Genomic DNA, 72,089 nt, shown 5'->3' with positions numbered 1-72,089 from the left:
TCCCGACCTTGTCTTTCTCACTAGGGAAGACTCCCCTAACGTCAATGACGGACTTATTGTTCAAGGTGCAAAAGTACATGAATGGGGAAAATGCACTAGCTACAAAGGGATTAACAGGTATGTGGAAGAAAGAAGAAACCGCTGAGTCCTAGGGCAAGAAGAGAGACTGAAAGGATAATATCATAGATGCAAAGACCAGCAAAAGAGGTCTAGAGACATTGTCAAAGAAGATGCTAAATTTCACCCCTTTGCTAATGCCTATAGACAAAATCCTTATGCAAATAAAGGACGACCTAGCATTAAAATGGCCCAAGACTCTGAGCTTGTCCTTAAAGCAAAGAGATAGAAAGAAATACTGCTGTTTCCACAAAGACCATGGTCATTATACAAATGAGTGTCGAGATGTGAAAGAGCAGATAGAGGAGCTAATCCAGAGGGGAAAACTCTAAAAGTTTGTGAAGAAAGATTATCAAGTTTGTCAACGAACAGATGAGAAGTCCACTGATGACCATAAGGAAGAAGATCGGGATAGTTCCAAATAGATTGTAGGAGAAATAAGGATAATCACTGGAGGACCAGTCGTCGGAGGATCCTACAAGTCCTTGAGAAAGGCGGTCCAAAGGCAAGTGATTAGTGTCTGTGTTAAACACCCAGTAGCAAAACATCACCGCACTAAGAATGGTGACATTGTCTTTTTTGAACGAGATGTAAAGGGGATTAGGTAGCCACATGATGACCCACTCGTCATCATGCTAATGATTGAAGGGTATAACACTTGAAGAGTTTTGGTGGATAACGGAAGCTCGGCGGATGTGATGTACATGACGGCGTTCCATCAGATGAAGTTGGATCCAAAACGCCTCAAACCTTTTGCATCCCCCCTAGTCAGTTTTAGTGGAGACCATATGTATCTGAAGGGCATCATTTCATTGCAAATCATAGTAGGGACGTATCCCGCTCAGGTGATAAGGATGGTAGACTTCCTGATTGTTGATTGCCTTTCCTCTTATAATGTGATCCTCGGACGACCGACACTTAATTGTCTCAAGGCTGCAACCTCCACATATTGCCTGAAGGTAAAATTTCCAACCCCTTATGGGATTGGAGAGATATGTGGAGACTAGCTTTTAGCCAAGAAATGTTACCAGGCAATCTTGGCGTTTAGAGAGAATTGCACCAGGATAGTAGAGGAAGAAGCGCCTAAACCCATAGAGGAAGCAGAAAATATAGAATTAGTAGAAGGAGACCCATCTAAAACTACCAAGGTAGGAAATGAGCTCCAATAGTTCTCAAAGGACGAGCTCATGAAATTCTTGAAAAAGAACTTGGATGTCTTTGCGTAGAGCCATGAAGATATGCCAAGGATTGACGAACAAGTAATAGTGCACAGTCTCAATGTCGACCTAAAAAGGAAACCCGTCCAACAGAAAAGACGATTATTCGCCCCAGAAAGGAACAAAATAGTTATGGAAGAGGTGGAGAAGCTCTTAGCCACTGGGTTTATTTGAGAGGTTTACTACCCTGAATGACTTGCTAATGTTGTCATGGTAAAAAAGTTCAACGGAAAGTGGAGAATGTGTGTGGACTTCACAGACTTAAACCATGCGTGCCCCAAAAATAGTTTTCCCTTTCCTAGAATTGACCAGCTTGTTGATTTAACTGCTGGTCATGAACTGCTAACCTTTATGGATGCTTTTTCAGGTTATAACCAAATCCTAATGGAGAAGGAAGATCAAGAGAAGATAGCGTTCGTCACTAGCCAGGGCCAATATTGTTATAAATTCATGCCGTTCAGATTGAAGAATGCAGGTGCCACCCACTAGAGATTGGTAAATCAGATGTTTAGCAAGCAAATAGGCAGGAATATGGAGGTCTATGCAGACGACATGCTCATAAAAAGCAAGGAAGCCAAAACCCACCTAGACGACCTCCAAGAAATGTTCGATACTTTGAGAAGGTATAGAATGAAACTCAATCTTGCGAAGTGTGTCTTCGGGGTCTCGTTAGGGAAATTCCTAGGCTTCATGGTATCACAGCGAGAAATTGAGGCAAATCTAGAAAAGGTCAAAGCAATACTCAACACGATCTCCCCAAAGACAGTCAAAGAAGTGCAAAAGCTGACAGGATGAGTGGCAGTGTTAAACAAGTTTGTCTTGAAGGCCACTGATAAGTGTCTTTCATTATTTAAAACTCTTAAACAGCCCTTCCATTGGATGGACAAGTGTAAGGCAACCTTTTAAAACCTTAAGGAGTATCTGGCAAAACCTCCATTATTGAGCCCATTAGTTAAAGGAGAAGGGCTATTCTTGTACCTTTTATGTTACAAACAGCTGTTAGCTCGGTGTTGATTCGCGAAGAATCCAAAACATAATGCCTCTTGTACTACACAAGCCAAGTTTTTCAAGGAGTTGAAGCAAAATACCCGCGAATATAGAAGATGGTTTTCTTGCTAATTGTGGCTTTAAGGAAGCTTTGTCCATACTTCCAAGCTCATACCATCATGGTAATGATGGACCAGCAAATCCGGAGAGCAATGAACAAACCAGATGTTGTAAGGCGTATGGTCCAATGGGCCGTAGAGCTAAGCTAGTTTGATATTGAGTACAGGCCAAGAAAAATAATCAAAGCTCAAGCCCTAGCAAATTTTATTGCGGAGTTCACTCTTCCCGACTCAGATTAGGAGGTAGAATATTGGATGATTTGGACGGATGGCTCGTTTGCCATAGTTCTTGGAGGCGTTGGTATTATTGAGATGTCACTTGAGAAAGACACCCTCAGATATGGAGTTTAACTCCAATTTCCAGCAACGAACAATGAAGCAAAATATGAAGTAATCTTCGCAAGCTTGAGAATTGCAAAAGCCATAGGGGTCAGGAATTTGAAGTTGAAGATGGATTCAAAGCTGGTTGTTGGCCAAATGACCAATGAGTATGAAGCAAAGGAAGATAGAATGAAGAGGTACCTCAAGCTAGCAACCCAGTTCATTGACGAATTCGATGACGTTAAGGTCGAACAAATTCCACGGGAAGAAAATTCAAATGCCGACAAGATAGCTAGACTAGCTTCAACTGAGGATGCCTCAGCAATGATGGATCTGCTCATGGAAGTCCAAAAAAATCCTAGTATTGACGAATTGCATACCTTTTTAGTCCAACAACCAAATACTTGGATGGATCCAATCCTCTCTTATATAAGAGATAGTCAACTACCATCCGACTTGTTAGAAGCAAAGAAGGTTAAGGTCAAGGCAGCCAAATTCACCGTCATGAATGGTGAACTTTACAAAAGAGGATTTTCTCTACCATATTTGAAATGCCTAACTCCTGAAGAAGCAATGTATGTATTACATGAGATCCATGAAGGAGTATGTGGAAACCATTCGAGACCTCGATCCTTGGTGGGAAAGACGATCAGGGCAGGTTACTTTTGGTCGACCATGCAGAAGGGTGCGATTGAACTTGTTAGAAAATGTGATAAGTATCAACGCTTCGGGAATGTGCAGTATGTACCTAGAGAGTTATTCACGAGCATTTCCTCGCCTTGGCCATTCTTTACATGGGGAATTGATATCTCGGTCCACTTCCTCGAGGGAAAAAGTAGGTGAAGTTTCCGCTCTTTGCCATTGATTACTTTACTAAATGGATCGAAGCAGAGCCACTAGCAGCAATTATAGAAAGCAAAATACTGAGCTTCGTTTGGAAAAACATTGTCTGCAGCTTTGGAATCCCTAAGACAATCATCTCTAATAGTGGTCGACAGTTTGACAGTAAAAAATTCAGGGAATTTTGTGCAAAGCTAGAAATACAGAACCACTATTCGTCTCCTGGGCACCCATAAGCTAATAGGTACGCATAAGTAACAAATCGTACTTTTCTCATACCCATCAAAGCATGACTTGAGGGGGCAAAGAGTGCATGGCTCGAAGAATTACCTGGGGTGTTATGGGCGTACAAGACAACAGCAAGAACACCAACAGGAGAAACTCCATTCAAGTTGGCCTTTGGTATTGAAGCAGTCATTCGTGCTAAAGTAGGAGTATCCATAAGAAGACAATGGGTTAAATAAATAATTATTACATTCCTTTAAAATAAGAATAATAAATAAATCTCACATCACATGTTTTAAGATTTTTATTTTATTTTTTTAATTGTTACAACAAGTGGAAGAGGATGGATTTGAATCATATTCTTCTCATGTAGGCATTACGCTTTTTGGGCACTAAGCCCTTGAGGGTTTCAAAGAAATAATCGAGTCTTTCACTTTGGCAAATATTGGGACTAAGTTTTATTGAGACCAAAAATTTAAATAATTATCAAATATAAAACGGAATGTGGATAAATACTATATTTACATAATTTTTGTTTGAGAAGGATGATAATTTAAAATAAAAATAAATTTCATATTCATTAATTTGATTCACTTTTGTTTTTTTTTTTGTTTTTTTTTTTTTAGAATGATTAATTTGATTCACTTGGAGACTCTCACAGAACAACTTTAAATTCAGTTGGGGCTTAAGAACCCAAATAAGCTTGCAATTATCAATTAAGATACAAACCAAAAGTTTAGATATATTGACACATACATAATGATTTGATCCATTATTGGATGCTCTTCACAAAAACAACTTTAAATTCAGTCAAGACTTATTAATTAATTTATAACCACCTAATTATAATGTTTTAATTATAAATATCTTGTTCATGTACTTTCACAGCTCCTTTTTTTATCTTTTTTTTTTTTCATTAAAAAAGTACAAATATCTACAAATGTGATATTTGAATTTTTAATAAATTTTTGAAGAAATATTATTACAATGGTATTAAGATTTTATGAAAGTTGATAGTGGATCTTTTTTTTTTCCTCTCTTTTTTACAAAATATGGAAATTGTTTTTTTATTGATTATCATGAATTAATTGTTGGCGAATCATGAAGTGTATTATTTTCACATTTATTACCTTCTTAATCAGCTTGTGATTTTTATTGTGTTGTTAGTGGATCATGAATTTTTAGGACAAATAATCATGTAGATAAGTTTCTAAATCTAAATTTTTTTCATAGAAAAAGCTTACTAGAGCCTTGGTAAAAAAGTTTCTCTGTAAACGTAGAAGTTGGGTCTTCTCTCTAACTTCTCTTTCACAGTAGAATTCGGGTGTCCCTTCGAAGAAGGTGTTGAGTATCCTGGGAGTAACACTATTGCTTCTAGGCTTGTTGGGTTCTTTTTGGGGTGTGGGAAACAGTTTGTCTGAGTGTGAGGATGGACGATTTGGCTCAGTCATGGAACAGGCTTACGCTGTCAGATTGGGAGGGTCCAGGGTGCTGTTTGCTTGACGATGAGAGCAATGAGAAGTTTTCTATTGCTGCAAAATTTCTGACTAAGCAAGCCATTAACATGGAGGTCATAGCGAAGATGTTTAACCTGCTATGGAGAACGAAGAACGGTTTCAAAATCCAAAGTTTTGGAGATTCATAAATTTCTTTTCTCCTTCGATAGTAAGGAGGAAGTGGACAGAATTTTAGAGGGAGAGCCATGGACTTTCGATAAACACTTGGTAGTAATGAGCCGATATGAGAGCGAGTCCTCACTGTAGGATGTAAGGTTTGAGAAGACTAAATTATGGGTCCAATTGCATGGAATTCCCATGAAATTTATGACAGTAGAGGTTGCGAAAAAAATTGGTAGTGTCTTGGGGGAGGTTTTCGCACCGATGGATCCAAAAATATTTGATGGTGGGCATTTTATTCGAACTCAGGCCTCCATTGATCTGTCACTACCATTGTGTCGTGGTAGATTGATTTCAGTGTGAGGGAGGTAAGTAAGTATGGATTTCGTTCAAGTACGAGAGGTTGCTGAATATGTGCTACTGGTGTGGACGTCTTACTCACGATGACAGAGATTGTGAGTTATGGATCAACAGTGAAGATACGCTTACTCCAGAGCAGCGTGAATTTGGTCCTTACATGAGAGCTCCTCCGTTTGTGGCTGCAAGAAGAAGCGCAATTCTAGTACCTGGATTTTATGCCGAGAAGAAGAAGAGGTTTTCAAGTACACTGGGGGACATTGATTCAGGCCGGAGTTCCGATTCAAGTAGAGGAAGAGCACCGGAGTAACCATAAGGAGTAACGGCTAGCAATAATGTCAACATTGAAGTTGAGGAAATAAATGTTTCATTAAGGCTTAATGAAGGGGATGGGATTATTAGGGAAGATTCGGTCAATCAAAATAGGATTAATGAGATAATTACTGAGACTCCTAAGGAAACTGAAATTGCCAAAGAGGTGAGTAACGTGGAATTAATTTTGGCTTAGGAATTTGGGGAGGCTAAGCTGTTGGGAATGAGTAGTAATGTTTCAAAAAACCCTAAGGTATGTGACAACTTAAGTGAGCCTCCTACACTTAATAAGTGACGTGCTGCCAAGGAAAATAGGGTTCGGGGGTCATCAACTCCACGTGCTTCAGCTACCTGGAAACGCAGAGAAATAAAGAAGCCTAGAGGCAACATGGTAGCAGGTTTTCAGTCACACGGGAAGAAGAGAGTGGCTGAAATAGAGGAAGATTAGTGTGAAGTTTTAGCAAAGTGGTTTCAAATAGCCTTTAATGGAGAACACAAAACCTTGGAAAAGGCAGGAGCTGATGTTCAACCCCGCCTAGAGCAATGAGTTGTTTAGCATGGAACTGTTGCGAACTTGGGAACCTACGTATAGTGAGAGAGCTCGTGGAAATCATATGGGCAAAAGATCCCACTGTAGTGTTTTTAGCCGAGACGCTTACAAATGATGTAAGGCTAGAATTTGTTCAAAGGAGTATTGGGTTTGATCATAGATGGGTTGTTCCAAGAGTGGGTAGAGGTGGAGGATTAGTTCTTAATTGGAAAGCAACGATTAATTTAAAAGTGGAAGGTGCAGATAGATACTATATTGATGCGGTGATTGATAAAGATTCAGAGAATGAGTGGAGATTAACAGGTTTTTATGGTGGACCAGAGACAGCGAGACGTCAGGAAGCATGGAATAAGCTTAGGGCTTTGAACTCAAGACCTAAAAAGCCATGGCTTTGTTACGGGGACTTTAATGAAATTATCAGACAAGAGGAGAAAATTGGGAATTGTAGTGACCTTAACGGTTCTTTCAATCTTTTTCTTGGACTTACTTGGTAATTAATAGATGTTGAAGCAGAAGAGATCAAAGCAGCACAAGATATCCGTTTCAACCAGGGAATGCTGATTGTTGCCAAGGTAGGCGCAAATGGGAGGACAGAGCGGAAGGGTATTATAATGCTCAAGGTAAAAATCATAAAATAAGTAACTTAGCCTTCCAGTTTTAAAATCGTAAAAACATAACCTATTTCGTAAAAGCATACACGTAACTTCATCATGGAAAGTATAAGTATCCAGTGGTATAGGATCAAGTGCCAAATCTTCATTATTAAAGAATAATCTATGATGAAGAAGCTCTTCCCTTGACGCTTCACGAAATTGATCTAAATTCAACTGGTGCTTAAGAACCCAATTGGGATTGCAAGGATCTGTTAAGATCCAGACCCTAAGTAAAGACATATCTCTGCACATACATTTATAGTGTAAATCAGTATCATCTTTAACAGTCTAACAATGTGATATCATCTTTTAACAGAAGCTCAATTTTCCCATCTTTCTTGCTAAATACACCAATGTCGTTTCCTCCTCCATTTAAGGTCGACACATAATATAGTTTATGGTCATCTGTTAAATAGATACAGTTAGCTTTGCATCCATTAAAGCTTGATGCAGACAAAGACATCGAAGACTTATCACCCACAAACAATGCTTGATCACCCAAGCTGTGAACCTTCACCCATTTGTATCTATCTTTGCTCCCCGCTTTAGTATACCGTTTCAATTTTAGAACTGTGAACCCAATTGTCACATAGGAATTATCATCGATATCTTCTTCTTTTCCTTCTTCTTCATCAGATTCATCTTCAAGAGCATTTTCATCCTCGGTATCATCTTCGGAGTCTTCATTATTGAATTCATTTTCTTTATAGTTAGAGTAGCCTCCAAGTGAATAAAAAGGACCACCTCGCATGCACTACCAAATACTATAACTCTTTGTATAACCCAAAAATAAAATTAACTCCTTTAATTACTCCAACTATATTTTTACCATTTTTGGGTTACATTGCCTTAAATGTGCCTTATTATCCCATAAAATTATAATGCCATTGATCATTACTCTCCCTCTATATTTCTGCCATGTTTTCAGTTACATTATCCTAAATGTGTACTACCCTTTAAAATTACAAATGCATCTATCAACAATTTAATTATTCAGCTATACCTCGAACTTCCCTCCTCTTCTCAAACTTTTCGAGTTCAACCTCTACTAACACAAAATAAATATATATAGTCACTCTCATGACATGATTGTAGATTTTAAACATGGCATGCAGTACTAAAGATTCCCATTTCATGAAGGTTGCTCTGAATGGTTCTTGTAATACCAAGCCCATTGTCATTTGCATTCCACTCGAACTGAAAGTGAATGTTAAACAATCTTTATGTCATTTTATTATTTGCCAGCTTTTGTAAAAAGGAGCTTGTAAAAAGCAGCATCCACATTCAACTAGTGGAGGTAATTCCCAATTATTAGCTTTTGCAGCTATCTTCTCCTGAGTTCTCTCATCTGCCATAAGAAATTCATTGTATCTGTGCTCAAGTGTTCCGGTGGTTTTTATAATGTTCAACTGGTCTCTACTATATATGCTCAATCTGGTTTCAAGAGTAAGAGCAGTCTTCAGGGACCTATGTTCTAGTGGATCCTTGGGTTGGAGGTTGTGTAGTTCAAAGAGACAAGTGGTTCCAAGACTAACTTTACAAAACCTGCAATGCTAGTGATATTTTGAGGATCTGAGTGCACACCCCAATTGCATCCAAATCCAACTGCTCTAGCAACTGTGCACTTGAAGAAGAGATGAATGCTAGATTCCAGTTTTTGTCTGTTTTTTTTTTTAACCAAGCCTAGCGTGCCCGGCTTCCAGTTTGGGTCTGGGCTTGAACAAATAACATTTATCTATTAGCTACAATCTGATTGTAGTTTAAAGTTATAAATTTACTCAATAAAATAAATATTATTACATATTTTAAAAATTTAACTATTGAATTATATGTGCTACATATTTCTATTACACATGCTAAATTTTGTATCAATTGGATATTATTTACTATATAATCTATAAGCTTATATATTATACATAATTTTAAATTACAAAAATTTACAATTTAAACAACCTATTGATGACATAGCTACTAATCTTTAATTTTTTTAAAAATTTGCAAGCGTGGATGATATAAAAAGAAAATGTAATCCAATAGTAAATTTCTGAAAATTTAATTCCAATAAAAAGATATTGAGTAAATTTGTAGCCTTATGTTACAACCAATTTTGTAGCTAAACTTTGTCTTTATTTTTATTATTATGGTTATTAATTTAACAAATCACATTACTAGAGACTAAAAACACTAAAGTAAATTTAAAATTTAATTTAAATAGTCCATCAAATTTTACAAGTGTACAATCTGTACATATGTATGGTACAATTAAAAAACAATCACAATTATACACATATATGAGTTTAAATTATATATAGTGTAAGGGTTACACATGAATTTACTTTTTTATTTTATTTTTTGTTTACTAGTTTTTTATGGTTTATTTATATTTGAACTCTTTATCTTTTACAGAACATTAACTCACTTAGAACAATAAATAAATAAATTAAAAAAAAAAAAAACTTAAATGGGACATATAATGCTAAATTAGATAATAATTAGAATCCAATTTAGAATCAAATTGGATTTTTTCTTAGATTTGGCTTTAATTTGATATATATAGTAATAGACTACCACTAAAAACACACATCCCACTCCAAGCTGAGGCAAAAACTATATTAATGTCATTACAGCAATGTACTTTTTGAGGTATTTATTTTAATAAAATCTTTTCCTATTAGCAAAAAATTGATATTTTTTTCCTATTCCTCTTACCAAATTGCTTTTAATACAAAATCCATTCTTTTCTCCATCCCTCCAGCTTGAAGCTTTCACTCTTTTTTTTTACTAACAATGAAAGTAGGTCAAAGCACAATGTAGATAGTTTTCATGATGAAGATTTATGGGACATCCCATAAAATTGAAAAGATACAAGGAGTAATATATGATGCAACACTTAGATTCCCATGATCACGAAGGTTGCTACCCCATTGTCACTTGCATTCTTGTGTTCCACTTTAACTAAAAGAGAGTGTTGAAAAATATTTATATCATCTTATCTGCCAGCTTTTGTAAAAACTAGCTTATATTACAAAAGATTAGATTATTCCACTTCACAAAATTTAGTCAAGACAAGCAAGAGAGACGACTACCAAAAATCCTGAATGTCCTTCAATATGAATAAACTTGGGTGGAACAATTTAATGTGCATAAAAATCATGCATTAATGCTACAAAAATACCAACAGCTAATCCTTATTTCTAAAATTTTTAGGTTGAGTTACATATCCTAAACATATTAGTTAATGTCGACCACATACATTATATGTTTCTATTACATTATATTTAAAGTCATACTCTTTATTACGTTCTTAATTGACATGTTTTTCTTTTATTACTACTAATATATTTTTTTGCTAAATCAGAATTTGATAAAGGAACTTTTTATTGATGATAAAAAATTCAATTAATATTTGTTTGTCCCTTTTTTGTCAACATATTTCACAGAATTACTTCACTCTTGTGTATAGTTCTAATTCTTTTAGATTAGGTTGTGTTCATCATCGTGAGCATAAAGTAACTTTTTCTTTTAGCAAAATATCTGTACTTATATAGAAAATAAAATCCATTGATAAAGAAGGGACAAACAAAACCTGGTGTCAAACAAAAATAATATATCATTATTTTTAGGGGGGAAAACGAAGTCAATCAATCATATGGGCTTTAGTGGTTGCAAAATCCAATAGTGTAGCCTACTTTCTCTGTTGCTCACCACAAGATACAATAAATGAGTGACTGGTTGGTAGTTACTATTGCAATTTGGGACACTCAAATGTGTTTGTGTAAATTAAGCAAGCAGCAAAATAAACTATTATGCACGGCCAACGCAATATTTACAGGTAAACACCCATTTATTATTTTACCTCACCAAAATCTGCCTTAGTCTAAACACATAGCCACCAAGGCTTATATCCCCACAGAGTTACAAGGTTTCTCTCTCTCAAATCACGTGTTATGTGTTAAATAATTTACAGGTGATCACATAAATATTATATGAAGGTATTGGATATAAAGTTGATAAGAAGTAACATACACAAGGCTTGTGCTTGAACATTTTATTTTGTTGCAAGACTCAAAATGAGCTTTCAGCTTAAGAATCAAATTGGTTAGTTTTGAAAAATCTTGGATGGAATTGACCTCAGTCCAAACTTTAAGGGTGTTAGTTGTATTTTATAAATAATATAAAATATAAATATATTTTTATATGTAATAGATAAAAAAAAAAAAAAATAATATATATATATATATAGAGAGAGAGAGAGAGAGAGAGAGAGAGAGAGTTTATTGATATTTTTAAAAGGTGGTTAGTTAAAGATACTTTTATATAATCTGGACAAATTATTAATGCTATATAGACTAAGACCTAGCTTCTCACAAAATTTTGTAATTAACAGGGTTCTTTCGTGTGGCCCAAAAAATTTTAATAGAAAAGGCATCAAAGGAAAAAATAATAATAATATTTACGCCTAATTTTTTTTTTTTTGCAAGTGAATTTTCAAAGTTCCCTTGCTATATATACATAAGTCAGCATTCATGTATTTGTGAATTTGGTACGAACAATGTGCTTAAATACTGTTTTAAGGGTTTGCCTTAAACAGCCAAACAGACTATTTTAAGATTTGCATAGTTGAAATCTGAGTCCAACCCAAGCCAAATTAATGTCTTAGCATTAGTCTTACTAGCATTAAGCAAATTCATCATAATTAATTTCATGATTTCAATTTAGCCTTACAGTAAATATGTACGCAACCAAAAGGAGACAAGGGCAAGAAAATAAATGAAAACTTGTCCTCATGTGAGCAGGAGCTCGTCATAGGAATAGCAATATTATCTCAACCAAAAAGCTAGTCGAAGACAGAGTGCTCCAATTAGTAGAATATTAAATGCACCTTAACTTATGAAAAAAGTACAAGCAAACTTAGTAAGATAAACTCGTAAGGCACCACAGTTTAATTACCAATGAAAACCCGTCTAAAATTAAATTAGAAGAACCTTAGGCCAAAATGGGCAAATGCCCTTTTCATGCAAAAAAAGCGGTGTTTTGCCACATTTTTTAAACTAATTAGAGAAATACCCCTCTTTTGTAACTCGATTTTCTAAAAATTGAGTTAAAAAAAAAAATTTCTAGAAACATGATGAACTCCCTAAGTCCATTAGCTCCTACAACGGATCTAACTATTTACCCTTCTTCGTCAGCGGAACCCTCCTCTATTTCAATCATCTCCATATCCTCATTTGTTGAGGACGGGGAGGATGAAGACAGACTACTCTCCTCGCTCAAATCGTCTTGGTCTTTGGGACTTGACGGATATACCTCTTCATAGTCCGCCCCATCACGGATGACCGACTGGTTACTTGACGCACTAGACATGGCCTACATGTAATGACAAAACCTAAGACTCTAACGGGTTTGGAAAGAGTGACGGGGGCATAAAGTCTAAGAAAATATATATAATACCAAAAAGTAAATGAAAATTAAAAAGAGGACGGATAAAAGATTACTTACCAAAATTACAGAATGAGCAAAGGAATTGCAGACGACGGGTATAGGAGTAAACGGAGTGGTCTCTGACAGGTGTAACGGACTCGCTCTGACAATATTTTTTCAATAAAAAGTAGAAAAATGAGAGGCGGAGGGGCTGTTATTTATAGAAGAGGTGCACGGAAGATGAAGCGACACCTCGTTCTAAAACAACGGCCATTGAAAGAGTGACACATGGCACGGGTCATAAATGTGTTACTGCTAAACATGTCAGTGTACGGGGATAAGCTCGCAGAGTTATGTATCATAGTCAATTGATTGAGGCTTTGAACCGTCACCCCATGGGTCCGTTTGCTTATGTATGACGGATCCATCGGGTGAGGGGGCAACTGAAAAGGGAAAAATGTACTGCTACGAAACCTAGTATAACGGACCAGGCTGTTTATTGTTTTATGGGCTGAAAAGTAGACGAGCCTGTTATGTGCAAGACCTGTTGAGGACGGATCCGGAGTGGACGGATGAACAATGGACGGACTGATTGGCCATGGGCCGGCTAGGACCTCTTGATAGGAATACTTGCGGCCCATTATCATAAAATCTTAAATAGAATCCTAATGCAAGGGGGATTCTAGAGATTACGTACATTGATGAAGATCTTCTCTATAAGGAAAAGACTTGTCGACCACGTTTTGGATTCGTAAAGATGATTTCTACAAGAACTTCGACTCCAAGTAAAAGAGGCCAGCTTTCGACTACTATAAAAGCCCCAATACCCTCACAAATCAATGTGCGCATAATCGACCCTCTCTAGCACTCTGGAGTTATAAAAGATTCTAACTTGACCTTCGGAGGGTATTTGACCGGCATCACACCGGTGCTCTTTGTAAGTTTTTCTTTTTCTTGCTGTGCAAGTAATTTTTTGAGTGTGTGAGCGACGTGTAATTCATTGGTAATTTTTCAGACTTCAACAAATATTATATGAAGGTATTGGATATAAAGTTGATAAGAAGTAACATACACAAGGCTTGTGCTTGAACATTTTATTTTGTTGCAAGACTCAAAATGAGCTTTCAGCTTAGGAATCGAATTGATTAGTTTTGAAAAATCTTGGATTGAATTGACCTTAGTCCAAACTTTAAGGGTGTTAGTTGTATTTTATAAATAATATAAAATATAAATATATTTTTATATGTAATAGATAAAAAAAAAAAAATATANTGTAATAGATAAAAAAAAAAATATATATATATATATATATATAGAGAGAGAGAGAGAGAGAGAGAGAGAGAGTTTATTGATATTTTTAAAAAGGTGATTAGTTAAAGATACTTTTTTATAATCTGGACAAAATTATTAATGCTATATAGACTAAGACCTAGCTTCTCACAAAATTTTGTAATTAACGGGTTTCTTTCGTGTGGCCCAGAAAATTTTAATAGAAAAGGCATCAAAGGAAAATAATAATAATAATATTTACGCCTTTTTTTTTTTTTTTGCAAGTGAATTTTCAAAGTTCCCTTGCTATATATACATAAGTCAGCATTCATGTATTTGTGAATTTGGTACGAACAATGTGCTTAAATACTGTTTTAAGGGTTTGCCTTAAACAGCCAAACAGACTATTTTAAGATTTGCATAGTTGAAATCTGAGTCCAACCCAAGCCAAATTAATGTCTTAGCATTAGTCTTATTAGCATTAAGCAAATTCATCATAATTAATTTCATGATTTCAATTTAGCCTTACAGTAAATATGTACGCAACCAAAAGGAGACAAGGGCAAGAAAATAAATGAAAACGTGTCCTCATGTGAGCAGGAGCTCGTTATAAGAGTAGCAATACTATCTCAACCAAAAAGCTAGTCGAAGACAGAGTGCTCCAATTAGTAGAATATTAAATGCACCTTAACTTATGAAAAAAGTACGAGCAAACTTAATAAGATAAACTCGTAAGGCACCACAGTTTAATTACCAATGAAAACCCATCTAAAATTAAATTAGAAGAACCTTGGGCCAAAATGGGCAAATGCCATTTTCGTGCAAAAAAAGTGGCGTTTTGCCCAATTTTTCAAACTAATTGGAGAAATACCCTTCTTTTGTAACTTGATTTTCTAAAAATCAAGTTAAAAAAAAAAAAAATTCTGGAGCCCTATAGTGGCGTTTTAAGGACCTATGGTGGTGTTTTGAAACTCGAGCTCCATAAACTTGAGTTATAGGCAATTTTTTTTTTTTTTTTTAACCTATAACTTGAGTTCATGAAGCTCGAGTTCTAAAACTCCACTATAGATTCTTAAAACGTCACTATAAATTTTTTAAAAACGCCACTATAGGGCTTAACTCAATTTTGAGAAATCGAGTTTCAAAACAAAGGCATTTCCCTAATTAGTTTGGGAAAGGGAGCAAAATGCTGGATTGTTTGCGCGAAAAGGGAATTTGCCCATTTTGGCCAAGAACCTTTCGAATTCCCATATATTACAATCTCAAACATTTTGTTAGTCCAATATGATTTTGCTTGTAAGCGATCATCCAAATGCAATATGCTTGCTAGATTTGCCTGAATTTTATTAAACTTACATGGTTTGGGGAAATCTATTCTTGGTTACTAAGGTTGCGTTTGGCTCAATGTAAATCGAATTCTGAATGTAAAATGAATGCAGGGGAAAGTGAATTCCCGTAAGGAAAATGAAATCCTGGTGTTTGGTTCTGGAATGGAAAATAGTCCGAAAAACAATTTTTGGTGTTTGGTAACATTCTGAAAATGTTATTTTCCTACAAATTTTTCATATTTTCTCAACCATTTTCTTAGTTCCCAAACAAATTTTATAACAGAAAATTTCAAAATATACACTTAACACAACCAAAAATCAAAATAAAAACATTTTTTATTCACAAACTCGGTGAGGGAAGGAAGAAAGAGTGAGAGATTGAGGGAAAGAGAGGATTGGAGTGGATGGAGGACAGCGGTGGCCAAATCGGGTAGATTTGGGGGGAGTGGAGTGGGCTGGTGATCGGTGGTGGTCAGATTGGCGATCGGTGGTGGTAGCTAGATTAGCCAATGCGTTGGAGAGCTTGGTGGAGCACAGCCTGTGGTCAGTTGTCAAGATCGGTATCAAGCTTAGGGCTTTGGGTGACGAGATAGGTGGTTCAATCTAGAGGTGGCAGCGATGACGGGGGTGGGTGGTGGGTTGTAGATCGGTGACATGCAGTTGAAGATTTGGTTTTGTTTTGGTCAGAGGAGAAGAGAGAGAACGAGGGAGAGAGAAGAGGGACAGTGGACGCAGGGTCAGTGGGGGATTTTTTTTTTAAAACACAAACCCGACCCTATTTTTAATCAGACCGAGTAAAATTCGGCCCATTAGGGCTAGGCCGAGCTAGGTATTCGCGGGTTGGGCAAAAATTGCCATCCGTAATGTTTACAAGTAGAAAATCGTTTCGTTTCCCTTGTGTGCATATATATGTGTTTGTTTCTATCATTTTTAATATGAAAAAACAACTCTTGACAGGTAGAAAATTGTCTTGTGGCATGAGAAAAATTTTCAAATAATTTTATTCCTTGGACAAAATTACTAAAAGGGACAAATCACTCAGCTATTTTATCAAACAATTTTCGCATTTGTGACAAAGAGGTTCGATAGCTACTTCCACACCAAATAATAATAATAATAATAATAATAATAAATGAGATTAAATTCTATAAGAATGTGGTATAAAATCCATATTTTACCCTTCCAATTTTAACATGCTACATCATCTTATCATATATTTAAGAATATGTACAACCACACCTAATCAATTCTAATTCCCATATACCATCGCACGCTCTTGGTGCGATGGTCACTCTACAAGTATAAGAACTTGTAGGGTGCGGGGGGCAAGAGTCGGGGTTCAAGTCTCTAGGAAGGAGTTTCACACGCATATACATTTAAATTAGACTAAAGTAGAATTTCTATCTTGTATCAAAATTCTTATTCCCATATATAAAATCCAACCAAATTGAAAGTTTATTGAGATGATATTAGGTATGGTGGGATTTAATGAATTTTAAGCAGAATCCTAATGTGGCAATCACTTATTGGATGATGTAAAACATGAGTTTTACACCATTTCCTTACCAAATTCGGACTAGTAATAAATTGTGTGTGATAGTGTGAAAGAAAGATGAAATGGAGGATTAAATGGGGCTTATTTATTATATAATTAACTCCCATTTATTTAGGAATTCATTAATCAAGCTAATTAATTATATCTGTGGGGCCAAAAAAATTTGGCGACCCTGGCCTATTTCATAATGAGACCAAGGCCCATGCCGAGGAGGAAGGAATGTCTGAGGACAAGTAAAGAAAGCCCAAAGTGCCGAGGAGCATAGCCAAGGATAATCTTGTCCTCGGTCAACCAAGAGCATAGAAGGGAAGAGCAGCACACCATCGAAGGCAGCCTCTCAGGGCCTTTCAAAAAGAAGGACGAGTACGATGGACCAGCCATGGTGGAGGAACAATTCAAGGGGAAAACTGTCACACCCGCATTAAATGCCCACAACTAATATTTTCTGACCGCATTGATGAGGAAATGACTCCTGAACAGTACTACCTCGGTTACCGCAACTCACAGAGCACCAGAGAGGGCGTCTGATGGGACATGCACTCAAGTATAGGCTTGGATGATCAACAAGTGTAAGGTCAAGATCGTTTAAAGAGGACTATATAATTGGAGAAACCTGCCATAGAGAAGGGGAGAGGAAAGGAGAGGGAAAGACGCACGATAGCGATCTCAAGAACTCCTGTAACCATTGTCATTCAGCATATAATAGAGCAGAGCTCCTCGGATGGTGCCGAGGACAAATTTTCCTTAATGAATTCAATTCATTTCTGTTTGATCGTCATGAACCCCCACGCTAACCGCTGTCCATGCACCAAAACCTAGCTCTTTGGCCCAATCTCTACAAATTCATTGTACTGGGTTCACTGGGCCTAGATTCTTTACGTTTTGGACTTGGTCCGAAAATCGTGACCCTACAATATCATTAAATGAAAATATACAAGGCTATAAGCAATAAATTTAGGGAAAAGTTAACATGTGCTTTAAGGCCATTAGTTTCTTAAATATTTTTTAAAAAATTATTTGGAAAAATAAATAGAAAATTGATTTTTTTTTTTTAAGGGTAACTACGTATTTGGTTTCTATTTTATGCACCATATTTTAATTTGGTCCCCTAACTTTCTAATTGTGTCAATTTGGTTTCCAACCTTTCAATATCATGTCAATTTAGTCATTGTCATAATATTTTGGATGAAAATTGATGACACATCAAATGGCCAAAATAAAATTTTAGTGTATTTTCACATCAATGAAAGCTAATTTTTTATTTTGGCTATTAGATGCACCATCAATTTTCATCCAAAAAATAACAAGAGGGATTAAATTGATGCGGTTTTGAAAGGTTGGAGATCAAATTGACACAATTGAAAAATGTTTGTGACTAAATTGAAATATGGTGTATAGGATAGAGACCAAATATGTAGTTTACCCTCTTTTTTTATAAATTTTTTATATTTTCCATGGAAGTGGTATTAAAACTTTCCTCAAATGGTTTATTTACAAATGCCCTAAGGACACCTATTAATAAGACCAATAAACCTAATACACACCAAATGTGTGTGATGTGTACAAATTGTTGTTTGACATTTGACATTGGCAATTTATATCATTCTAAAAAAAATTGAGAAACTAGAAAATGCAAAAACCTTTACAAACTAAAGTTTATTATAAAAGCCTTGCAAACTAATTGGTTCCGCTTCAACAACTAAAAAATAAATATATGAATAAACTTTTTATAATTGTTGATAGTAATTTGTTGTAAGGCTTATGTAGTAAAATTTGTAATATCAGTCATGATAAATTTTTTGACCAATTTTTGTTTTATATTAAGAGTTTCATGATATATTTCTACTTATATGTATTAAGATAAATTGGATTTGTCCTAATTTGGTAATAATAATAGCCCAAATTTCATTCTAAAAAAGAAGCCCAAATTTTACAATAACACTTTACTATGAATTATGCTAAAAATGCAAACTATTTTACAAAAAAATTTACAAACTACTAATGTAGTGAGTGATTATTGGTAAATTAAAAAGTGATATTAATGATGAGTTTATATGAAAACTAACAAGAGGTTGGCCACATCAACATTTTGTAAAATTGTTGAAAAATAATTTATGGCTGTAGTATTACTCTTTTATTATAAGGAGTCCAAATCTTCTGTCCCAATTGTCTACAACATTTTTACAACATTTTTACAACAAATTATAGGTGGTTAGTTGTTATTGGTTCAAATTTGAAACTAACACTAAGATTACTTTTTTGCCCCAATAATAACAACCAATAACAACCTGCCACTTAAGATTTGTTGTAAAAATGTTGTAAAATTATTGTAGACATATCATTTCTCGTCCCAATTTTGTAAAATTGTTAAAAAATAATTAAATACTATCATTATTGACTTATTAATAATATAATTATTAATTAATAGTAGAATTTAATTAATTAGGTGAACACGTAATTTATGGCTGTAGTATTACTCTTTTATTATAAGGAGTCCAAATCTTCTATCCCAATTTTGTAAAATTGTTAAAAAATAATTAAATACTATCATTATTGACTTATTAATGATATAATTATTAATTAATAGTAGTATTTAATTAATTAGGTGAATACGTAGCAAGTATTTATTGTTGGAGTATAAAGTGGAGCAGAAAAAGTGGGACAGAAGATTTGGACTCTACTATAAGTGGAAGAAGTACATAATTATTGTATTCCCAAAATATTGTAGAATTATTAGTAATTAATTGTTGGGAATTTTTTTTTTCTTAAAATAAAATTTGGTTGGGAAATTTAAGAACAAAATGACAAAATTGATATCTACTATTTATGTGCATTAAATTAGCATTGACTTATAAATAACTACATTATTGAGGTTGAAAGCAAGTGCATTTTTCTTTATCAAAATGATTTTTTTTTCTTTCCCCCTATTTATGGTGTTTTTCTTGGTTTTTTCAAGCGGTAATACGGTTCTCTCTTTTTCAAGTGGTGATCCGGCTCTCTCTTCCTTTTATTGTAGTAAGTAGAAGTTCCTTACATTTTTTTTTAATGTGGGGTTATTAAATTTTATAGCCCCTATATGATTATTTATAAATCAATTTTTTGAAAACAAACCGAACATTTAAACAAATGAAAAAGAAAATGTTTGGAGTGTAAACAAGTTATAGTTTTTTCTTCTGATTTTGATTTTAAAGGAACCCCTTTGTCTTCTTTGTGCTCATGTTGCATTGTTGTTTGAAGTATAATTTTAATTAGTGAGTTTTAGGAGTATAGCTTCTGTATATAAAGTAATAACTAAAAAGATATATGAATATTTGGTGAATAATGATGAATAGCATATTGAAGTTATGAATTTATAAATCTTGAACACTATAATATAAAGTATCGTCCTAAAAACTCCAAATTTTAACTTTAGTCTTAATTCTGTTTTCAGAGTCAAGGACCCTTAAAGTTCTTCAGTGCAACCCCAAAAAAAAAAAAAAAAAAAAAAAAAAAAAAAAAAACCCTTTTAAAGGCTAAAGCAGGTTTTGACAACTCTAAAAGCAAAAACAAATAGACCCCAAAATCTATTTATCACTTCATTTTTGGGTCAAACCATAAAGTTGTGGAATTCCCTTCATAGTTGCAAATTTAAAAAAATTATTATCAAGTCAAGTTTATAATGCAGCATATATTTGTGTGAAGCTCGTTCCCATAATGCAGTATTAAATTTTCATAGAATGGGCTACTTTTCTCTGGTGGCTGATTGTTAAATTAAATTCAGTACAAAGACAACATAAATTTTCATTTGTTACATTTTTATTTGGAATTTTAAAACATTTATGTACATATCTAATGGTTTCCTTTTTACTTGGTTTTGAAAACAGATCCTCCAACATGCCCAGAACCAAATAGCACCATTGTCCTTCCTCCCTGTTTAAATAAAAAATGTTCCCAACATTGCACTGACGTTGCTCGAAAACCAGTCGATGGTTGCTGCATTTCCTTACGCACTTGCTGTTGCAAATTTTCTGTGTCAAATGAAACTATATAGAGATGGAAATCCTACCTCTTTTAAACTTTTGATTACTTTGAAATGAATATCAGAGAAAATAAACATGAATGAAATAAGAGAGATGTTACGTCAACAACAATTTTACAACAAATCATAGGTGATTAGTTATTATTGGTTTAAATTTGAAACTAACACTAAGATTATTTTTTTGCCCCAACAAGTAACAACCTCATACTTAGGATTTGTTGTAAAAATGTTATAAAAATATTATAGATATCATTTCTCATAAAATAAATACATTTCATACGTGTTCTAATTTGTTTGGTAATTATTGATGATGTTAACTCACACTAGAAAGAGAAATATTATATCCACAACATTTTCATAACAAATTTTAAGTGCCAAATTGTTATTTAAATATCCCACTAAAAAGGGTTTTTTTTTTTTTTTTTTTTTTGATATCCAACATTTTCATTAATTTGCTGTGTACATGGTGTAGAGAAAGGGTCAAAGCTTTTAGTGTGAGCAAAATGAACAATCTTGCTTTTGTTTGTTCAGTTTGAGTTTATTAAGTTTTTGTTGTGTAATAAGGTTGCTGTTCTAGTGTAAGCTGGTTGATTTCATCAATATTTATGTCAGTGATTCCTTTGGTAGAACTGGTTGAATATGGTGATCATATAACCAAAAAATAAGAACTGGGGGAAGTGAAGTATGAAACCATGTTAGATCAGTGCATTTTGGCAAGCGTCTTTTTCCCTTCTTTTTCTACTGTACTTTCAGTAAATAAACAATTCCAAATCATCACATTGGCCTTCCTTACAATTTACAGAGATTTTTTTTTTTTTTTGAGAGAGTGAGAGTGAGAATCTTATTGTACTAAATTGCATTAGAAATGAGCATGCAGGATTGAATATTCAAAATCACTATTAGGATTCAACTAAATACTTACAATCCTCCATTAGCATAAATAAATAAACAGAATAGTTACAATCTTCTATTGCTTTTTTGATGTCTACATGAGTTGATCCGTGTAACTACCTGTTTCTTGCTATGTTACATATCATTCGAAAGGAGGCAGAAAGTGCTAACAAAAAAATTTACGCTAGTAGCTGAGGGGTTGACTAAAAAATGCCATCAGACTTCAGTTTCCAGAATTCCAGCATGAACAAAGGATAGCTCATGATATTACAAAAAAATGGCCATAAAAGGGAATTTTCCCACAGAATGTTGTTCCATCCATTCCATCAAGATCTACTACCTTTCCAACATAATTTTTCATTCAATTCTATAACATATTTGCAAGTAACTGTTATCCCTTCACCCTGCCGTCATCCAACTGGTGTGTATCGTCCAATCCAGTTAAGTCAATAAGCCTGCGTTTGCAAAACTTGCGTTTGGGGAACAAGAAATCATCATCAATGAATCTTTGTAGTGGAATAGAGATCTCACCACCTTCAATAGGAGCCTTCAGATTCTTTTGCAACATTAACTAAATAGCTTTCTTACAGTGATGAATTCACACCTAAATGCTTAATTTTACTGACTAATGTTATGGCTGAGAGGGCAAGAATGAGGTGGGCTAGCATAGGTTGGTGCAAAAGAACTATTATGCATTTCTTTCACCAGATGAGATGACCACAAAAACATCATTAATGGTCCATTTTCTTGGTTCTGACTTCTGTGGAGGGTTAATTATGGCACACTCTGCATTTGCAGTGCGGTAGCCAATCACAATTTCCTGCCTTTGACGACCCCTAATCATTATATCATAAAAGCAGAGTACTTCCTGGTCTAATAAATAGAATTCCGCAGGCTTGATGCACATCTCGTTCCCCTGCATGGAAACATGTCAAATTTGCACAAATTTCTAATTTTCTAGATTTGAATGGGTTATCATCAGTGATAGCATGTGCTGTAGCTGTTAAGATTGACAGTTAAGCATCAGTATCCCCCCACTATAGAAAGAGTAAATAAATATATCCACCTAAGATCAGATTATTCTTGTGGTAAAAATAATTATGGATAAGTTCCCCAGCTAGGCAACTAAAGAGAGAGAGCTGAGTTAAATAAACGTTAAAATAATATCAATTTACAAATTTAGGGTCTATTTGATTGGAGGAGTGAAAAAGTGAAAAGATAGAAAATGAGGAGAGAATAGAAAAGTGGGAGGATAGAAGAAATTTAGTTTTCTTTCATTTGTGTTTTAATTGGAAGGATGGAAAAGTGGAGAGATGGAAAACTTAATTGTTTGGTTGAGAAGAAAAATGAGAGAATGAAAAATAAAGGTGGTATAAAATTTACAATTATGTCCCCATTAATTAAAACAAAAGAGCAACATTTTTTTATTAAAAACATTGTGTATGGACACTTCAATTTTTTTTAAAATAGCACAAGCCAAAGGAAGATGAGCACAAAAAAAAAACACTATTGAGAAGTACAAGAAAAGCCAAAAAAAAAAAGCAAAAAGCAAAAGGCAAGAACGATGCCCAGAAGAAAAAGACAAAAAAAAGGCAAGAACGCCCAAAAAAAAAAAAAAAAAACACAACTGGGTTCTTGTTGCGGGTACACGTCTATGCACATGGGCATTTTGGTCAGCTCAAATTGAGCTTTTCTCCCAACCAAACAACCGCTTAAAATGCTATCTCTCCACTTTTCTCTCTTAAATTTTCCATCCTCCCTAAAATCCCTCCACTATTCTATTCTTCCTAGCAAGCTTAATTTCTTAATAGGAGATGTCATAACCTGGGGATGCAGTAGCAATTGTCATAACTTGGGGATGCAGTAGCAACTAGCCACATCAACGTGATAGCTTAAAAGGATTATTCAAAATTATTCAGACAGATCTAGTACCTACTCAATGTGGGAATTAACAGTTAACATATGCCCACAAAATGCTTCCAAGTTTCAAATCATTGGCAACTCACGTTTCAAATCGTTGTCTTAGGGTGCTACAATCTCCTGCACTCAAATTTCTGATCAGTCCACATTATGTTGCAGTTCTCCTGAGCTACTAGAAGCTACCAAGTTACTTTTTACTATTGATCACAACCCAAAGACAAACTAGCTTCACTCATGTAATAACTTAAAGTGGACTAGATGTAATTGGAACCCCTTGTAATCACTTGTATATCATACACAATGTGGAATGCAGTAACAGCTCCACAATGCCCTCACATTTTAAATCATTGGCAACGTAATCCTTAGCACAAGGTAGCATGAGAAACAATTTTCATGTGCTTCATATGATATTGCATTGCAAGCGTCAACGGAAGAAGTTTGACCACCATTAGTTTTGGAAAGTATGAGCAAACTCAACAATGCCTGTATCTGAAAATCCATTTCATTGAGTCTTTTTATGGAGACAAATTACTATGTCAACTAATAATGTGTTCTATTCTCAAATTACTCTGAAGGTTGACACTCCGAAATATAGCTATACAAGAAGTATACATCTAATATTATGATTAACCAAACTCTCTGCCCTGCTTAAGCATACTGAATATAGGCTTAGTCAACAGCAAGACTGCTAATAAGTATGACAAATTAAAAGAATAGAGATTATGATCACCCATTTTGAATAAGCAAGCCAACTCACTTTTATATGCATCAGCTCACATGGTATCAAAGACTAAAATTTTTACACAAGGACTACTAATGTTCTTATTGTTTAGTCTCTTCTATCCACTGTAATAGAATCTAACAAAGAAATTTGGACTGGGTCATATTGCTCTCTTCCTAATTAGATTGCATTAGCGCTTCTATTCTATGTCTCCAGAAAGGTGAAATTATTTGTCAGAAAAGAAGACATTTGTGGACTGATGAATTCCTGGCCATTATCAACAACATTATTGTGTTCATCAAACCAGAAATAAATAAATAAAGGATGAAGCATGAAAGGTACCTTCCCTGCGAACAGCTCCTCAAGAACGCGATTTATTTGCTTGTCTTCAGCCACCATTGCTAGTGCCATACTGACCAGTTCATTTGATAACACATAGTCACTGATTCTGGACACTGACACCAGATTTCTCGTCCTAGAATCCAGGATTTCACTAAGAATTATTGATTTGTCTGAAGCATTCTGCATTTGACGGATCCAAGAGCTATGAGAGAACCCAGAGAACCGTAAAGAAGTTGAATTTCTATCTTTGTGTTGAAGACGCTCTGACTGCAATCCATTAGATAACATGCAGATTTTATCAGCACTCAGAAGTGAGAAATCCATACGTACAATGACAATGTATGGTGGTTATAAAAGTTTTGGTTGAGCTATAAACAAAAATGACAACCACAAACTTAAAACACATGAAATTGGGTTAGTATTCAGGAGCTCTTGAATACTTGAGCTTCCTCTATCTTTTCAACCACCCCTGTATACTACCTGTGTACTTGGGTGTCTCTCTCTTTTTGATATCAATGAATCTTTATTACTTATCAAAAAAAAAAAAAAAAAAAAAAAACACATGAACACTCGAACAAAATATTGCAATTGTAGCTACCTGTAAATATCAATGAATCTTTATTACTTAAAAAAAAAAAAAAAAAAAAAAAAAAACACATGAACACTCGAACAAAATATTGCAATTGTAGCTACCTGTATATCTCGTATAAGAAGAAGAGTGGCAAGAGATCGTGAATCAGCTTGCACAACAGAGTCCTCCAGCAATTCATCTGCAAGAATTAAAATCTGTCCATTTAGAGTTAGTAAGTTATTAAAGAATTAACAAAAGAAATTTCCAGAAGTTCTTGTTCATACTCAAAAAGGGGAAAATCTGCTTTGTAAAATTAACTACCATGCTAATTTAGATGTTGTGAATAGATTACATAAGTTAGTATGTATGGATGTAGCATGTATGGATGTGGCATAGAAGCCCCCGGTTTTAATTTTGGCATAAGTATTTTGCAGCAGATCAATATGTTAGAAAGAGGATTGGTTGTATGATGAAGTTTAGGGAAAAATTCTACGTACACTGAAATTCCAAGCAAAATGAGTTGTCTAGTTCTGTTTCCAGAGACATACATTCTACATTTCAGATTTGTTTCCATGATTTTCAACCTAACTGCAGAATGGTTCTGTTCACCTAATTTTTAAAGCCATTAATTCAGTTAACTGTTAGGTCTAGTAAGGCCCTAAATTCATTCAACTTTCAAACATCATCAAGATTCACCAATTTACATTAATTATATTAGAAGCCATCTCTAAAAAGCACACATATATTAGAATCCTAATGTTTTTTCAACTTCCATTGATACCCATCAATCTCATGGTAGTCCAAGAATCCTCACCATAAGCCTAACCTGCAAATCATGATCTTGCGCTTTCAAAACCCAATGTTACACACAAACTTCCAATCCATCCAGACTTAACAACAACAAAGCCTTAGTCCCAATTTTTTTGGGGTTGGCTATGGATCCTCAACAAGATTAGTCAGGATCGGCTACACATATTCTTTTCCTCCATTCCATTCTATCCAAAGTCATAGCTTTTGTTACTTCCTTAATTGACAAGTCCTTATAATTACTTCTACTGATGTTATTTTTAATCTTTCTCTACCTTAATTCTTCTAATTTTTTTTCTTTCAATGTTGTTATACTAAAACACACACACACACACACACAGGGAATACCAAAGAAGACTTACAGAATCAAACTTCTCTAAAGGAAGATTCTCTAAATGCCGTCTAATGACAGCATTCCCCTCATGATGGACAAGTTCTACGTTCTCTAATCTAGATACATCAAGTCCACCATCAGCCAGCTTCTTCTCTCTTTCTTTTTCTGGAACCTCATTAAACATCCACAGTTGCGAACCTGGAGCCAAACATGCCTCTAGAACCTGAAAAATGGCAAACCACTGATAAAGTTGGAGCTCCATATTGAAGGGTTACAGAGCCAGTTTCCATATTGCTTGATGACTATTTTAATTTTCTTAATTTATTTATTTCTTTAATATTTAACTGGTAACTTGTCTCTGTTTTTGTATACTAGTATGAAAACCTCAGATTTCTTATACTATGTTCACCATGCACAACTTATCTAAAAAAGCTAGGAGGTTATAGTAAAAATGAATTGAATCATGTGACAAAGTGGCACCTTAAGTTAACACTAAAAATTAAATTATAAACAATAATTTATTTTGTATGTGTAAGCAAGTTACCATAATCATATCATCAATGTCACGACGCCAGCCACAAAACAATATACACTCAGGATATTTTGGAGGGTCGGCTATTTTTGGAAAAAGACCCCTACGTACCTGCAAAAAGGACAGAGCATAAATGAGATAAGGAAAGACAACTGAAATTTTTTTTCTTACAACAAGCCATCAAACATGATGAACATAAAAACATAATCATTATTTTTCATATACCTATAGGTGAAAATATAATAAAGATCAGACCCAGTGGTTATCAATAGCCCACTTTCGGTCAATCTATAAAATACACACGTCTACAGGTAAACACAACATGGAAAGATCAACTTGTTCACATTGATTTCTTTCACTATATTATAGTGACATATCACCAATAGAAACTCAAACATAAAATTTATCTACTACAAATAGATTATACTACATGACATGTAAACGTTGGACATCTGTGCTTCTGAGCTTCATATCAAATCCAATAGCAGCTCAAACAAAAGGGGTGACCCTCTTGACACCCAAAAACCTGCACTCCAATTTCATATCCCAGACCTGCCCACTTTAAAACAGTGGTCACACTTGGACAGAAGGCTAATGATTGCTGGATATTTTCAATTTCCCAAATGAACATCATGAAATTACAAAACCAAATGTAAGAATTTAGTCAGACATAAAGTTTTGTAACTTCCTAAGCTGCAACTATCAATTTGGAAAAAATACACGTACACAATTTGCTGCTACATGGATTTAGAAAAGAAAACAAGAAGGAAAAATAACCTCTGGAAGGCGATCTGGAGCATAAGTGTCATCATCTTCAGCTATAACAAGGACTTCATCCCCTTCTTTCAAAACATAATCATCATCTGGATTTATGGCTATCTTTCCGCCTTCAGCAGCCACCTTAATTCCACAGGGAACTGCATCAGGAAATGAAATAAGAACATCTTTAAAATGCAGACCATCCAACTCAGGCCACCTTTTGATATAAAATTCAGCATTCTCAAACCCCAATATATCCTCCCATATCTGCCAAAAGAAGGGGAATTGAATAGATTAAAAAAAATGTAGTTTAAATTTAGAATTCAAGAGGACATAAAATTGTAGAAGAGAGGCTGTATAATTCATAGGCTTCATGTCATACAATATGACAAATGTGATATTTATATAATTAGAAACAAAATAGGAAAATATTAGTACTTATGACCACAAGACAGCCATGTTTTCTGTGTGCTTTTCTTTCTGAAGAATTTTTAACCAAATCCGTTGATGAGACTCATCAATCTAATAATTAGTATTGTTAATTGAGTCTCATTAATTAGCCTCACCACTGTCCTATTAGACATCTCCTCATGATAACTGCCTCTACTTGACTTTTCCAATGAATCGTCTCCTTTCTCTCATTAAGGACGTATTTAACTTCTACTGTATTATTTATAAATTACACAAGCACTACGGCTCAGTTATTTACAATTAAGATTACAACCGCTACATGCCTATTTAATTTGCAATTCATACTAAGAATTTTTTTCATTTTTAAAAGTCATTTAACATTTTAATTTAGTTAACTGAGAACAGAAAATTCAAATAACCTGACCATCTCAACTTAAGATAGTAATTTAACTGAGATTTTTCTAAAAAATCCACCAAGTTGATACCGATCTTTTCACATTTGCTTGTCATCTTTATGTACAGACAATTTGTTTAAAGACATAATGTTATTACCTTGCATAAACTTCACCACTAATTATTTATTATTGTTGGTCTTAAATAACATATACTGTAATTCAACTTTAAATTAAATACATGACTAATAAAATTGATTTAAATAAAAAACATGTGTGTCAAACAGGTTTACAAGCTAGTTTAGAATTCAGTACGATGCTACACTGACAGAATAGCAGACAAGGATTTACATGTTAAACCCCTACAACTACAAGAGACCCACAAAGAGAACACATTCTGCACAAAATAACAGACCAGAATAATTGGCCCAAGAATGACATGAAAAGATTACTTAAAATTGATTTTGTATCACCACCGCATTCAAGAGAAGTTTAACAGAGAGAACTGAGAAAACATGCTGATGTACACAAAGCAGAATGCTGGATTATAGGTAACTATGGAAAGGCAGAGGCCGCTCATTTTTTTTTTTTTTTTCCCCATTTGAGTCTGGCTTTAATTAAGAACAATCAATGTCAAATTTATAAGAACTTGAAACTAAGATTGGAGCTCACTAAAGAAAATTTGTCACACAAGCAAGAAAGTAGTTTGATGCAAACAGCAGTGACATTTAGAAGAACCTAGGAGTGCAATTATACACCCCCCCTCCCCCTCTCCCACATGCACACACCCAACAAAGATAAGTTAGAAAAAAAGAGGGGGGGGGGGGGTGTGGGGGGAGGTTGGCTAAGTCACCGAAATGGGTAATTTTTGTGAACAATTCGTTTACTCCCTATTGCACCTTCTAGGCAAAAAGGGAAAAAGAAACATGATAACATCTATAAAGACTACAAATACAAATATATATATATATATATAAAAACAAATAAACAAACAAACAAAGGTACACTAAACCTAATGACTTTTATGCTAAGAAGAAAAATGTTTACAAAAAACATGATAAACAAAAATCTGGAAAATACTTCAATTGTGGAAAATATGGTCACTTTAGTAAAGAATTCAAACAAAAACAAGGTAAATTTAAAATAAACTTAATATTTCAAAAATTGATGATAGTGATAAAGAAGATTTGATTCGAATCCTTGAATCATGATCTTCTAATTCATCTGATAATGATGTTTTAACCTCAACTGATTCTAACTATCATTCTGATAGATAATCTTCTGATTCTCCTAATATTAAAATTGGTTGTCAAGATTCTTGTTGTAAAATGATAAATGTCTTAACAAAAGATTGCAAAACAATAATTGTTTTAACCAAAGAAGAAGAATAAGAAAACTTGCTAATAAATTTGATAAGCCAAATTGATAACCCTGAACTAAAAGAAGAGTATCTTAAAAAGCTAAAAGAAGACCTTGGTTAAAGAAGAAAATAATAAAATAATAAAAACAAAGATAAGCCTTGATGAAACTTTGGAAATATTTAATGAAAAGAAATCCAAGGAAATAACTATTATTGATGTACAACATGAAATTGCTAATATTAAGAAAGAAATCATCGAACTAAAAAATGACTTGAAAAATATTAAAAAATGATAACCTTGATTTAAAACAAGAACTTCTACTTTTAAAAATCGATAAACATCTTGATATTGAACATTCTAATAGTGAGCATGATGATGAGTATAGGGATAAGGGGTCCAAAAATGGGTATTAGGCCATGGGTCGTGTCCGAGGACATTAAAATGTTTGACGACAAGTGAGCACTAGTGGGGGTGAACAAGTCAATGTTCCATGGAAAGGGTCTGGTGATAAGGGGTTGGGATTATAATCCGAGGAGAAATACTACCTTAACTAGGCAAAGCAGAGGGCAAAGGTCCGACCTTTCATCAAGAACAACGCACCAGATGATCATATCGGTAAGGATAAACATCAAAAGGGAATAAGATAAAGGAAAGCTGGGAAATATCTAGGAGAAAGTTGCTACCACCACATTCAGCCTTACAGCTACCCACGAAGACTTCAGGAAGGGGCTGATGGGACAAGGATCAAAACCAACAATTTGATCTACACGTGGAGAGCTGAGATGAAGGAAAGAAGGGAAATATAAAGAAGAAAAACCACATTACAAGGGGATCGGAGAATCTGTAGAAAAAAGAAAGAAAAAGAAAACACTGTACAGTTAAGAACTTTAATTGTCCTTAAGTCCAAGAGAAATATATAAGAACTAATTTCCTCGGACTTTGCCGAGGAGGATTTTCCTTGCCTAAAACCGTTTATTCTTATTTTCTAGCATCATTTAACCTACTATGATTGTTGTCCAACTCATTGAAGTCCAGTTTCTAGCCCACTCTCTACAAATTCATTGTATTGGGCTTTTTGGGCCTTTGTCCTTTTCATCTTTGGGCTTGGGAAGCTAAACGTGCCCTTACAATGAGCATAAGGATGAAAACAACCACAGTCAATAAGCTACTCTTTCTCATACTATTCCTACTGATGCTAATAGACTTAGTCTGATTAACAGGCTTATTCCTCTAAAATGGTTTTCAAAAGTTAAAATTGTTGTTTGCCATTATGAGAGAGACCAGCTTTCAAAAAGAGATAGGCATTGGCACCTCTCTTTTGGGGTTTGTGGAGTCGCCACTAAGAAAACTATATAAAAGAATACAAAATATTTGAATAGTACACATTCTCATTAATTTGAATAAATACAACTTGATAAAAAGAACTATACATAGCTTTGTTTCCTAGTTGTAATCTAGTAGGAAAAAAAAAAAGGTTACACAGCTTTATTTCCTAGTTACAATCTATCAAAAGAAAATAAAGCATTATCTCTATGAACCTAAGATCTATGGTTCGGGGCTAGGTTACAGAATGGGAAGGTGTTAGGCACCTATTCTGCCTGGACGGAGTCCGGTCTTCTAGACCCTAAACGATCATTAAGTACCCATATTCAAAATGTTAAATGATATGCAACAAATGCCATGTCAACTTCTAGATCTAGGGTTAAAATACTGTTTAAGGATCCTAGATCTACAATCTTATTTTGTAAGAAAAAGGTTGGATGAGATTGCTTGATGAAAAGTTTAGATCTGAGTTTCCATGATGAAAAATAATGAATTTTTAATAAAAATTCAGATATAGTTTTATTTTTATAAATGTAAGAGAAAACAGTTTTTTCATGAAAGTGTAAATTTTTTATGAAAAATACAGCTTTGATTTTGTTAAGAAAAATACTGATAAGATTTTTATGAAAAATGCAAATCTGGTTTTGTTAGGAAAAAAAAAATACATATATGATTTTAATGAAAAGTACAAATCTGGTTTTGTTAAGAAAAAAAACTATAGATCTAATTTTAATGAAAAATACAAATCTGGTTTTGTAGGTAGAAAAGAATGAAACTTTCATGACAAATTTTTTTAGATCTAAAATCTTAAAAGGAAATTTAACCCTAGATCTATGGTGTTAATCAATCAACGCATTAAAAGCTAAACTAAACATGTAATTTTTTCAAAAGTAGAGAGAGAGCATGCAATAAGGTATTAAAAACATGGCTATGTAAACAATAAAAGAAGCAAAGACATATTCATAGAAGATAAAGCAGAAACAAAAGCATGTTTATGGGAAGTAAAGTAATAACAAAATCACGTTTATGGAAAGTAAAGTAAGAACATACCTACATGAATAAATTATACAAGAGGGGATTATTTTAGAAATCAAAGAGAATGAATCTCTTAGAGATCTAAAATAAGGTTACTTAACAAAAAATAAATTCCTAGAGCAGAGCTTTCAGAATTTCTTTAACGTAAGGGGAAAGAGGGGTGCTGAATTTTGGATTTTCTCCTCTATTTATAGAGGTGTATCTGATTAAAAATTAAGCTAGGGTTTCTTAGAAAATCAGCTGACACGAGCTGGCTCAGGTTTTATCCCTAAAAAATTGAATTTGATAGATCTAGACCTGAACCAAACATATCTGGGCCCAATATGAAATGTGTGCCAATCGGCACTGTGGAAGTGCCGATCGACACTCCATAAGTGCCAATTGGCACTATTGGAGTGTCGATTGGCACTATTTAGTGCTTTGCCTAGTTTTGTCTTCTTGCACATTTTAGACTCTTTTTTGGGCATTTTTCTGAACCAAGAATTGTATTTGGATGTATTTTGGACATGTATTCCCAATAAAATTCATATTAACTTGATAATTAAATCTTTAAAAATAATTATCTCAGAGATAATTATCTTCAAAACTTAATTATCAATCCTATTTCAACATTATCAAATTATGCATTTTATTCCCCTACAACCAAACTTATTTTTTATCAAATCAACAACCAATCACAAAAATTTATTTAATTAATTTTAATTATTCACTAATTAAAATTAATTTCAATTAATCACATGTGTTTAGTTCCACCCAAATGAATGTATGCAGACCGTGAAAATTTGATCTTGTGATATCTTTCAATCTGATGTCCGATTTGGAAACCGGACATATTGTCACAATTGTTAGAATCTCAAAATAATTTTTATGTTATGTGATGAATGATTTAATGCATGAAATGCAATCATGATTTTTAGGTACTTAGATTGATTATTTTGGTCACCTTCCAAGGTTAAATTATGGGTGCAAAATTGAGTGTCTACAACCATGAGTATGAATTCAATGTTATTGCCATGATTGACTCAGGAGCTGATATGAATTGCATTCAAGAAGGAATAATCCGTTGTAAATACTATGAAAACTCCACCAAGAAACTGTTTCCTACTAATGGAACTCAAATGAAGATTAAATATGAATTGAATAATGCTCATATCTGCCATGATAATGTCTGTTTCAAAATCCCTTCTATTCTTGTTAAAACATGATTGATAAAGTGATTCTTGGAATCCCTTTCATATATTCTTTATATCCTTTCCTTTTTGAACATGAAGGTATCACTACTGACCCCTTTGGGTAGAAGATAAAATTTAAGTTTGCTTCTAGATTCAAAATTGACATTGATGACTATTTAAACTTGATTCATGCATAGAATAAACATTTAAATTATTTAAAACAAGAAGTCAAATATAAAAGAATTGTTGAACAACTTTCTGATAATCGTCACAATAAAAAATAAAAATTATTATAAAAATTGAATAATAATGTTTTTTCTGATCTTCCAGGGCTTTTTGGCATAGAAAAAGCATATTGTTTAGCTACCTTATGTTAAGGATTTTAATGAAAAGAACATTCCTATTAAGGCTCGTCCTATTCAAATGAATAGTGAAACTGTTGAATTCTGCAAAAAGAAATTCATGATTTGCTTAATAAGAAGCTGATTAGGAAAAGTAAGTCACCTTGGTCATGTTCTGATTTCTATGTTAAAAAAAAATGCTGAAATTGAAAGAGGGACCCCTTGCTTAGTTATTAATTACAAACCTTTGAATAAAGTAAGAAATGGATTAGGTATCCTATCCCTAATAAGAATGACCTAGTACATAGGTTAAGTGATGCTGTTGTATTTTCTAAATTCATCTAGGTTTTGGCAAGTCCAAATCAGCGAAACTGATAAGTCAAGACTACTTTCACACTCCCTTNTTTTTTTTTTTTTTTTTTTTTTTTCTTTTTTTTTTTTTTTTTTTTTTTTTTTTTTTTAATTGTTTTCTTAACATCTTTTGATCATTACATATGTTAATACTAAGTTTTTTAATAGTGCTAAAAATATCTCCATAGATTAAGTTATCATAATTAATTGTACCAGATTTATCAATTAATTCTTCTTTTACCTTATGAGCAAAAAGATGAGGTAGACTAGCAATAAACTTCTCTTTCCAATAAGGTTTCAGACAGTCTTTACAAAGCATTACCCTAGAAACAAAAACATCTTGGTACCATCTACAATCAAACATAATAGGGTATCATAAATTATTCAAATAATCACTAATACGAGAAATAATGTTGGAAGGGGTACCAATAAGATGTTTAATAATAGTATAAATGAAAGTATTAACTCCATCAAGAATGCCTTAGCCAATTCTTTCATCAAAAATAGGCATTCCATCATCATCCTTTTTTACAGAATTTTTGATAGATTCTCTAGAATCTTCAATCAAGTATTTATCCCACCAATGACAAAGAGTTCCAAAAAAACCAATGGTGAGAATATCAACAATTCACCATGATCAAGGTTATGATTGGTAACATAAGCGTTAGCAACCATAGACATATGATTCATTTTGTTGAGAACTTCTTGTTCAGATAAAATATCAATATGCCACTCATAGAATTTATCAGCAAAAACAGAAAATTGGGTTTGAAAAAATCTTTCTTTAAATTGCATATTAGAAGGAGTAGGTTTTGAATACTAGTTTTTTTGTAAAGGTCATGGAATTAGGTTTACCAACAAACCTTTTTACTTCAAGCATGTCAAGAACAAGTTAACTAACACTTTTAGATTTTTCAAAATCAATGAGATACACACACACACACACACACACACACACACACACACACACATATATATCCCATTGAAGCATTGCATTTATTACATTCCTGTTGAGCCATGTTAGTGGCCACATCATTCGCTTATTTTCTACCTCTTCTTTTCTCACTTTTATTCTCCCTATTCTAAAAATTAGAAATAAATAAAAACTCTTCTTCTCCCTATCCGTCCACATTTATTGTTACACTTTCTCCAACATTTTCCCTTCCTTACTCCTTCATCATTTTCTCTTTCTTATATGATTCTTCTTCTCCCCATTTTATTTTCTATAAATTCGATATCATTTCTCCCATTTAATCCATATTTTTCCAACAAAAAAATGTGAGCTCTCTCTCTCTCTCTCTCTCTCTCTCTCTCTCTCTCGGTAGATTTTTGTTTTTTCTTATAACTCTAATTAAGGGTGATGGTTTTTTTTTTTAAATAATATTTGTTTGGTATTGTGTTTTTGTCTTCTTTTTCCCTTTTATTGCTTTGGATGAATTTTGGTTTGAATTAATACTTAGTTTTTAAAAAAAAAAAGGAATTTGAGTTTATATAAAAAAAAAAATCTACATGGCTATGAATTTGAATATTCCTACCAATTGTTTGTTTAATAAATTCTTATAAAGTCTATATTTTATTCTTTTTGTTTTATTTTAATTTTGGTTAAGATGACATTGTAATTTTGTGATCATTTTTTATTATTACGTTAATCTCTTTTTTCCTTAATAGGTGAGAAATTTGAATAATAAATTTGAAACTTATAAAGTTTAGTTGTATATTAGAAAAATATAACACACTACAACAAAAGTTAGAAGAATATGGTTCACCTTAAAAAAAATATTAATCAAATAATATGATATATTTGTAGAGGATAAAAAATACTTATAGAAATCTTTTTTTTTTTTAAATAGAAAATAGTTGAAGTAATTGTTACTTTTTATATACTACACCCCATTACATAATATTTATATATTTCCACGCGTCGCGTAAGTCTGCGGTTAGTAGCTTATAATTATTGGTTACTAAAAATACAAAAATCCAACAGCTAAATTATCCATTATTGCCTAACCGTTATTTTTCTCATAATTGCTCAATGGCTATTTTATCCTTTATTGCCCAACATAAATTCCCAAATGTTAGAAAATAAAGATAATAAAAGTATTTGAAACACACACCCACAACAACAGAGAGAGAACTTGAAGAAAAAGGCTTTGAGGATTCTTTTGTTGTTAAAATGCCGTTTTTTACTACCACTGCAACCATGCAGGCTTCCCAAAATTGTAATAAAGAATCTAAGTGTTTAAATTTTTTTAAAATGCAAGTATAGAATCGTGGAAGATTGCAAAAGAAAAGAAAGTGCAAAAGTCTCAATAAAAGTTATCACAAAAATCATTGTTGGCATATCTCAGCTTAAACCGAAATATTGTAATCAAATTACATGTTCCATTAGTTCCAAAACTTAGAAATTAACCTTGTAGCAAAGGTAAAATTACCACTCTCTTGATGGGATAGGAGGGAGTCCTAGAACACTCATAGAAACAAATAAACAAATGAAATAATTCAAAGAACAATTAGAAACCACAAAATAAAAGAAAATCATAAACAAAACCCCATTCAACCAAGAAACTAAGAAAGTAGAAGACCTTTGGCATGATTTTTCAACTGGCAGTATATGCTTGATTGGGGAAAAAAAAATTACAAACATATTACTTGACATATATGTAATGTATTTCATGATATTGCAGTTTGCATTCATCAGTTATCATTCTGATAAAATTGCAATATACATATTATGCTAATTATCCACATCTTAAATTCTTAACCAAACGTACATCTTTAAAAAGCATTTAGAAACTATTTTTTCACCCAAAAAAAAAAGCATAGGCATGTCCTTACTAGCAAGAGAGAAGCGAATGATATTTACAGCAAAACCTTGGTAAGAAAGGCTATTTTGATGGAAACTGCTGGGCCTTCCTTCTGTGAGTGGGAGAAACCGAGGAAGGCGTAGGGAGTTGGAACAATTTGCAACACTGGTAAATGTTAACCACCATGTGAGTTTGTAATTCAAATAGCGATACTAATGTTTAGCAACTTCCTCTAATATCTATATACAAGTTAGACAGTAATTTGAGTTCAAGTAGAACACAGTCTTATTTGAATTTTAAACAAAACAAAAAGAAATGTGAGGGATTTTTTTTTTTTTTAATTAAAATAAAATGATAGAAACCTGGGGTTGTTTTGAAGAAGTGGGTTAGTGGGAGACTAATCTTTTTTTGAAAAAAATAATCGGGAGACTGATCTTATTTTATAGGCAATGTTTTACTGGGAACTAAAAATATATTTTTACCGAGTTGTCTTGTTTTAAGTATTTTTGAACAACCAAAATGTCCATCACGAATAGAGAAAGCATCTTAAATAGTAATTTAGATATAGATATATAAATATAAATATAGATAGGTAAATTATCTTTTTCGATTAGATTCAATTGAATTTTATTTGAATTTAATTCAAGAACCTAATGTATTGTACCATAAAATTGCAACTAATTTTGACCTGTTCCACAAATGATTTCTACCTGTTTGAATTTTGTCCGACTCAAATGTTCACCTCACTACAAAAAAACAAATCGGCATACTTCAAAGGCGATTTTCGCAAGATCTGCATTGTGAGTATCAAGTTGCCTTTTGCTTAGCTATTTGGGAGCTCAGCTCTATAAAATGGAGTGTGAAATTTTGCATGTGACTGCACACTGTTTATTCCTTGTGTATACACTATCTTCTAGAAAACCAAGTGTTAATTCATCTAGCAATTTTGCGATTGTACTGCCTTTGTTTCTTGATTCTTCCCTCCCCTTGTGCTCGTAGGTCAAAGATGTAGTTATCAAGGGGCCAAGGAGATCGAGTCCCAATCTTTCTAAGAAGAGGTATGAGGTCCTATGACCCTTTGAAATGTGGCCATTGGTCAACGGAGGGGCAGAGTTGCTATGGTTGTTCTTGCCCTGGAAGTGGAGCTGGGAATTTTTATTTACATCCCTAGCAGTAGCAGAGTAAGGAGTAGGACAATAATGCTCATTCTTCTTACTTGGTAGAAAGAGAGATGTTCATGGTATTACTCCTTAAAGATCAGGGGCACCCAGTCCAAGACAGATTTCATATTTTTATGGTATACTCAGACCACACAATGACTAGGAGCCTTTAAAACCTTTGGCTCCCTTAAATTTCCTAATGGTACTGCCTATCTCAACCTTCAGAGATTCCTGAGGATTGAGATATCATGGTGGCTGTAGCATTCATCCTTTCCCTTTTGCGCACCACTCTCTTTGTTACTACACTCAGATGATGTATGTTCTTTGGCTAGCATTTCTTGAGGATTGGGCTGAGCTGCATTGGAGGTGCCATACGAGAACAAGGATGCGTTTGTATTGTAACATGTAGCATTCCATATACTACTGACAACTTCTCGCTTGGTTTGTAAGACAATATGGCAAAAACAATACAAAACACAAACATTACATAAGAGTTACCATTATCCTCATCTTAATACAACTTTATTGATTCTAGTCTTTCTACTTTACCCTCCCCTAAGGGCCTCTAGAGAGGCCCGAGAGGGTATTCTCATGACACACCCATTCTCATAGCATGTGAGAGACCCACACATGTGAGACCTACATTTGTTGTTAGAGAAAGATCTCATGAGACCATCTCATAAGATCCATTTTCCTGCTCATACACTTCTATGGCCCCATTTTAAGGAGAGGTCACAGTTGCTACCCAACAAGACATACCCAGAAATATGTACCTAGCCAACTAGCAAATTCCAATAATATATGTTTTTTATTAAAAATAAAATAAAAATCAGCCGTTACAAGTAGCGGAGAGAGATTCAAATTCTGGTTCTCCTCATAAAGGAGATCAAGTAATGCTATTGAGATACAAGGCACTTGGCAAATTCCAATAATATATGTAAATGGTTGGTATTAATGGACAAGTTCATGAGCAAAATTCAGACAATTCATTCTCTTCCGTTTAACAATTGTGAAAGATAAAACCAACTGCCACAAAGCAACAGAATCAGATGCCTGTTGTTGGATGATTTCATGCACTTTTTCAAGTGCAATTGATCTAGTACTATCCAACACAAGCAGCTAGAATTACCATGTTACATCAACTTAAAGGTGGCTGAGAAATACCGACCATAAATGGCTTGTCGTTTGCTGATAATAGATGAACATTTATGCGCATCCTGATTATTTCCTGTACTCAGCTATTTTCTTGATCAGCGTCTATTAAATGGAAGCTTAATAAAGTTCCCATTTATTATTTAAAAAGATATTAAAAGAAAGTGAATGAAAAGAAAAGAAGGAAAAAAAATTAATTAGATTATTTCAAAATAGTGAATTTATTTGTTTATTTGGTAAAAGATAAGACAAAAAGTGAATTTAAGCAAAAAGCTAAAGACGAAAAGAGACTGCCAAATGGACCTAAAATGGTAATGCAACAATACAAGAAACTTTGTTTTGGTATATAATGCAGGTCTCAATGATCTATAAGATTGAAGGCCATTTTTTGAGAGGAATAACTCTGAACGTATATTCATGTTTCACGTCAAAGATCTATTCCTTACAAAGTAAAGACATATATGCTTATGTAATATTTCTCTACTATATTCCTATTTTATTCTGCATTACAATAGGACCTAATCAGTAGTTGAAACATCTGCAGGATCCATATACAACAATCCTAGTCCTGTAAGCAAGAATCATAGATGGAACTTCTATATTCAAGGGATGTTAGAAACTAATTTCCATCAAAGCAACAAATACCTGATACCTGACATTCATCCATTGAACAATGGTATTTGCTGCCAATTCCATATGTTACAAGGAGCAGTCTCTCCTTGATCTGGCTATTTCATGGTCCTCGCATCTTCTCAACAATGTGCCTGCCCTTTTCTTCAATGTGACGCCTCTTTTCCTCAAATTTCTCACCCACCTTCTTCCCTAAATCAAACATCCTTGCTCTTCTCCCCATTCTCTTTGGCTTCAAATCATCATCATCAGTAGTACTGTCCTGTTTCTCAAATAAAATCATAGAGCTAGATGGTGATTCCGCTGCCTGCTTGCAACTTTCTTGTGGTTCATCATTCCCCAGCAAAGGGGTGCTCAATTCTTGCAGGGTTCTGCTATGTGATAACAAATTAGTGGAGCTTGTCGAAATTGCTAATCCATCAGAGGATTCACTGGTGGAAGTAGGACTCTTGGGTTTTTGATGCTTACTTTCGGGATCACTAGAGGTTCCCTTGCTAGATTCAGTCTTGGTTTTTCCCTCACTGGGGTGGGAGGTGATTGATTCACGCACGGTGGTGGGGCCATTATTCACTTCTTGGTTAAGCCATAAGAATGGAGCAACCTTCCTTGGTACCCAGTCGTCCTTTTCTGATATCATCCAGGGCATGCATACACTTTCACTGTTTGGAAGCACTAGGCTTTCCTTAATTGCTGCCTGCATGAGAAGCAAATTAGCATTATTCATTCATTCTGCCTGATTTTGTTTTTTCAGCAAAACTAAACTTTAATCAAAAGTGAAGGGGCTTTATGCATTTTTCCTAATTGCTTTTTGGCTTCTGCGCTAAACTCTTTGAACTTTCAAAGCCTTCAGACTTCCAATGCATTAGGTATACATAATCAAATATATCATATGTGAAGGTGATGAAATACTCATAACCTCCTCTTGCTTGGAGTATCACAGGACCACATACATTTGTGTACTAGTTCTAGCAAATTTCATCAAGTCCAAGTTAGTCTTTTTTTAGATTTTTAGTTTACTAGTCAAACTAGCAGTCCTAATTCTACTAGTACAAGAAATAGTCTTTATATATACTAGCCAATGTCCCCTGTGATGTGCAGTAGTACAATTTGAAATACGTTCCAAAAATTTAATTTTTAAGGATTTAATTCCAAGTGTCAGCAGATCTGGAAAGGCATGATTGCCACATGGCATAAAGATCATTCTTTCATTAATCTAGTTAGTGCCAAGGGGCCTCTATTACTGTGTAAGTTGCCATTAAGGTCCATACACAGTTATGGTTTCCCCTGTGAACTCATCCATTTTTTCCATAATTACTCCAAGCCACTATCCTCATGTCATTCCCTTTGTAAGCCAAACCTAACCATAGGGAAGAGGTGTCTTGATTCTTGTTCAAGGTCAGGCTAGCATGCATATCTTTGCTAGGATCTGGTCCCCTGCCATCCAGTGTGCAGGAAATGGGACTCAGTGATCATCATAAGCTCATTCATAGAAGAACCAAGCATGTTCTTGATGATGTTGGACTCTGCATTCCATCATATACCACTCAGGGTCATTCGTTTGGATGTGGCCATTATACTTTATGCTGAATGTATGCCCATTATAATTTATGCTGAATGTACCCAACATTGCTAGTCTCCAAATAATGACGTGTTAGTAGGTTACGCCAGATAATCTCAAACATTTAGCCATTTGCACATGGACATCTAGTTCAGCGGTTTGTGTGCATTCACACAATACCTCAAAAAGTGTGACTAGACACTTGGTGGGACACAGGCCACCAAAATGGCTGGAGGTTCATTTTCCTAAAACTATCATCAATAAGGTAATCATGACCTTCATTAAATGCGAGTCTCTTCTTGTTCCGGTTCCCTCCACCAAAAAAGAAAAAAAAAACTTATAATTTCATTCAAACTTCAAAATGTCGTAACTCCATTCAATTGCAACCTAATTCTCCCACCATTCACTCCCCATTTTCCATTATCTCTCCCAATTCTCAAACTCTTGTCAATGGCTCCTACGCCGGCAAGTTTTGTCTTAATTACTCAAACCTTTATATCGTTTTGGCTAACTAAATTGTTTTTAATCCAATCTGCATAAATCAATAGAAAAGGTAAGTTGGCTACAAAATATGCTTTTTACACAATAAAGAAGAGTGAGCAGAGTGCCTTTGGGTAATCATCCAAAAAGACCAGCTAAACATCATTGGCTTGGTCCTTTACCTGACCAACTAGCTAATACCATGTGGCTCATCAAACAGCGCTTTTAAGCTTTCTTCAGGATTTGGCCTGAACAGTTCGGCAGACTGGATCTGATGCAGACTGATCTTTTTCTAATCTACTCTTTTCCTTTGTCTCACAATGCCCTCTTGGTATTGTAACATTGAAATCATTGTACTGTCGTCATTCGAAAAAGGTAGCATCATGATATCTTCTTTGACAATGTGAGTAGACTACCTTCACTTTTCATTGAGCAAAGAGAGTTTGGTAGTCGGACCAGTAACTAACTGTTAAAAAGGAAGTCGTAACAAGGTATTAGTAGGGGAACTTGTGGCTGAATTGAATCCTTCACAATGGAAATGTCCTCTCATCTGGTCAATGATACACACTTCTATTTTCATAAGTTAAGTATTCCATTCCTGGTGATCAATACTTCATACATATTAGAATAGAAAGGTTAAATTAATTGATTGAAAAACTAAGTACATAAAAGGCCCCTTACGTTTAGATAGGCTAAGGCACCATTACTATGATTAAAATATTAAGGTGCTTCTTGCTTTAGAAAGATTGCAAGGGCGCGTTAGCGCCCTTCCTTCAGCTGGCTTCTCCCTATCTAAGTACTTCCCCCTAACTATAGATCAGATCCACCAGACGAGAAACTCAATTCTGCACTGCTGCTGAGTCCTCGGACTTATCCACCACCTAAGATGCTAAGCATCAAAGACTTTTAGGACTCATTCATCCAAATACTACAGGGATGAACCCAATCCGAAATATGAACCACAAAAGAATAATAATTAAACCAATCACAAAAATACCAGTTACAGTGCAAGCGAATGTGATCCCACCCTCCATTAGCCGGTGTGTATGGGTTTCACTCCTTATAGCTCTACACCTCCACCGAACACTATTGCTATCTACCATATTTGTTGAATGATTGATTGATTTGGATGCAATGGAATTTTGTCAAATTACTCCAAAAAAAGTCATCCCATTCCCACAACTGCTTTGGTGCTTAGCTTATATAGCGTTTTTAGGTTATGCAATAGAACCCCGGCTTTGCTCTAGATTCCCCCCCTGCTTGCAGAACCCGGTGGCCTACCAATTGTAGAAGTAGGATCTTTGGCAAGGGTGATTTGAAAGGGGTATATCTTTTTTGCAATGCCTTTCATTCCACTGCATAACAAATATATATATATATATATATTTGCACTTATTTATTTATTTATTTATAAACCAGGTCAACTAACACCAACATCACCACTATGAAAACTCAATTTCCTTAGTCCTTTTTTCTGTGAAACAAAGCCAAGCCCCTTTCCGCCTTCGATGGCAACTTATGCAAGCATAATTGAGTTCATTCGCTCAAAAGGTGAGCAGAGAAAGTTCAAAATGTGAGCAGTGGTCTTCCTGCATATTATTGCCCCACCAGGTTAGATACGCGTTCATAGAATTAGAGGAACTCTTACTCTTGGATGAAATGGAATCAATTGTAATGCAATGATGAGTCTATTTCTTCGTCTCTTTGACAATAAAGAATCATCTTCGTAGAGAATAGCAGGAATGGTTGCTACAGATGACACAACATTCTTACTTACACCAATGAACATCTGGAACCTGGATATATAAAATGTTAAGAGTCCATCCTTTGCCATAACAACCTCAGGGGAACTACCATCCTCCCCCATCTAATTCATATCTTGCACGCGGACGAGCGACGGTTGGTGCCCTGATGTAGATATATTTTCTCAATTTCAGAGTATTCCCAAATCTTGATTGCCACTAGCTGCCCAGCATTGATGTAGCCATCAATTCTTCTTCCAATACCATGCCCAAAAGTGATATCAATGGCCTCTCCCTTCTAGTAGGCTATTGGAACCCAAAAACCCTTTTTTTTACACAGCAAGGCAAGTTCAACATCCTCTTGGAAGGTGTCAATGAGTTAACCCAATTTCCTGTCTTTGGATCACTAAACATGCTGAATATAGAGATAACACAAGATGAGCAAGATGAAGTGAACTTCCTTCGTGAGGCTACACGTAGCACAAGGGAAAGAAGGGAATTCATGGATGCAGTGGGGGTTTGCCATGTCCAACCTACGCAATACAGATTAAATTCTGGACATGGATCCACTATTTCTTTGGAGAGTCATCTAAGAATCAGCCTAAAAGGCCATGTTTCAATTCCCCCACCACTTGTTTGCCTTAATAGCCACTTTGCTTTCACTCTCTGCATTTCCCAGTCATCCAAAGAATTGCATATGCTCTCCCACCTCTTCCCTTTGGAAGTTAAGTTGGCATCGTGAGAGGGTTCCCTTGGCACCCTTATATTTGGCTTCTCTCTATACCAACATCTATAGACCAGCTCCATTCCAACGTATTGCAATCTGTAGGTCTCTATTTGCCGGATTTTTATGGTGACTCAGGTTTCCTACAGATGTTCTTTTAGGAACATTGTCCTCGCTATGCTCCAGCCAAAGGCCTGCATAGTTCTAACAGTGAGAGAGAAGGTGAGTTCCTCTATGTTCTACTAAGAGCATGAGGCTAGAGTAAAGGGAAGCAACAAGGTCATTTATACGACATCATTGTCTCATTGACAAAATTGAAGATTTTGACCCAAGCCCCTAATCCTAAGCCATTGGAGGCTACATCATCTCCCCTATTCACAGTCTAGCGAAAAGGATAATAGAAGTGGTGACAGAGATGGATGAGCTTTCTGTTTAATGGTTTTCAAAACCAAAGTCACTTGTGAGCGTGATAGAGAGGAAGCAGGGAACACAGGTATCTATTTACATTTCAAGTTGTTCCTCACTCATAGAGAAGCCTGGCAATTGAGGCATGACCCTACTATGTCAATACCTCTTCGGGTTAGGAACTGTGGGAGTACCATGGAGTGTCTCATTTTTTGCCACAAGGCATTTGTGTGAGATTCTTCCCAACTTAGACCTAGAGTTCAAACTTACACCAGGTTAGTCTTAAACCTGGGTTATATGCTAGGAAACGGCCCATTACTTTTGCCTTTATGATGTTGCTACTCCACCAATCTTGGAGGTATACCAAGGAGATCTTTCCTTAAAATTACAAGGTAAGACCTTGGCTAAGAGATCTAGGAAACCGTGACTTCAACCTAGCGAAGGTACTTCTCGGATGGTGGTGGTTGTTGAAATTAGTAATTAAGACAAGTTCGGTGGGTCAAAAAAAATTGATTTGAGGGTAGGCAAGAATTTAGGCGGAGGTGCCAAATCCAATGCGAATAATGAGAACCCTTTTTCTTCAAGGGTAGGCAAGATTCCAAGCAACCATAAGTTTTGATTCCTAGGTTCTATCATTTTTTGTTTCCTCAAATACCAAGTCCCCTTTTGAGAGGTCATTATCCTACATCAATTTAAGTAAACACAACAATATATCCTCCATGAGTCAACAAAAATGTTCAAGCAACAAGTAATATGGCCATATGTTTATTTGTCTTTCTTTGTAAGATCAACCATACAAGTAATGGAAAGAAAATGATTTAAGATGCATATAAATTTTGTACCAAAAATGTGGATATTTATAAATGACAAGAGCAAACTCCATACCTTAAGCCGATTGACCAAGAATAAAGCAATATGACCATTTGTTATCTTGTGTTCTCCTACAGAAGACTCCAGGTTAAAATCTATATCAGGCATACATGTAAAAGCATACCATAGCTGATCAGAAGGAGGTGGCTTTATATGTAACCGCAGCGTTCCTCGTAGGGATGTTACCCTTATGGCCAAAGAGAGAGGCACCTTCAATGATAAATAATAAGTTAAGACTAATATAAACAAAATCTTCTTGAGTGTTTGCTTGTACATGTGCCTATGAAGTGTGGCATTTAGGAAGAGAATGGAATGCAAGTCAAGAAAACACATAAGATAACCCTCAGAAAAACTTATACTCGGTACTTTATTTAGGCCAACCTATTTTTAATAATCAAAACCAATGAGAAAATGCTAACTTGCCCAAATTTACAAAATCTTGATATAATTTTTAGCATGTTTGAGTTCTTCATAAATACTAAATGATGTTGAGATAATGTCCCAGTACCAATAAAGAGAGACCAATTGATGGAGTCATGGAAGATTAATAAGCTATCACTTTGCAAATTCGCCTATTCAAGAATTATTTTATTAGGTCCTCGTGTGAAGTCCAATTGAAGTGAAAGTCATGCCCTTTTAATGGTCTAAGTATGAGTCTTTTAGGGTTAAAACAGTTTTTAATTCGGGTTTTTATTTTATAAGTTATGGTCAGTTTTGTATTGAGGGGCAAATCTGTAATTACCGCAATTCCTGCAAATTAAGGGTATTTTGGTAATTTAGTTGAGTCTAGAATCTTCTAGGGTTTTAAGTATCTTAGGGTTTATTTACTTTGAGTCCAAGTTAGTATTTATTAGGTATTATTAGTAGTCCTAATACCAGCAGGAACACTATTACTACTAGTACAAGTAAGAGTCTTTTATATATATATATATATACGGTGCTCAATGTATTCAAGGAGTAGAATGAGTTGATTAATAAAATTGAGTGTTTTGAGCAATAGGCATGTTGGCCTTTGTTGTTTCTCTCTCCTTCTCTCTTTCTCTTCTTTCTTTCTAAGGTTACTATTCACACAGCCCCTAAACAGCCTAACTTCTCTCTAATTCTTCTTCTTTCCTAACCCTAAACCCACCACAACTAAACAAAAAATCCATAATTTTTCCTACATCACCTATTTTGAGAAGGGAAAAAGATATACTAATTATTGAACTTTAAAACCTGGATGACTAACTCCACGATAAGATGTCTACAAACCTGTGAAACCTGTCTAGTAATAGCATTCAGAATAGACTTCCACCTGGAACCTTGAGTTGATGCTGGTACAGTGCTCTTGCTGCTTTTTAATCCATCTGCCAAAAAATAAAGACATAAAATTTGAATTAGCATTGTTTATCATAAAGATGTCTTGAACCAGTTTACTGTTAAATGATTGCTACTCGTGTCTCAATTTATGATGAGAACTGCATATTATCATTTTTTTTTTCCAAGTGTAAGTTGTGGCACAAGCACTGCATAAAATTATGGATGAAAGCTTGAAACTTATCTCATGGTTAAAAATGATGTTGAGTATAAGTATCAAATATAAGACAGGATAGGATAGATGTGACTCAAAGGGAGGAGATATTAAGTTTTTCATGAAAGCCCAAATAAACATAACAGCATACTCTTCTTTTTCTCAAGTCCTTTATCTGCAACCAACTTAAAACGTTGAAAATAATGCTACAGCCTACAAACCTTGAGAACTTACATTTAAAAAAAAACAGGCAAAATTCTCACTTATAAGCTTTGCTACAACAATACAATACACTAACATAATGATGCAACTAAGATAGACAAGTTTACATCAATAAAACCACATTCTACCCAAGAGGTGCAACTCATGGATACAACTAATAACTTCATAAATAATGTATTATAAAACTTAAATTGCTAGAACTATTCAATCTCTCCAAATTTCAAACTTAAGGCAACATTATGCGCACTGAAATTCCAAAAAGAATAGGAGAATAGAAAATACTAATAGTCCAATATTTAACCAGAACTAGGATCACCTTCCTCCTTTCGCTCATCTACTGTTCCTTCAGAAAGATTCAACTGTTTTCCAAAATACTCAAAACCTTCAAGAAGATCTGATGACACATCCCCAACAGAGCCTGATCCTGTATCTGAATCCACTATGCCCTTCTGTAAATCTAATTCATGGACTTCAAGTCTTGTTTCAATGTCTAATACTGCGCCACCAGAGTATTCAATGTCAACTTCTAACATCCATACCTCATTCATGTCCATTGGAAGAATCCTCATGCCATGAATATAAGGTGGGAGATTCCCAAGATCGATGTCAGTGCAAATGACGTCACCTATGTAACTGGGGGTTCTCATATTGGAAAGTGTTCTCTATCATATCCAATAGCAAAAACCCATTCAGCAAAAAAAATAAATTAAAATTAAAATTAAAATTGTAGCAAAACACCACAACACACACTAGTAAAATGCACCCTTTTTTTTCTTTTTTCTTTTTAAAGATTAAATCATATGATATGGAAAGCAAATAAATTTCCACAATTTCTGTATACAATAATATTATCAACTCTTTAGCCTTATTATTTTCTCTCTTTCATCACACTTCCAAAATCAGGAGGAATAGATGTGGTTCAATCTGGTGAGTCTAGCTAAATCCAACTGAGAGACCGGGTCCATGAAACTAAGAGTAATTTGTAGTTCAATCTTTAAAGAAAATTAAAATATATCACAGGTCACAACGAAGCCTCAAATCATTTTTTTCCTTTCCTGATTCCCGAAATTTTAGGTATGTTTATCCCTTATTTAAAAAAAAAAAAAAAAAAAAAATATTTCTTAGAGAACTAATTTACAAAAGTTTCTGCAGATTGAGGATAAGAAGGGCAATGAAACAAAACCATGTCTACCTACCCCAATACACAGTATATGTTCTTCATGATGACCACAAACAAATAAAATGAAAAAATACATAGTAAAGGAATAGAATAGACCTGAACCCGTGATTGTATGGATCTTTTCATCTCTGTATTGCTTTTCAAATCAAAAAAGAACCGTGAAATTAACAAATTCCAACAGAGTGTGCCCTCATCATTACAAAACTTGTCATCAGAATCTATGTCAGAGATGACAGAAATATGACTTTGGCTTCCAGAATGTGAAATTGTTGATAATGATGATGACTCAACCATATTTTCTTCACTCTTAGATCTCTTTACTGATGGAGCAGCATTCACCAAGCCAGTGGCTGATACTGTCTCTTGGAACGGACGAATTTTCTCACCTTCCCTTCTCTCTACACGGCCTGATAATGAAGACAAAGTTGACTTATTTTCTTGACCAACCCGAGCAGTCTTCTTTGCAATTTTCTTCAAAAATAGCCTAACCTTTGAGGAAGTTCCATCAGGCCTATTTATCCGATCTACTGTCTCAGAAGAGAACCCTATCGAGGGTTTCATAAATGAAGGATATTCTGCATTTATGTTTGTTAAGTAATTATGAAACTCCTTCTGCAACTTGGAAAACCAATCAAGTCTTTCTTCTTTGTCACATGAAGCTAGACGGAGGGCCTTACACCATGATTCCTTCTCCCAAGAAGTCTCAAGATAAATGTACAAAGTTTTACTTCCATTGTAAATTACTGAGCTCTTGCTTTCCAATTTTATGGGAAACCTTTTGGCCCTGTAATACCCATAAGAAAATGATAAGAAAAGGAGGATTTCTCTTTTTCCATACCATAAACAAGATCCATGACAATTTATGTTTACACAACTATTTCGTATTGCAATGCCATAATAAGTAAAATGACAAGTCACAACTTTTTATGTTCCAAATATACAAAGGAAAATTAATTTCCAAAATGACATCCCTGAAACCAGAGAGTTCCTACAGACCAAACAAGGGTCATGTAAATCAGCAGGGCGCAACCATCTTTCATGTCTCATGCATACAGACATTATACATTCCAAAACAATTACAATGAGCCTCTAGTATGACCTAAAAAAAGTTGACTCAAGGCATAAGGGCACCAACAATTAATTTATTAAATTTGTCTTGACTGATCAAATATTCATTATTAATCTGAAAAGAGTAGAATTATGAAACATGATCATAAGCATTTCGAAAGAAAAATTCATATTCAAATAGGCACAGAAACAACTCCGTTTATCCAACCTTGATGATGAAATCAAGAAATTGTATTCTTAGTTGTCATATAAATACATCTGCAGCACAAATCATAAGATTTGTACAAAAAAATTAAATAGGGAAAAGGTACTGGTTTCAAGATTATAAAACGTTCTTATTTAATCATGGGTTCCAATTAGTTCCATTGGTAAAGTCTCTTATTGTTGTATAAGGAACTTGAGATCAAATCCCTACTACACTAAAAAGAAACTCATTGGTGTCTTAGCTTAATGGTATAGAGCAATCAACAATCATTGTGGAATGAATGCTAGGTTCAAATCCTATCATATTTATCAAAAGAATGTTCTCATTTAATCCTTGACCATGTAGCATAACTAGAAATTTTAAGGGTTTTAAAATAGATGATCTCTGCCCATATCCTAAAAACTAAGTAGTGCTTCTTGAAATCACAAAGAAAAATATGGGTTTTATGCAACAGAGCGATGAGATGGTTGTTAACAACTAGAGATATATTTCTTTAATCAGTACAAGCAAAAGTAACTGCAAAGAACCAGAATATAAGAAATATTTAACAAGCTGGATCAATGATGCTTGAAAGCAATAGGTTATAGATATCAATTAATTACAGAACATTTCTTTCGTACATTTCCTATGTACGGGGCTGTGTTTTCTCAATATATTTTTAAGTTACATATCAAAAAAAATTACAGAACATTAAAACTTGATGAGAAAACTTCAAAAAAAAAAAGAAAAATAATTATTCTTATAAATTTTATTATCAACAGCATTAATCTAAGTAATTTGTTGAATCAGTGTCAAAATTTCCATCAAATAATATTAATATCCCTACTCGGCTACTCCATTGGATCATCTTTTTACAAGGAAGAAAAATCCACATACTTAGAACTAGGAATGCTCTAACGTTCACATAATTCTTAGACAAATTGTGGCAAGTCACATCTCTGGAAAAACGGGTATATGTTACTATGGCTGATAGAAAAACGGTTTACAAGGAGAGGGTGCCCAAGAGTTTATATACACATAGTTAAGCTTGCACTTAAGCCATGTGGGACACTTGAATCATAACAGTAGCCTATTAACATATATCAATTGTGCATAGGAGGTGAAACTTACTATCCAATCACATCTTGGATAAAGGGGCATGTTATGCAATAATCCTATGCCAACCTTCCAAAAAACAATGATTGAAAAAGCATGTTGTGCATGATATTGCGATTTAGCAGCTGGCATGGATTCTCATTTTACTTTTAGAACTTTGAAAAAGCGAGGATCTTTCCATTGCCACGGAAATGAGATGTGAGAGTGTGACCTATTAAGAAGATGGTTTAAAATGTGACAAGAAAGATGAGAATCTCTTCTCTAGCATAAACCATGAATAATTAGCAGAAATCAAAATCAAACTTAATGAGGGTACAAGTGAGGAGTCCTTGCCATCCCATCCTCTTCGAAAGCAACAGAAGGTTCAAACTTCATTTTTTTATGCGTGGAACCTTACCCAGGATGCACCCCTAGGGAGCATACCATGGATACACAACCCAACCCGCCAGAACCATGTATCAGGTAAACAGAAGGTTCAACTTCACCCAAAGAATTGAAAGCATTTCCCATCAACACATACTTACAAATGTTAACCTATGCCAAGAAAATCATGTAATATCACCCAAAAGAGGTCTGGAAAAGGCCATATTACCATTTTCTTGAAGATAAGCTTGTTGCTGAAACAGCTTCAACTATGCATCCCTTAAGCTCAATAGCAATTTGGGAACCATCCGATTCAACCAGAATAAGCTTTCGGTCCTTGATTTTGGCGTGCTTTTTAACAGGGGAAACCTCCAAGAAATCTTTCTTTCTCTTTTGCTCCTTCGGGCCTTTGTCCAGCAAATTTTTTGAAACCTTTTCTGATTCCAGAACCCATACTGCTCCCTACAGACAAACGCCAGCTTCAAAAATATAAATAACACACGAACGAACGAAGGGTACAAAGAATCATACTTGATAAACAATTGCACTTTCAAAATCACAGTCAGATTTTCTCTTTCTTTTTTTGATAATTCGATAGTACAATTAGGGGGGAATTTGAACTCTAACCACAGTCAGTTATATCAGCATATTAGTATTCAATGGTACCACATGATAGTACTATCAACCTGTGGTAATGGTTTTGTTAAAAGCGAAGCCTTAACCATTACTTTTAGTTTAAACTAATAATAAAATAAAACATTAGGCAGAAAGAAAATAGTTCCCAAATTATAGTTTAGAGTAGAGGGTTTCTTTATTTCGTACTAATTTTTTCATACATATTCTTTACTTCACATCAAAGCATAGATAGATAGCATAACAAAAGAAATGAAAGGGTCGCCAATTCTGACCAGAAAATACATTTATATGTATGAAAGAAAGAAAGAAAGATGTAGCGACCTGTTTGTTAGAAGCGAAATGGAGAGATTGGAGGAGATCAAGGTCGCGGGACGAGCGTTGTGATATCTGAGTTTGTTTTTTAAGGTTCTTCTCATTCAAACGGTTTATGAAGACATACACTCCAACTGCTTCTGCGCCCAAAATGGTCAGCGCCCCAACTGCAAACCCAATAACGAACACCATCAACCATAGAAACAGCACCATCATTTTCAACAAATTTGGTTGCCCTCTGCCACTGCCACTTGTAGATCAACAATTTTTTTTTGGAAAAAAGAGAATTTATTCTGGATGAGAATTGAATTGAGAGGATAAGATAATAAAAATAATAATTAATCAATGATTTAATGGGGTATTAAATTTTTCCAATTAGGAATCAGGTGCTGATGCTTCTGCAAACTGCATAGATTTTTATTCTATTCTTCTTCCTCTATAGAGAGAGACAGAGACACGCAGAGAGAGAAAAGAAAACGCGTCTAGACTGTTGGGAGTTCAAAAGATTTTTGATCAGAGGAACCTTAATCTTATTATTAACTCGTAATAATAATTAGACCAACCATCGTTTATTGTCAGCATTGGATCAAGTACCCGCGGTCCTCCAAAATTATATATTAAGGACAAGCTAGAGCCTAGATGTTTGTTTGCTTCATCTAAACTATACAATTACAATATAAACTTATATTTTGGTTTATATTAATATTAAATTACTAACCGATTCAAAATTTATTTCGCCAACAGATATTCAAAATTTGACCTATAGCCCAAATAATAGTAATAATATTCAAACTTTGTTATAATTGAGTTTTAGTGAATAACAATAACAGCAAGTTAAGCGGCATGTATTGTATTGGATACATGTACTTCATCTGTGAGAGGGATTCAAACTCTAGTTTTCCTCGTAAAGTGCAACTAGTTAATATCATTGAGTTACAAAATTTTTCATAATTGCATATATTATTTTGTCAAAATAAAAACTCAAAAATAATAATTAATTTTTTTAAACCATTTTTTTGTAAATAAAAAAAGCATGACAAATAACACACATTTTTAACTATGATTTCACTCTTTTGCAAAATTTTACATTACAACATGACTTACTTGAATCTGTGTGATTTTTTTTTCACCCTGTAAAAACTAAAAAGAGTCGAGAGAGAACCACCATGGTTGTCAACGTTGGGACTCAAATTGTATGATCATATAATCTTATGATCCTACTAGGCCAAAACAACTCGAATCATAATAGGATTGTTTATTTTTCAGGATTCTATGTAAAATTGGTTGGATCATGTGGGGTCAGTAGGATTAAATCGATCCTGGACAATCCTACTAAAAACCTAAATTGCTTTGAGGTGGCTTTAAAAATTATAAAAAAAAAAAAAAAAAAAATCCAATCAACCCAATGGATAGAAACTACCCAATATGTCCTATACTATAAAATAAATTTAAAAATTTATAAAAATAAAATAAATAAAAAACAAAAAAAACCCTTATTTTAAATTAAAAACTTATTACCCAAGCCACTAAAATCAACTTAATGGCACTCTCACTCTCTCTCTCCTCTCCAACCAAATTTCGCTTTTGGATTTTATATTATAGTTAGGTTCTTAGTTTTTTTTTTTTTTTTTTTTTTTTTTAAGAAACAGTTAGCTACTTAGTTAGTTGTCATTTGCAAACTTATTTTGGATTTTGAACTTGGAACTTAGAACATGGAAAATATTTTCCAAATGTGTTGATGATAGTTTTGACACTTGGTGGCTAATTAAACATTTGGTAATTTTTTTGGATACATTTTGTTAACTTTGCTATTTTTTTCCCCAAAAAATTGGAACTTACGATTCACAATCCTGCCAACCTTCCACGATCTTATGTAGGATCCTGACTTTGACAAACTTAGAGCTAACCTACCTCCACCCATTCTTTGAGGATGACCCACCAAAAGAAGGCTCATATGTCCCACATTGCGGCTCACACTTTCCCAAGGAAAGGGGTCCATAAAATTAATTTTAGGCCCAACCCTCCAAAAGGCAAGGATATGTTTGATCAGAACATTTACCCCTCTTTCACAAGGTAGAATTCAACCGAACTATGGGTCTTCACGCTGAGCGTCTTTCATAACAAGTCATCGAAACAACTTTTTAATTGAACCAGCAAAAGAAGTTCTAGTACCGAATAAAATTTCTCCTTAGCCAAACCATTAAGAGCACTAGCATCTGGGTTTGTTAAGAATCATCTATTTTACATCCTCAAAACTTACTTGATTTATTTTATCATCTCAATTTATAACTCACCTAACATCCCAGTTTCCATTTTATATCCAATTCATTAAAATAATATAGACTACACTATCAAATAATATAAAAAATTGTGTTTCTCTCTCCTCTTTTTCATCAATCTTTCCTCTCTCTATCAAATATATAAAAAATTATGTTTCTCTCTCCCCTTTTTCATCAATCTCTCTCTCTCTCTCTCTCTCTCTCTCTCTCTCTCTCTCTCCAGAAAACCCACAACCACCTTCCACCAAAACTAAGCCACAAACCCCAATTTGTCACCACCAAAATTACCCAAAAAAAAAATTGCCACCACCACTGAAAAACCAAACCACAACAATCAAAACCAAGTAACCAACCATCCCAAAATCAAACCCATAGCAAAAAAACAAAAGAAAAAAAAAATCAACCACAATAGCCACCAACCCCACAACCCACCACCACCACCTAGAATCCATCACCACCACCATCCACCACAAAACATCAAAACCCAGAAAAAACCCTCCATCACCCACCACCACCACCTAGAATCCATCACCACCACCATCCACCACAAAACATCAAAACCCAGAAAAAACCCTCCATCACCCACCACCACCACTCACCAAACCCAAAAAAAACCCACACCCAAACCGGCCAGCCCACCACCGCCGAGCATCCTACACACACCACTCACCACCAAATTGCCAATTCAAAGTTACAAACTAAAACTCAAACCCAAAACCTCAAAATCCATACAACCCACCACCATACTAAAACCCAAACCCCAAACAATTAGTCGTCACTGCGAACAAAACCCAAACCCACCAGCAACCCGAAACCCATAACACTAAATCAACATCATTTCAAACCCTCAAAGCATGATTTTGGTCCGATTAGAGAGAAAAGAAGCAACAAAGAGAGATCGGCGAAAGGGAGAAGAGAGCACTGGTTTGAGAGAGGGAACCCCTGATTTTGTTGAAAGAGATAATTGATGAGAGATGCTCAGATGGAGATGGAGACATGAGAGATGAGAGAGAGCGTATTTTATTTTTAATTGGGAAAGGTGAAAATAAAGTAATATTAAAAACTATACATCTTGAGCTACAGTGGGTTGTATATATAAAAATTCATTGTTCATGGTTGCTAAATTTTTTTAGCAATAGCAACCCAGTTGGAGCCAAGTTTTGACCATGTGAGGATGTAAAATAACAACTGTGGGGAGGGGGAGGGGGGGTGTTAAGAATCGTTTATTTTACATCCTCAAAACTTACTTTATATATTTTATCATCTCAATTTATAACTCACCCAACATCCCAGTTTATATTTTTATATATAACTCATTAAAATAATATAGACTACACTATCAAATAATTTAAAAAATGCGAAAACATCATTTTGGTCCCTATATTTTGGTGTCATAGTCAATTTGATCCTACATTTTTGTAACAATCAATTTAGTCCCTAATATTTTCAAATTGCAATCAATTTGGTCCTTATTGTTAACTCACTAACGAAAATTGCTTGTGGCAAAGGGTGTGCATAGTTGGCGAGCTTGATGCTGACACGGCTTAAAAAATAATATTAAAAATTTTTAACAAACGTTAAACTAATACCAACTCACCATTTTAATAACTTCAAAATTCCACATTATTAGAAGAAAAAAAAAAGGCACAACTCTGAAAATAAAATGAATCTAAAAAACTAAAACTGGGGATTTTCTCTCATTTTGTATTCCAATCACACACAAAGATCCAAATATTTGCAAAACCTTTTCAGGTTCACTCCTCACCAACACTGCCACTCTAGGCCGTGGCTCTCTTTGTTTTTTCCTAGCCACTATCCTTTCTCTGTTTCTCTCTCTCTCTTTGTTTTCTCTTTGCCTTGCTCATTCTCCCTCTTCGATCTACCCAGACAACTATGACCAAAGACACTAAGCTCCACCTCTCATGGACACCAAGCTCCACCTCTCACGGCCATAAGCCACCACCAAAGTAACCTCCTCACTCTTTCTCTCGACCTCGCTCTCTCTCTTCTTTGTTCTCACCACAAGTAACCCAAGGCAAGAACACCCATCTTCACCCCTTCACCAATGACCCCCCCCCCCCGGCGCGCGCCCCTATTGCCACGATCGGAGGTGAATCTTATTTATTCCACTTCAAGTGCCTTGATTTCTTGGGTTCTCCATTGCTATGATTGGGGTTTTTATTGGGTTTAATTTATGGGTTTAAGATGGTGCGTGTAAACAACTAAATTTCTTGAGCTTGTTGTGGTGTGGAATTTCTTTGTATTTTTAAGTTTCAGCTTTGTGAATTGTAGGTGGGTTTGTATCCTATAATTATTGAGTTGTTGTGAAACAGTGAATGAGTGAATATGGGAATGTATGCACTATGAGTTTGTGAAGTCTAAGCTTGTGTGTATTGATGGACTGTTGGGGTGTTCGCAAACTTTGGATGTGTGTTTGGATTACAAGAAAATGAAAGAAAATCATCAGTTTTAGATTCTTTTTTTTTTTTCAAAGCTATGGGGTTTTTTTTTTTTTTTTTTCTAACATAGCATTTTGTAATTATTAAAATGATGAGTAGGCATTTTTTTTAAGAATCTTTTGGCTAAAAATTGCAAAAACTGAAGTTTATTAGTGTTATAGGTACTGCTCAAAGTTATTTGGCAAAATAAGGAGAGAGATTGAATTTCGGCAACGGTGTTGTCGAAATTGCAAGAAAAAGTACAATGAGATTACCGAAATTCTTGTCCTGCCCATATTGCCAAGACTGCCTATGAAGTGCCCAAAATGCATGCTCGAGGGAGTGCTCAAAATGGAAACCAATTGTGACAATGACATTGCCGAAAATGGAGGAAAAAAAAAAAAGATGCTAAATCCACAACATTATTCACAACAAATTACAGGTGGTTAGTTGTTATTGGTTCAAATTTGAACCTCACACTAAGATTACTTTTTTGCCCTAATAATAACAATTAGTAACAACCTGCCACTTAGAATTTGTTGTAAAAATATTGTGAACATCATTTCTAAAAAAAAATTGTGGTGCCAAAAGAGAAGGAAAAAAAAAAAAAAAGTGGCAAAGGCATTGCTGAACTAGTGGGGAAAAAAAAAGTGGCAAATTGTTTTATGGCAATGGCATTGCCGAAATAGAGGGAAAAAAAACAATTTGCCACTTTTTTTTTCCCTCTATTTCGGCAATGCCTTTGCCACTTTTTTTTTTACTTCTATTTTGGCACCATAATTTTCTTTTAGAAATGATACGTCCACAACATTTTCACAACAAATTCTAAGTGATAGGTTGTTATTGATTGTTATTATTGGGACAAAAAAGTAATTTTAGTGTTAGGTTCAAATTTGGACCAATAACAACTCTAACCACCTGTAATTTGTTGTGAAAAATGTTGTGGACACAGCATCTCTTTTTTTTCCCCCCTCCATTTTCAGCAACTTAGTTGCCACAATTTTTTTTTTTTCTCCCATTTTTGACAATGTCGTTGCCACAATTGGTTAGCATGCATTTTGGTACTTCACGGGCAGGCTTGGCAGTACGGCAGGACAAGAATTTCAGTAATCTCATTACCGAAATTCAATTTTCTCTCTCCCTTGACACAGTGTACTTTTTCTTGCAATTTTTTCAACATTGTTGTTGAAATCCAGTCTCTTTCCTCTTTTTGCCAAATAACTTTGAACAATACCTAAAACAACAATAAACTCCGTTTTTTGCAATTTTTAGCCAAAATACTCTTTTTTTAATGTTAATAAAAAAATTTTAATATTATTTTTTAATCCATGTCATCGTCAAGTTTGCCAACTGTGTACACCATTTGCCACATAAGCAATTTTCGTTAGTGAGTTAACGGTAGAGACCAAATTAACTGTGATGCCAAAATGTATGGACCAAAATGGTCTTTTCGCCTATAAAAAATTATGTTGCTCTCTCCTCTTTTTCATCAATCTTTCCTCTTTTCTTCTTTCTATCTCTCCAGAAAACCCACAGCTACTTTCCACCAAAACTTAGCCACAAACCCCAATTTGTCACCACCAAAATTACCCCAAAAAAGAAAAAAAAAATTGCCACCACCAACCACCACCATTGAAAAACCAAACCACAACAATCAAAACCAAGTAACCAACCATCCCAAAATCAACCCCATAGCAAAAAAATCAGCCACAACAGCCACCAACCCCACAACCCACCACCACCACCTAGAATCTATCAACACCACCATCAACAACCACCAAAAGTCACATATCCATACCCACCCACACACACACACAAAAATAAAAATAAAAATCAAAATCAAAACCCAGATCAGACCGCTACCCACCACAAACATCAAAACCCAAAAAAAAACCCTCCACCCTCCACTGCCCACCACCACCACTCACCAAACCTAGAAAAAACCCACACCCAAACCAGCAAGCAACCCACCACCACCGAGCATCCTACACACACCACTCACCACCAAACTACCAATTCAAAGTTACAAACTAAAACTCAAACCCAAAACCCCAAAACCCATACAACCCACCACCATACTCAAACCCAAACCCCAAACAACTAGCCGCTGCAACGAACAAAACCCAAAACCCCTAGCAACCTGGAGCCCATAACACTGAATCAACATCGTTTCAAACCTTCAAAGCATGATTTTGGTCCGATCAGAGAGAAAAGAAGCAACAGAGAGAGATTGGTGAAAGGGAGAAGAGAGAGCACTGATTTGAGAGAGAAAACCTCTGATTTTGTTGAGAGAGATAATTGATAAGAGATGCTCAGATGGAGATGGAGACATGAGAGATAAGAGAGAGCGTATTTTATTTTTAATTGGGAAAGGTGAAAATAAAATAATATTAAAACCTATATGTCTTGAGCTACAGTGGGTTGTATATATAAAAATCCACTGTTCATGGTTGCTAAATATTTTTAGCAATAGCAACCCAGTTGGAACTAAGTTTTGACCATGTGAGGATGTAAAATAACAATTGTGGGGAGGGGGAGGGGGTGTTTTAGACCATGGTTTTAAAAACCGGTAAGATGAAAGAACCGAAAAATGAGCTAATTACAGGTTTTATGGTCGAATTGGAGCCCGATCGTTGGTTGAACCGATGACATCATAAATAATTTAATTATTATTTATTTAAATTATATAAATAATTAATAATTTTTTGATATATTAAAACTAACAAACCAATAGTAATAAATATGTTTCCTTTAAAAAAAATACAAGTATATAAGTATATAACATCTTTTCAAAGAATTTAACATAATAACATTACAAAACAACATAGTTAACATAATAAACTTTCAACAAAACCAAATAAATAAGTTCATTAGTCATTACATTTACATCCAAATGGCAAATAACAAATAAGTTCATTACATCCAAATAGCAAATAAGTTTTAAAGTTTCAAACAAACAACTACTAAGTTTTAAGACCCAAGCCTCATTTGTTATGAAGAAAATTGAAATCAATATCATCATGTGAACCAAATGCTCCACCACTAGCATCATTATCATCATCCTCATCCTCATCCTCATCTTCTTCATCTTCAACATGAATATGATGATTTTTATCTCTAAATCCAGGAGAAGCATCATCTTTATCACCAAATGATTCCAAATTGTTGTCATCATCATCCTTAATCACTTCATTGTCCATATCTATACAAATTCCAAAACCAAAGAACAATAAATGAAATAACGGTTCTAATAATCATTTATCATAAATCATAAATAATCTAATTAAAATATGCAACTAGGCAAAGAATTGTTATAAGCTAACCTCTTTGTACATGGCTAGAAGACCCTTCTTCGATTGGATAGGTTCCCTCTTCATATAATGCATTCTCTATCTCCTCATGATCTAGAAATGGAGGTTCCTCATCTTCCACTACCCAAAATTTAGTTTTATCGATACTTGCATAATCAATAGGATCAAAATTGAACTTCTTCCTTTTGACTCTATATCATAAGATGAACATAATGAATAGTTAGTAACCAAATCACTTATATTTCACAATCACAAAGAACCCACTTGACCAAATCAATGAATCACTCATATTTCCCCACAAAAACATTAAAACAAAGAGATTATATAATATATACCTTTCTTTCAATCGGTAGTTATAATAAACAAACACAAGATCATTAAATCGTTGATGCTCTAATCTATTTATTCTTTTGTATGTATTTGTTCAAAAACACTCCAATTCCACTCACATCCTGAAGAGGCAGTTGTTTGGCTAAGGATCCAAATTGCAAACTTTTTTATGGTTGGAGCACAAGATCCAAACAACTTCCACCACTCATCTAAATTTCATATACAATACAAAAAAAAAAAAAAAAAAAAAAAAAAAAAAAAAAAAAAAAAAAAATTTTTTTTTTTTTTTTTGGGTAAAAAATAAGAAGAATCAAGATTTTGAGAGTCAATCTCTCTATCCCATTTAGAACAAAAACAAGTTTACCTGTCAATTTTTCCTTATTTTAGTTGACATGATTCCCTCTAATGGCTTTTGGGTTTTGGCACTATAATTTTAGGGAAAGGAGGCAAATAAGGAAAAAGTACACAAAATTTGATACAACAGGCAGAAAGGTTAGCCGACATATACCAATCATTACTCTCAACCGTTACCCACAAAAACTCTTAAACAAGCTCAAGAGCTTAAACGCTGTCTGTGACCTATTCTTTATAGAAAAAGAAAGAGGTCGTCAACTTTTACGCTCTCAGCCTGATGGAACCAGAGTTTCAAAACGCGCACCAGAGAACCAGAGAAGAAGAAGAAGAACTTGACAGAAGTGTGAAAAAATTTAAGGATAGTAGTGGAGACAGGCCTCTTGTACAACCTCGTAGCCAAGTAAGCTACAAAGACAGCCTCATTGGTGATATTCCAGGTGCCTACGCTCAAGCGTTTCGTTTTGACAAAGAGGAAATAGATGATGTTGAATCTGATTCAGAACTTGAGGAGATCTCAGAAGGCTTAGCAGAGGTTAAACTCTCAAAGGAGACCAAGGCGCGTATCAGAGCTCCCTGGACCAAAGCTTTGATAGTGAAAGTGTTCGGTAGAACTGTTGGCTATAACTACCTCACTTTCAAGATCAATGCTCTGTGGAAACCAGCGGCTAGGATGAATTGTGTAGAGCTAAGCAAAGATTTTTTCCTGATTAAGTTCAGCGACGATGCGGACTGTGATAAAGTTTTGCGAGGTGGTCCATGGTTTATTGGAGAGCATTTCCTCGCCATTAAACCTTGGGAACCTTGCTTTAAAGCTTCTGAGGCTAGCTTCTCATCAGTGGCTGTCTGGGTTAGATTTCCAGAGCTGCCCATTGAGTTCTACGACAGGTCGGTCCTCTTAGAAATCGGCAAAGCCATTGGGCCGGTGATGAGGATTGATTCCTATACTGCATCGGACTCAAGAGGTAGTTACGCACGCCTGTGTATTCAAATTGACTTAATGAAACGACTGATTAACACCATTAAAGTGGGCCGACTGTACCAGAAAGTCTTGTATGAAGGCTTATCTTCCTTATGCTTTGGGTGTGGTAGAGTTGGGCACAAACAAGAAGCTTGCAGTTACCGTGAGCAGCCAAAGGACGATCATGTGGAGCCTGAACCAACTCCCACGCACCCAGGGAAGAAAGCAGATCAGCAACCAAACCCAAGCTTTGGGGCTTGGATGTTGGTGACTAGGAAAAAGCGTTCAGTTAGAAACAAACGAGTTGTTACACCCAAATGTACTAGTCAGCAAATAGAGCCAGGAACTAAGGGCTCCACTGAGGGCCCAAGCACTAGTTTGACACGTGCCATCACAGAAATGACTTTTCTTTTTATGTCAGGAAGCTCCCAAAAAGCTGATCTAGCGGCTGGAAAAATGAATGAGGCACGTGAGGGTAACGTTCAAAATACGCATAAAGATCTAATGGAGATCTGCAAGTACAAATTTGAAAAGCTTAAAACCCCATTCAGCAGTGAGCCACCGATACAGAGAGAGAATGTTTTTTAAAGAAATTTATGATAGTATATATTTAATAATAATAAATATGTTCTATTTAAAAAAATATAAGTATATAAGTATATAATATTCTTTTAAAGAATTTAACATAATAATATTATAAAATAATCATCCTTAACATAATAAACTTTCAACAAAACTAAATAAATAAGTTCATTAGCTATTATATTTACATCCAAATGGCAAATAACAAATAAGTTCATTACATTCAAATATCAAATAAGTTTTAAAATTTCAAACAAACAACTACTAAGTTTTAAGACCCAAGCCTCATTTGTTATGAAGAAAATCGAAATCAATATCATCATGTGAACCAAATGCTCTACCACTAACATCATTATCATCATCCTCATTCTCATCTTTAACATGTATAGGATGATTTTTATTTCTAAATCCGGGAGAAGCATTATTTTCTTCACCAAATGATTCCAAATTGACGTCATCATCATCCTCAATCACTTCATTGTCCATATCTATACAAATTCCAAAACCAAATAACAATAAATGAAATAACAATTCTAATAATCATTTCTCGTAAATCATAAATAGTTTAATTAAAATATGCAACTAGCCAAAGAATTGTTATAAACTAACATCTTTGTACATTGCTAGAAAACCCTTCTTCGATTGGATAGGCTCCTTCTTCATATAATGCATTCTCTATCTCCTCATGATTCAAAAATTGAGGTTCCTCATCTTCCGCTACCCAAAATTCAATTTTATCAATACTTGCATAATTAATAGGGTCAAAATTGAACTTCTTCCTTTTGACTCTATATCATAAGATGAACATAATGAATAATTAATAACCAAATCACTTATATTTCACAATCACAAAGAACCCACTTGACCAAATCAGTGAATCACTCATATTTCCCCACAAAAACATTGAAATAAAGAGATTATATAATATATACATTTCTTTCAATCGGTAATTATAATGAACAAACACAAGATCATTAAGTCGTTGATGCTCTAATCTATTTCTTCTTTTGGTATGTATTTGTTCAAAAACACTCCAATTCCGCTCACATTCTGAAGAGGCAGCTGTTTGGCTAAGGATTCGATTGTAGACTTTTGTAAGGTTGGAGCACAAGATCCAAACAACTTCCACCACTCATCTAAGTTCCATATACAACACAAAACAAAGATACAATGAATCAATAAACATAGCTATACTTATCCCAAAAATATAAAAAAGAGCTATGATCTTTAAAACATATTTTCATTTTATTATTAGTTAAAGTAAACAATATCTTACCTGACTAAGATGTCTTGGCTGATTCTTGAGCAAGTTGGATTCCAAAAGTTTGTTCACACTCTCGAAATAGCCTTAATTCCTCCACCAACTTCAATCAACCAACTAAAACTTTTGATTCAATAATATCTGTCATAGGAGATTGTGTCTTTAGCCTCTTATTAAGAGTGGATGAGTCATATTGAAATGCAGGATTCAACCAACAAGCAGCAGCATGAATATCTCTATAGAATTGATTATCCCAACGATCCTTGATAATATTAACATAAGGCTCCCATAGTCTCTTCTTGTCCTTGAAATTTTTTTTTATTCCATCAATTACTCTATACATGCCATCATATACATAACCCACAACAGGTTTTTCATTAGAATCAACAATGCATAATAAACAAATCAATGGTGACATAATATGCACAATTACATGACAATCATTCCAAAATGGATTGTCATGAATGATTTTCACCACTGCCTTTGCTTTCTTATATTTTGTATATCTTGATTCAACATAAAATTTGCTAGTCACCAATGCTTGAAAGTCATGCTTATGTTCCTTAAGACTCCATAAGGCAAGGAAAGTAGTAGCAAACCTAGTTGGCCCTAGACGCATAATTTCCATCCAATTTTTTCTAATCCTCAACCAAGCTTGCAAAGCCACATGGTTATAAATGAACACTGTGATCTTGGATGCACGCTTTGCCAGTTTAGCTACATGATCCATCTTCCCAATCTTCTTAAAAATTAGGTTTAGGCATTGTGCTGCACAAGGTGACCAACTAATGTTCTTATATTTTCCACACAAAATTCTTCTAATAGCTACATAATTTGTAGCATTGTCAGTGACCAAATATACTATATTTGCAGGACCAACCCAATTAACAATTTCATCAAACAAGTTACTCAAATTAATAGCATCCTCAACCAAGTCAGAAGCATCAATAGAACGTATAAAAATAATTCCTTTAGGACAATAGACAAGGAAATTAATCAATGTTCTATGTCTAATATCAGTCCACCCATCAGCCATTATTGTACAACCAGTGTCAGCCCAATATGAATGATGAGAATCAATAATCAATTGAACTTCTCTTTTTGCATCTCTCAACAAAGGCATTTAAAGGGCATGATAACTTGGGCCTCTATATCCAGGACCATAAGAAGCTACAGCATTGAACATAGGTTGATAATTACTAGAATTCACAACATTAATTGGAATGCAAGCATCATACATCCACCTTGCTAGAACCATATCAACCTTCCACTTCTTTATTTTGCCAGCAAGCACACTTTTAATAGAAGGTTGAGCCCCTGGTGTTGTTCTAGGAGCGAAATAATTACTAATGTCATCAACCTTTCTCTTGCCAAGATTGGATCTTGGTGGAAAACTACTAGGACCACTTCTATTTCCCCTACCTAACCCCCTACCTCTAGGAGTAATTTCTTGGACATCTTCAAATTCTAGTGAGTCCTCTAATCGCGAATAATTAGATGTTTCTTGATCCTTTTTTGTTTGTTCTTTAGATTTTGAAATTTCCTTCAAATTCTCAACCATTTGAAACCTAACATCATAAGGTACACCCATACATGCAGCCACATCACCTTTAATTCCAGCTAGATGTCTTTCATCCTATTAATGCCTCCTCCTTTATCACTTCTCCCACAATGTATACATTTATAACTACTTTTTCCGTCTTTCAAATCTTCAGTAACATGATCCCATGCAAGATCACATTTCATTCTCACAGATGAAGAAGTAGCATTAGACCTGGTTATAGAAGCATGTTCATTAGATGGTACAGAGGCAGACTCCATTTCACTCAACAATTTCAAACTGGCAGCAACCATTTTATCAACAAATAAATTCATCAACACAACATACACAAACAATAGTCAATAATTTCAGACTAACAGCAACCATTTTATCAACAAATAAATTCATCAACACAACTTACACAAACAATAGTCAATAATTTTAGACTGGCAACAACCATTTTATCAACAAATAAATTCATCAACACAACATACACAATCAATAGTATAATACTCTGTAAACTATATTTCACAAACAATAATGCTCTGTAAATCAAATCCACAACATACACAAAATCACAAATAAACTAAAATGCTATTGTAAACTAATAATTGAAGTTACCACTTACCAGTGAAGTCATAGAAGGAGAACCTAAGATGAAGCCGCGAACATGGACTGAGAATCTGAGATGAAGTCGAAAAAAAAAAAAAAAAAAAAAAAAAAAAAAAACCAGAAAATGATCAAAATCAAAATCAAAATCATAAAAAAAAAAAAAAAAGAATATTAATTATTACTTGATGAAGCTGAGAGAAATGAAAAAAAAAAAAAAAAAAAAAAGAACCGAGAAAATCAAAATCAAAATAAAAGGAGAAGAACATTAAGCAGAGCTCAAAGGGTGAGGGCGAGACCAACCAAGAAGGAAAAAAAAAAAAGAACCGAGAAACCTGTGCGTGAGGTGCGTGCTATTGTGCGTGAGGTTGAAAGAGGTGCGTGCAGAAAACAGCGTGAGGTAGAGAGAGCTTGAGTTGAGTTGAGAGTCTTGAGACTTGAGAGCTTGAGGTGAGTGAGAGAGTGAGGCAGGGAGTTTGAAAAGAGGCGTGCATGAATTGTGAGATCACTGAGGAGCAAAAACTGAAAAACGACGTAGTTTATTTTGAGGAGCAAAACCGGTTCGACCACACCAGTTTCTGGTTCTCGGGTTGAACCAGCTAATTTGTACTATTTATCAGTTTTTAAGCTATTTTCGGTTTTTCGCCATAACCGGACCAAATTGAAGGCCAGTTCTCAATTGAATTAGTTGGACCGGCCGATCCGGTCTGGTTTTTAAAACTATGTTTTACACCCCCAATGCTAATGCTCTAAGTGAGTTTACTTGAACATCTTGCTCATGATGCTTCCTAAGACCTCAACTAGCTTCCTTGAGAAGTTAACTATTACCTTCACATTTTTTTTTAAAGAAAAAGGTAAGTAAAATATTATTATTGAATAAAGTTGTTTTGAAAGATGTCATTCACCTTCACATTTAATGTAGAACCTACTGACAGCCACCTTGCATTGAATGCAAAATAGTTGTCCTTGCGTAGTTATGGCATCAAGGTTAACCCTAGCCAATCACTTCAATTTGACAGATGAAATGGGGATTCGATTGGAGCCTCCCTTCTTTCTATTTGGGGAAAATGACCCAATGATCAAAGACCATGGAAAATCAAATGATGTTTATTTGCAATCAAAGAAATGGAAGAAAGAGAAAGGTTCTGTGCCTATTTTCTATTGGGGTCATTGGACTCACCAAGCACCCTCAACTTTTAATTTGACTTCAAGTTCATGAGAAGTACCAACAGTACACCTCTATGTGTGAAGATACGACAATTATTTTGGCCTACCTTTTGTAAAATATTTTTTGGACCATTCTTTGGGCCTTGTTAACATTATCTTAGTATCTAAATAAGGTAAAAAATAAAGATTTAATTTGAAACTAAGGTAAAACCCAAAACTTTAATATAGGGAAAATGGCATTTACCTCCCTTGAGGTTTTTCATTATTACAACCACCTCTACTTTTTTTTTTTACAAAATAAAAATTCTACTTTAACCTAATCTAAGTGTATATGTGTATGAATCTCCCTCTTGGAGACTCGAACCCTGTCCCTTTTCCCTTCCCCCCTACACTACACAAGTATAAGTACTTGTGGAGTTACCATCGCACTAGGGATGTGTGGTGGTCACCTCTCCTTTGGTTTGGAATAAGACACTCACTTCACCTAAAATTCAAACTATTTACACTGACTTCCCATGAATGATTGAAAAAGGACTACTAAGTCTCAGAAAAAAAATGCTATAAAAAACCACAAATTTCCCTTAGATTTAAGTTACACTTGGCGTGCATTTGCCCAACAATTAAGTTGCGTTTTGTGTTTTTTTTAGGTCCCATAGCAATGTTCATGGACCATCAAGCCTATGAAAACGCAGCAATCATTCACTGCTATAGTGTTTTGTGTTTTAAAAATTATTTTGCTACAGTATTTTTAGCAATAAGTTTTCAGTTTTTAGCAAAATAAGTAGTATCAAACAGACTTTTGGTGTAACTTTAAACAATGTTACATTATTCAATATTTTTTAATTGGATGTAAATTTTGATAAATCCACCAATTTTTTTTTTTTTACAAGATAAAATTTATATTCTAGCATAATTTAAGTATATATGTGTGTGAAGCTCCCTCCTAGAGACTTGAACCCCGGCTCTTACCCCCCACACCCCACAAGCATTTATACTTATGGAGTGACTACCGCAACAAGGGTGCGCAGTGATATAAATCCACTATTGGATTACATTATCTTTGTATATTTTTCATACTTGCAAAATTACAAGATGATTAAAAGTCAATAACTACGTCATTAATCAATTGTTTAAATTCAAGTTTTTGTAATTTAAAATTATCGATAAATGATGAGTCGATGGATCAAATGGTAAATAATATCCGATTGACATGAAAATTAGCATGCATGTTAAGAATATATAGAAAATATGATTCGACAGTTTGGAATAAGACACTCACGGTTTGGAATAAGAAAATTAGCATCCGATTGACAATTACCTCTCCTTTGTTTGGAATAAGACACTCACTTCACCTAAAATTTGAACTATTTACACTGACTTCCCATGAATGATTGAAAAAAGACTATAAAGTCTCGGAAAAAAATGCTATAAAAAAACTACAAATTTCCCTTGGGTTTTAGTTACACTTGGTGTAATTTTAAGTAATGTTACACTATTCAATATTTTTTAATTGGATGTAAATTTTGATAAATCCATTAGTGGATTACATTATCTTCGTATATTTTCCATACTTGCAAAATTGCAAGAAGATCAAAACTCAATAATTAAGTCAATAATCAATTGTTTAAATTCAAGTTTTTGTAATTTAAAATGATGGATAAAAGATGAGTTGATGGATCAAATGATAAATAACATTCGATTGACATGAAAATTGGCATGCATGTTAAAAACATATAAAACATATGATCCAACGGTGAGATTTTTAAAATATGAATTTAATAACAAGTTATTGGGAAATGTAACATTGCTTAGAGTTACACCATATATAACTTGAACCCTATATATAACTAAAAAGAAAAAAACCAAAATGACAATAAGTTGTGAAAGAAATACTACCTAATTTTGATGTTAAACAATCATTTTCCAAGACAAAAGTGAGGGAAGGACAATTATTAAGAAAAAAAAACAAAGAGTGAACGTTCCTTGAAAAGAAATGAAGGAAGCAACAATAATAGACCATTGTCTTTTACGAGTAAGAAAGAAACATCATCCATCTATACTTTCCTTCTTTTATTTTTTTTTCTTTCCCTTTTTTTTTTTTTTTAAGCAATAGAGGAAAATATATGATTTAATATGAAACTAATTCAAATTCAAAATTTACTCCATCATAAGAGTCTTTACCCCTTAAAGAACTAATTTTGAAAAGTTCTAAATAGACCATTCACGTCAGCTCGGGTAAAAATGTACGTCTATTTTAGTTTAAGAATTTACTTTTTCTATTTTAATGAATGACCTGAAACTAATCGGAATTGGACCCGAGGTGGAACGGATGGTATTACTGTTCCGGATTGCATTTCGATACAAGATATTCCTGCCATTCTGGCTGGAACTAAACGGATTTAATAACATTAATTTTAAGTACTCATTTTTCAAAACATCACATATTAGATTATTTATTTTGCGCTACATTTTATTAAAATATGATTTTTCTTAATATTTTTAATTGTTTCCCTTTCTTTATATGCAACAATCATCATCCACTCTCTTACTTCATTCTCAAAATACATAAAGAAATAATAAAAAATTAAATGTAAAATGAATAGTACTAGTGTAAATTTATACATTTGCTGTAGCAACTATATATTTTTACACAATTTTACATAACATGATGTGGGTGAATTTTGGGTTTATTTGACTAAAATGTGATATTTTTCTATCATACAAGTATTGTTGTGAGTGCTCTAAGGGCAACAAACACTCCTCCTATGTAATTATTCATTTTACTTATCAATATATTTTACAAAAATCATATAGAATTAGATTAGAAAATGATGTTGATTGGGGATGGTCTATTGGGATAGAGTGCCACTCTTGGGGAAACTAGGCATATTGAATGACTTAAAGTTCATTTGGTTGGATTGAAAACAAGAGGGATGGAAAATGAGGGAGAGAAAACATTGAGTGACTTATTGTGCGTTTGGATTGCGTTTCGCCTGCTGCATTTGCATTTTTCCTTTTTTTTTTTTTTTTGGATGCACGCGTTTCAGCTTTTCAGGAGACAATATGTACTGTTTAGTAGGTCCCGTGCATTGTTCATAGGACCCACTAACCTTTTTTTTAACAAAACTTTCATTAAAAATGGGTCCCACGACACTATTCATACATTTTTAAAATTATTTTACTATAATGTTTTCAGTTTTCAACAAAATAAGCGTTATCCAAACATACCCTAGTGTTTGTTTGGCAAGATTATTTTTGTCAACTTATTTTACTATTCAGCTTATTTTTGGTACTATTCATGAGTCTTACTTTACTATTTCAGCTAACTTTTACCTTTATCTACAATATTTTTAGCAAAAAGTTTTTAGTTTCAGCAAAATAAGTGGATCATAAACAAACCCTTAGTGTGTGTTTTTGATTGCAAGGATGGAAGATGGGAGAAAACAATTTTCTCCCCGAGCCCACATTTTGTGAAGAGTGAGTTTTCTCCCCAAATTGGGGAGAAAATAAGGGAGAAAGTGGGCTTAAGATGGCAAATTACCATTTGCCCCGTGTTCCCTTCAATGTTGGTTTTCTTTTTTCTTTTTCTTTTTTTCCTTTTTAACGTCTAGTTTTTTAATTTATTTTGTAAACATATTTTTTTCTTATAAATTATTAAAATTTTTAATATAATAGGGGCATAAGAATAAATTTATACAAACACCATTTTCTATCTTCTCATTTTTTTTTTCTCTCAACCAAACAAAAGAGTTTTTCATTCTTACATTTTCCCACTCCCCAAACACACATGAGAAAAAATTAAAATTTTTTTATCTACTCACTTTTCCATCTCCACAATTTCTTTTTTCTTATTTTTCCATCATTCAACCAAGCAAAAACCCTATTCTACACTTTGGCCCTAAACTAATGGTGTGTTTCATAGGGGGTGAAAAGTGGATAGATAGAAAAAGGGAAGAGGAAAAGTGGAGAGAAGATACAAGATTCATTGTTTGGTAACAAGAAAAAAGGGAGGGGAAAATTGGTGGTCTTAGGCTACTTTTCCATTTGAGCCAACCAAAAATAAATCACCGTAAATCAATAAAAAAGCGAAAACGGGTGCAACTTCTCTCAGTTGTAAAAAGTCAATTTTGCCCAATTATTTCATTCTGACGTAAATTGCGTTAACCGTTAAGGCATTAACCAAAGCATGTTTCTTTAAATTTTTTTTCCTTTTCTTTTTTCTTTGTCTTGAAAATGGTCAGTACCATGAAGGCAAAAACCATATATATATATATATATATTTTTTTTTTTTTTTTCGTCTTGAACGTTTAGTACCAGAACCACCAAAAAATAGCCACCAACGGCCTATTGTGTGTGGGGTTTTTTTTTTTTTTTTTTTTTTTTTTTTTTTTTTTTTTTTTTTTTTTTATTTTTTTAAAATAGAAAGATATAAATAATGTAAATATTGCTAGCCACTTGATCAAGTGGATGTGAAAATTTATGCCGTGCACTCGCACCATTGAGAGTGTGCGTAAGAACAAACTGAAAATTTCAGTTTATTGATAATTTTAACTTATTTTTATTAATATTTATGAAATTTATTATACTTTTTATATTATTTATGAATTTTAATATACTTTTTAACTAACTTTTACTTTTTATTTACAGTAATTTTAACAAAAAAATTTTAATTTCAGCTAAATAAATTATTTTTAAACGAATACTAAATATAAGATAGAAAAATATGTAAATTTTATGCTTCGTATACACATTTTTTCTTTAAAATGAGTAATTGTATAAATTTACAATTTTGTTATAATATATTGATACTATTTAATTTGTTATTATTTTTTTATGAGAATGAAGAAAGAAAATGGATTGTAGATGATGTGTGTGAAAAAGATAAATAAACTTTAAGAGTCAAGAAAAATTAATATTTTAATAAAATGTAATGTAAAATAAATAATTTGATGTGAGTTGTATTGAAAAGTAAATGT

At 34.2% G+C, this 72,089-nt stretch overlaps 4 protein-coding genes across 6 annotated transcripts; all 4 read right to left on the bottom strand.

The window, feature by feature from the left end:
* Positions 1-21,810: 21,810 nt before the first annotated feature.
* On the bottom strand, positions 21,811-28,067 carry LOC112020906 (ion channel DMI1; the record flags this gene model as incomplete). Its single annotated transcript, XM_065774404.1, has 6 exons — positions 21,811-22,712; positions 24,780-25,046; positions 25,473-25,565; positions 26,520-26,714; positions 27,036-27,134; positions 27,801-28,067. Coding segments are annotated over 6 exons (1,149 nt in total), but the record flags the coding sequence as incomplete, so codon positions are not given.
* A 10,852-nt stretch (positions 28,068-38,919) lies between these two features.
* On the bottom strand, positions 38,920-52,877 carry LOC111989382 (uncharacterized). 3 transcript variants are annotated; one of them, XM_065774402.1, is made up of 8 exons: positions 52,294-52,872; positions 51,566-51,798; positions 48,702-49,389; positions 47,742-48,087; positions 46,945-47,039; positions 45,709-45,903; positions 40,383-40,608; positions 40,150-40,285 (listed from the first exon to the last, which is right to left on the bottom strand). In XM_065774402.1, exons 1-8 carry the CDS (start codon positions 52,498-52,500, stop codon positions 40,269-40,271), a joined length of 2,007 nt encoding a protein of 668 aa, XP_065630474.1. In that variant the 5' UTR covers positions 52,501-52,872; the 3' UTR covers positions 40,150-40,268. The 3 variants fall into 3 exon arrangements, with proteins under 3 accessions (XP_065630475.1, XP_023876936.1, XP_065630474.1); XM_065774403.1 differs by lacking the exons at positions 40,150-40,285; positions 40,383-40,608 and adding an exon at positions 38,920-39,360 and having other exon boundaries at positions 52,294-52,877; XM_024021168.2 differs by having other exon boundaries at positions 39,594-40,608; positions 52,294-52,867.
* Positions 52,878-59,985: 7,108 nt separating this feature from the next.
* LOC136067911 (uncharacterized) lies at positions 59,986-61,157 on the bottom strand. Its single transcript, XM_065774353.1, has 3 exons — positions 61,108-61,157; positions 60,325-60,503; positions 59,986-60,203 (listed from the first exon to the last, which is right to left on the bottom strand). The coding sequence occupies exons 1-3, from the start codon at positions 61,155-61,157 to the stop codon at positions 59,986-59,988; spliced, it is 447 nt and encodes a 148-aa protein (XP_065630425.1).
* A 1,664-nt stretch (positions 61,158-62,821) lies between these two features.
* LOC111991608 (uncharacterized) lies at positions 62,822-64,833 on the bottom strand. Its single transcript, XM_024023395.1, has 3 exons — positions 63,912-64,833; positions 63,146-63,253; positions 62,822-63,024 (listed from the first exon to the last, which is right to left on the bottom strand). Exons 1-3 carry the CDS (start codon positions 64,831-64,833, stop codon positions 62,822-62,824), a joined length of 1,233 nt encoding a protein of 410 aa, XP_023879163.1.
* Between the last annotated feature and the right edge of the window lie 7,256 nt (positions 64,834-72,089).

This window comes from Quercus suber, unplaced genomic scaffold (assembly GCF_002906115.3).
Source record: "Quercus suber isolate HL8 unplaced genomic scaffold, Cork oak 2.0 scaffold_91, whole genome shotgun sequence".
NCBI lineage: Eukaryota > Viridiplantae > Streptophyta > Magnoliopsida > Fagales > Fagaceae > Quercus > Quercus suber.
This window is presented reverse-complemented; position numbering and strand designations above follow the sequence as displayed.

What these genes read in the sequence shown, in the direction of transcription:
- LOC111989382 (XM_024021168.2), bottom strand. Translation starts at nt 52,500, where the DNA reads ATGATGGTGCTGTTTCTATGGTTGATGGTGTTCGTTATTGGGTTTGCA. An exon ending in ATTTCGCTTCTAACAAACAG is followed by an intron (nt 51,799 to 52,293) that starts GTCGCTACATCT and finishes GTTTGTCTGTAG; the next exon opens with GGAGCAGTATGGGTTCTGGA. An exon ending in AGATGAGCGAAAGGAGGAAG is followed by an intron (nt 47,040 to 47,741) that starts GTGATCCTAGTT and finishes ATTTTTTGGCAG; the next exon opens with ATGGATTAAAAAGCAGCAAG.
- LOC111991608 (XM_024023395.1), bottom strand. Translation starts at nt 64,833, where the DNA reads ATGGCTGATGGGTGGACTGATATTAGACATAGAACATTGATTAATTTC. An exon ending in TGAATCAAAAGTTTTAGTTG is followed by an intron (nt 63,254 to 63,911) that starts GTTGATTGAAGT and finishes AATTTTGGGTAG; the next exon opens with CGGAAGATGAGGAACCTCAA. An exon ending in TTCTAGCAATGTACAAAGAT is followed by an intron (nt 63,025 to 63,145) that starts GTTAGTTTATAA and finishes GAATTTGTATAG; the next exon opens with ATATGGACAATGAAGTGATT.
- LOC136067911 (XM_065774353.1), bottom strand. Translation starts at nt 61,157, where the DNA reads ATGATTGGTATATGTCGGCTAACCTTTCTGCCTGTTGTATCAAATTTT. An exon ending in CCTGTTGTATCAAATTTTGT is followed by an intron (nt 60,504 to 61,107) that starts GTACTTTTTCCT and finishes CTTATGATATAG; the next exon opens with AGTCAAAAGGAAGAAGTTCA. An exon ending in TTCTAGCCATGTACAAAGAG is followed by an intron (nt 60,204 to 60,324) that starts GTTAGCTTATAA and finishes GAATTTGTATAG; the next exon opens with ATATGGACAATGAAGTGATT.